The following is a 72,089-nucleotide window of genomic DNA, read 5'->3' as shown; positions in this document are numbered from 1 at the left end:
CTTTTGTGATGAGTTTGGAAAGATGATGGCTAATGAGTTTGAGATGTCCATGATTGGAGAGTTGAGTTACTTCCTTGGTCTTCAAATCAAGCAATTGAAGAATGGTATATTTGTGAGTCAAGGCAAGTATATCAAGGACATGATCAAGAAGTTTGGCATGAATGATAGTAAAGCCATTAGCACACCAATGAGAACAAATGGCAACTTGGATAGTGATGCAAGTGGAAATATGGTGGATCAAAAATTGTATCGGTCTATGATTGGAAGCCTACTCTATATGACCGCATCAAGGCTGGATGTCATGTTTAGTGTGTGCATGTGTGTAAGATTTCAAGCCTTACCAAGAGAAAGTCATTTGAAGGCTATAAAGAGAATATTAAGGTACTTGAAGCATACACCAAATGTTGGTTTGTGGTATCCCAAAGGAGCAAAGTTTGAGCTAGTTGGTTACTCCGACTCGGATTATGTGGGATGCAAGGTTGAAAGGAAGAGCACCTCGAGCATATGTCAATTGTTAGAAAGATCACTTGTCTCATGGTCATCAAAGAAGCAAAATAGTATTGCATTATCAACCGCCGAAGCCGAATACATATCCACCGGTAGTTTTTATGCACAAGTACTTTGGATGAAGGCCACTTTGAATGACTTTGGAATCAAGTTCAAGAAAGTGCCATTGCTATGTGACAATGAGAGTGCAATCAAGTTAACCAACAATCTGGTTCAACATGCAAGAACAAAACACATTGATGTCCGCCACCATTTTATAAGAGATCATCAACAAAAATGGGACATTTGCATTGAGAGTGTAGGCACCGAAGATCAACTTGTCGATATATTCACCAAGCCATTGGATGAGAAAAGGTTTTGCAAGCTAAGGAATGAGTTGAACATATTGGATTTCTCAAATATGTGTTGATGCACCCCCCACTTATATGACATGCCTCTCCTTCGAGCAATCCAAGGTAAAAGTTGATTGGCATGGCATACATCCTTGCTAAGGACATGTTTAGTGTATCTAGTCATTTTTCACATTTAATAGACTCATTCATGAAAATCAAATGAATTTGATGATTGTATGGTACTATTGCTTCTATGCTTGACTTGATTTAGTGGTAGCATATGACATATTTGTGGGCTTGTAAACTTAGTGGTTGATCTAGAAAATGAGTTATAAGTGTTTAACTCAATATGGTACAAGATAACCCTTATTTGGAGGTGTGAAGAAGCTTGTCCTTGGATCAAACCGAGTTAAATATCTTTGATAAATATTCTAGTTTGAACCAAATTTAGAAATATGATCCTCACCTCATTGATTGACATTGATGATCTCAACCTATCTATGTTTTGAACCTTTGTGGTCATTGATGACAAAGGGGGAGAAAAACAAAGATATTAGTGATATTAGTACATGGGGAGAAAAACAAAGATATTAGTGATATTAGTACATGGGGAGAAAAACAAAGATATTGGTGTACTAAGATAATGAAAAGACAACAAAGGGTGAGAACTTGACATAGGGGGGAGAGATATGACAAAGGAAAGGGATCAATTAAAATTTGAGCACACAAGTAGGGGGAGCAAGCTCATGAACTTGTATGGTGCATTTGAATGTGCATTTCATATGTTTGTTTGCATGGCACAAGTTTTAAATTTAAATATCCATGCTTGTGTGGTGTATGCTAGTTGTAGGTTTGAATGATAAAATGAAAATCTAGCATGCATAAGTTTATCTAGTGATTTCATTTCCAAGTGTTTCCAAGTGGTATCGAGCTAACCATGGTGCTAAGGATGGTATAATGGTGCACTCCGATTGGTATCATGCTTCAAATGTCCATCTTTTATACCTTAGCATCATTTGGTAGACATTGTCTCCTATATTTCCTATCTAAGCATATGCGTAAGCTTTAATCCAAACTCTTAGCACATATGTAGGGGGAGCAATTGCTACCATATGGAGTTCATGAAACTTATCCATATCCTTTTACACATAGTAAATATGCTTGGACAAGCAACATGGATTCAATTGAATTTTAATTCATATCTTTGTGAAAGGGTTGTCATCAATTACCAATAAGGGGAAGATTGAAAGCTCTAGTTTGGTTTTGGTGAATTGATGAAACCCTAAGTACTAACCTAGTTTATCAAAGTGATTATGAGATAGGTAGCACATTTTAAGTGGTGAAGCAAATGAAGATCATGACATGATGATGGTGATGCCATGGTGATGATCAAGCGCTTAGACTTAAAAAAAAGAAAGAGAAACAAAAGGCTCAAGGCAAAGGTATAAATTGTAGGAGCCATTTTGTTTTGGTGATCGAGACACTTAGTGAGTGTGATCACATTTAGGATCGATAGCCGTACTATGAAGATGGGTGAAACTTGTATCAAAATGCGGTTATCAAAGTGCCACTAGATGCTCTAACTCATTGCATATGCATTTAGGATCTAGTGGAGTGCTAACACCCTTGAAAATGTTTACGAAAATATGCTAACGTATGTGCATAAGGTGATACACTTGGTGGTTGGCACATTTGAACAAGGGTGAAGAAGATAGAGTTGAAAAGGAGTTAGTCACGATGGTCGCACAGTGACCGAACGCTGGTCTTGGTTGGACCGGCGCGTCCGGTCACTGGTAGCTGAGGATGCGCAGCGTCGGTCTTTGACCGGACGCTGGCATTGATTTGATCGGACACTGGCTGGGTGCGTCCGGTCGCACCTGTGTGGTGCACGCAAAAATGACGTTGAGTGTCCAGACGTTGGGAGAGTCCGGTCGAGCATGACCGGACACGTCCGGTCGTGATTTTTCGCAGTTGGAACCTTACTGGAAATGACCGGACGCTGGTGCTGAGCAGCGCATCCGGTCAACTCTTGACCATTGAGATCGGGTGAACAACGTTAGAAGCTGATGACATGTGGCAAGCATCGGGCGACCGGACGCTAGGGTCCTATGTCTGGTCGATATGACCGGAGCATCTGGTCACCCCATGTTGTGCCCAGTGAAGGGGTACAACGGCTCTATTTCGTAGGGGCTTCTATTTAAGCCCCATGACTGGCTCAAGCTCACACTCTTGGCCATTTACATTGACATAGCAACCTTGTGAGCTTGGCCAAAGCCCTCCCACTCATGTCCATCATTGATTCGTCATCTTTGTGAGATTGGGAGAGAATTCAAGTGCATTGCTTGAGTGTTTGCATCTAGAGGCACTTGGAGTTCGTGTTTTGCTGCGAGATTCGCTTATTACTCTTGGTGGTTGCTGCCACCTAGACGGCTTAGAGCAGCGAGGATCGTCGAGAGAAGATTGGTGATTGTCTCCGGCTCCGATCATGGTGATTGTGAGGGGTTCTTGACCTTTCCCCGGTGGAGAGCCAAAAGGTACTCTAGTGAATTGCTCATCGCTTGTGGTGATCCTCATCTTATGTTGGTTATGCGGCACCTTATTGAGGGTTTGGCGTGTGATGCCAATTAGCGCGTGAACCTCCAAGTGAGTGAATCGCCACAACGAGAACTAGCTTGTCGGCAAGCAAGTGAACCTTGGTAAAAAAATCATTGTATCATCATTTGATTCTGAGGTGATTGGTCTTCATTGGTTTTCATTCTTGTGATTGATTGGTTCATTCCTCGACACAGCGGTATAACTATCTTGCTCTCTCTCTTTACATTACTGCAAACTAGTTATCAAGCTCTTTAGTGTAGCTAGTTGTGAGAGATTGTTAGTTTGGTTAGTGTGGCTCTTTAGTTAGTCTTTGAGAGCACACTAACTTAGTATAGTGACATAGTCATTGTGTGGTTAGAATCTATAGAAACTAGAATTGTGGTAGGCGGCTTGCATTTTTAGTAGGCTAACGCAGCACTTGCTTCGCCTCATAATTGTCTAACCGGTTTGCTAAGTGTTGTTGTAGAAATTTTTAATAGGCTATTCACCCCCTTCTAGCCATTAGGACCTTTTAAGTCCCCGGTGTAGCTGGCGATGTCAGAGCACCGATGAGTTCCCGGCGCAGCTGGCGAAGTTCGAGCACCGAGGAGTCCTCGGCGTAGCTGGCGATGTCCGAGCACCGAGGAGTTTCTGGCGCAGCTGGCGACGTTCGAGCACCGAAGAGTCCCCGGTGTAGCTGGCGATGTCCGAGCACCAAGGAGTCCCCGGCGTAGCTGGCAATGTCCGAGCACCAAAGAGTTCCCGGCGTAGCTGACAATGTTCGCAAGGTGAAGTGTACCCACTTAGTCCTCGAGCACGAAGAATCCGAGGGCCGAGGAGTAACCAACGTAGCTGGCGATGAAGCACGAGCGACGAACAGTCTGGTCAATTGGTCGGCGGCGAAGTGAGCATTGAGTAGAAGCGACTGACGAACAGTCTGGTCACCTGGTCGGCGACGAAGTCCATGAACCTAGCGGTCCGACCAGTTGATCGGTGGAGAAGTCCGAGCACCAGATGATCTGATCACCTGGACGATGATCTTGTAATACAAATATGTAGAACGGGTAGTACATGATGTAAAAATATATGAACTCCGGAGAAAAATTAGCAATGGTGATGAAATAGCATATGTAGCTCGACCATCAGTTGGTGTGAAGATGTAATTATATTTAATATAAATCGTCCGACCAGTTAGTGTGTAGCTGAGTCTCCAGCCCTAGCTAGCCTGTTGACCATAACGTCGAGCGTGGAGCCTGTGCACGTGTAGGAGGAACAGGCATGACCAAAAAACCGCAGCCGACCACCCATAACGCAGAGCACGGAGCCCATAGCACGTGTAGGGAGGAGCTAGAGACTGGGCCGTCTCTGGAAGCGTCCGAGCATCAACATGACTGTTCGGGGGTTCGAAAAATCGTTTGGAGAGCAAATATAAAGAAAACATCTCGAAGAAATATTATGGCGATATGCGAAGATCGGAGAATATTTAGAAAAATATTAAAACATGACTTAGCTTTAGACAGAATGTCTGGCCGGCGGCGTATGGCGTTATCTGATCGGCGTGTACGAAGTTACCCGGCGCTCGAGCTTTGCGAACTGTCGTCATGGCGGTGGTCATTGTTGCGACGCGTCGGGTGGTCGAAGTAAGTAGTTCGAACGACGTCGTCCTTCTACAGCTTGCTTGGCGGCTCGAGCGGCTTGACGCAGTCCTACGGGTGCGCGGAGTTGTAGTACAGGTGCGCGGAGTTGTAGTCCTAGTCGGACTGAGGGCCGAAGCCCTGCGGACATGCGTAGCCGAGAGGTAGCCAGACGAAGTCCGCGTGGGGAGACATACGCAGATAGTTGCATGCATATTAGATGCATCCGTGCATGTGCACATGCATACAAGCCTCAAGACTTAATTAGCTTGCATGCCGCCGTACGCGTGTATGCGGCTCACGCACATACATGCAGGCCTAATTAGCTTGCGTACGTAGCCATGTTAATCACTTAGTCCTTTGCTTGTGGCTTTGTCGGTTCTGGTCTTGACCAAGGTGCAGGGAGTTGGATCTAATGCCCCCGCCGGCACAACACGTGAGGCCGTGCTGCTGTACGACAGGAATCGTCGGCCGCCTGATCGTCGCGTGCCGCTTGAGAGTCGACTTGGGTAGCTGCCGCGGGAGGGCAAATTGCTGCCACCGCGGTTGATCTTCCAGGTTCGCCATGGATCAGAACGTATGCTTATACGGTATATAGCTATGGTGCGACTTCTTATATTAGCCCAATTCTACCACACAGGAGGCGACAAACATAAATAACGAAGGCGAGTAGGCCCTGATTAGCTGTGGTGCGACTTCTTATACGGTATATAGCTGTTCGGATGATTGGATCTCAGATCATTGTTGATTGAACCACCACCTTTGATTTTGCACAAAAGCCAGGAGCACTAGACCAAGGCCTCGTTTAGATTGCGAAAAAATTTCAACCCGATAAATAGTACCACTTTCGTTTTATTTGACAAATATTGTCCAATCGTGGACCAACTAGGCTCAAAAGATTCATCTCGTGATTTCCAACTAAACTGTGTAATTAGTTATTTTTTTTACCTACATTTAATACTCCATGCAAGCGGCTAAAAATTGATGTAATAGAGAGAGTGAAAAAACTTGGAATTTAGGTGGCATCTAAACAAGGCCCAAACTTACTTTTGATGGTGATAATGATGGTGAATTGATGATTGCACAGGGGGACCGTGTGTGTATATATATGCGTGTTCTATGCATTACCCTGCTTTCCAGACCCGGTAGTAGTACAGAGCAGCATGAATCACCCTGTTCGCTTGTTGGTTTCAGCCAGGTTTATTCAACCAGCCAACAGTGTTTTTCTTTCACAACAAATCAGCACCAGCCAGCCTAAACCAGTCCAGAAACCAACCAGCAAACATGCCGAATGTCTGCATGAGTCCCCATCATTACTCTCTGTCCTTAAGGACTGTCCATGTCACCTAGGATCGATATTCTACCACTTCTCACAGTAAATTAAGCAAAACGTATCAAAGGTTTGACCAAAAGCGAAAGGAAGAGAGGTGATACTGGATCAAAGTAATCAGTAATGGAAAGTGCAAGGACTAAGCAGATTAGTCAAAACCAGAGGCATGGCGCCGGAACCTACTTCCGTCCAAGTCAGCCCGGCCATATTACCGGAAAATACCTCAGACGATTTGTATTGGCCATCGAGTAAACTGCAGGTAGCGCGCAACTAAGCCACTAAGCCTGTTTGATCTCGTTCTTATAGCGAGAATCTGGATTTTAGCCATGAATGTAGAATCTGGATTTTAGATTAAAGAAATGAGAAGTGTTTGGATTTTAGATTTTTACTATGAAAATGAGATAAAAACAGGCCTATATTTTTTACATAATTTATGATCATAGAGCATCTCTAGAAGGCTCCTTAAAAATTACTTGGTAAATCAAGGATTATACTAAGTGTCGGGTTCATAAACCCGGAGTCCCTAATAGACCCGCTTCCCAGCAAAAGCTCAGCCCAGCAGACGACATTATAAACAACGCGCAACTCCTGGGCCGGTCTAGATACCTAACGTCAGGCCGGAAGAGCGATCCAGTCTCCGACCAGAAGGCCTGGCCAAGGAGGGGACGGTGTTCGCTTCTTACTCCGACCCGCTTCTCCGACCGGAAGGCCTGGCCAAGTAGGAGACGATGCTTGCTTCCGACTCCAACCCGCTTCTCCGACCGGGAATACACTGAACCTCTGCTTACGGCTCTTCTCCGATCGGCGCGGTCGGAGCCAACTGGGAATGACTGGTCAGGGACGTCCGCTCGCTGAGGACTCGATAAATCAGGCAGAGCAGATAAGGTAAGGCGCTCAAGTCAACTGGACCGTATCCTGCACACCTGCAGGACAGTAAAGGTACTTTGCAGCCTTCCAGATATGTCAGAACACAAACAGTGTTGTAGGCGCTGACATTTGTCCTACAGTATGGTAGGCGCCGATATTTGCCATACCAGAAGAACACGATGGAGCCTGCCACATGCATCTGGGTGTCAACAGAATTGTGGGCGCCGACAAACTGTCTGGCGTGGGCAACAAGACTAGGGCACACGCTCTTTCCCTTTGAACTTGTAAGACCGTCCCCTTCATCTATAAAAGGGGATGCGCTCTCTCCCAACAAAGAACGGATCATTCCAACTTTCTCTCTCTCTGCTAGCTTTAGACATTCGGAGCACTCGAACAGCTTCGCGGCTCTAGAACTCTAAAACTACACAGAGCATACGTTTCAATACTTAGCGCACGTCGGAGCTCCCGTTACTCTCGGCCCTTCAGCACAGAGTCCAACCGGACCTCTATCACCCCCATCTTATTCCCACTCGTTTGTAACCCCACAGCAAACTTCAAGCACCTGGGCTCAGGAATAAAGTCACCGACCGACTGAGACTGGACGTAGGGTACGTTGCCTGAACCAGTATAAACCCTGTGTCATTGAGTACTAGGCCACATCCGATCACAACGTACGACAAAACTACAAATATTTACGTGTTGATCACTTTTCGCACCGACACTAGGTTGTGTTTGATTCCCAAGAATTGAGAATAATTAGAAAATGATGTAATAGTGAAATGTATACTTAGATATTAGTTTCAATTTATAGGATCCAAACATGTCCTAAGTAAATAAAAATGAACAGGAATTCGCGGCTCTGCTCACTGATGATGTCCTGGTGATCCAGAAGCAGGCATCCTATTCGTAGCATAGCACAGTGACGGCGAGCCGAGTGACGGCATCCTATATATATGATCATAGAGCGTCTCTTAAAGGCTCCTTAAGAAAGCACATCAAGGATTATACTGCCTGGTTCGGTTTCCAAAAATAAGCATAAGTTCAACGTGTGAGTTTAAAAATAAACAAACATAGAAGAGGTTCAAAAGACCCCATAACATGGCAAACAAGAAAGGTGTAATATGTCAAGCTTGGGTACTGGAGGCCATGGTGTTAATCAACAAATAAAGAGAGGCACGGAGCACAGATCGCTCTAGTGAAGCAAACAACTTGTGGTTACGAAAACAAGCGGTAATAATGAAGCCAACTTTAGAGTAGTGCACCAGAAGCAAAACTACCTCTGGTTACACCCGAAGTTTGGATTCGATCGTTCCAGAAGCCCAGTACAGAGTTTTGTGTTCACACCGAGAACGCGCCTCTGCTGACTGCTGGTGATCCGAAGTACTCCCTCCGTCACGCAAACCGATGCTAGATATAAAATTACAAAATTGCCCCTGTCCTTTCACCCATGGACCCCGCGCCTGCCCAAATGGAGGACAGGTAGGCCTCGGCGTGACCAAACGAGTGGTCGAGAGGCTTCCACCTACTCCCGTCACTTTTCCTTTTTTTTTATATGGCTATTTTTTTATTTCGTTGCTGATCCTTGCAGCTGCTGAACTAGGTTGCAGCTGCTGAACTAGGAGCTTTAGCCTCTACAGACCCTACACTGACCTTTCATTGTTGTGCCTAGGAATTAGTATTTAATACTGTAGCATTTTTGTTTGTATTTGATAATTATTGTCCCATCATGACCTAACTAGGCTCAAAAGATTCGTCTCTTAATTTACAATCAAACTGTATAATTAGTTATTTTTTTATCTACATTTAATACTTCAAGTATGTATCTAAAGATTTGATGTGATGAAGAAAGTGAAAAAACTTGCAATCTAAACATGACCTTGGACAAAATTTGAAACGTAGAGGTGCATTTATTTCTGGACGGAGGGAGTATTCGCGTAGCACAGTGACACGAGCTTGGGACTGGCATGGCAGGGAAAAGCCGCCGGGACAGCAGCTGAGATGTGTCCAAATCTGGCTGGAGTGACGCTGCCACTACGTTGCAGATCTTCTCCTCCCGGTGGCGCACGCGAGTTCCTAGGGCGCGGCGTCCCCTGGGCGGGACAGCCTCCTCGTGCGGCGCCCAACCACGCACATGCATGCCAGCTCCTCCGATCTGCCTGCCCTCACGCTCTGCGCACGCCCAGCGGCATGCGTAGCCTTTGTCTTACTCCGGATCCCGGGCGGGACGGCGCGTGCGTGGAATGGATCAATGATGATCAACGCCATTATTATTATTATTATTATTATTATTATTATTATTATTATTATTATTATTATTATTATTATTATTATTATTACTATTATTATTATTACTATTATTACTATTATTACTATTATTACTACTATTATTACTATTATTATTATTACTATTATTACTATTATTATTATTATTATTATTACTATTATTATTATTATTATTATTATTATTATTATTATTATGCTTTGACAACTGCTCGATTTGGGAAGAAAGAGAAACCACCCCGTCCCGGACAGACGAAACGAAAGAGGCTGACTGACCTTTGCGAATCTCTCTTTCTCTAGTCTGTACTTTGTACGTGAGTTTTTTTTTTTTTTTTGAACTCTGATGAAGCAACCAGAGGCTCCAGAATGTGTGTACGGAGTATGTATGTATCGTCACCAGAGACTAGTTATTATATTAGTTAGTGCTAAATAACCCCCGCCTTAGCCACGAAGGCATAATAGTGCTAGATATAGTAACGAGATATCTATGCGTGTCTGAATTGGTCTGCCTGATGACTATCTGAAGCATCATCACTCATCCGCAACAACAGCAAGCAACGCATCTGCTGCCTGTGTGTCGTTGACCATGCTTTTCTTTTCTTTTTTTAAAAATTCCGTCGATGAGGATTTCGTGTGAAAAGAGGAAGAAGCCCAGCGAGCGCCACGACGGCTGGAGCAGCAGTAGACAGCTTTCCATTGCTTCTCGTGGTCGGCCCAGATGTGTAGCGTACTCCTAGGCTGAGCCCTTCAGAGCTTCTTTAATCTACATTCGGGCCGCCGCGTTGGGCTGGATCTATCCATCCATCTCTAGATGGGCTGGGTGGCTTCCTGTTCCCACGCTACTGGTGTGGGCCTTGTTGGGCCAGCCTTCATGCATGCAACATGCTACCTACTGAATTCCCGAATTCAGTTCACCGCGACGTACTCTCTCGGTTCCAAATTACAAGACGTTTTAGGGGTAGCACCGGTGAGCAATCAGCGGCGAACGGGAGGAGGCGGCGGCGGCGCGCCGGCAGTCCCCGGAGTGCGCATGAGCAACCCCCAGCGTGCGCTCGAGTGGCCCCGGCGAGCTCGCGGAGGCCCGCGGGCGGACCCTGGCGTGCGCGCGGTGCTGCCCGATGGGCTCGCGGCGGCACGCCGGTGGCCCTAGCGGGCTCGTGGCGTCGCGCGCGGACCCCCAGCATGCGTGGCGGTGTGCGGGCGGCTCCTGGCGAGCTCGCGGCGGCACACGGGCGGCCCTTGGCATACACGCGGCGGCGCGCGGGTGGCCCTGGCGTGCACGCGGTGCGGCGGTGGCGTCCCTTGTTCGTGCACGCGGCACCGCGCGGGCGTGCCCCGGCGGTCGTGCGAGAGTCCCTGTGCACCACCTGGCCGACATGGCGCTTCTGGATTACAGGTTCGTGGTGTGTCCTGTCGTCTGGCCGCGTCGGCGATTTTGCTAGCGTGGACGAACCTTTACTAGACGGCGACGCCGGTGGCGGTACCTGCGGGTGTGGCCAGGGTGCGTCTAGATGATGCTGGACTAGGAGATCACTGCTTGGTTCCGCTATTCCTTGCCTCAGTTTTGCTTTGTTCCGGTTTGTAATGTTTATGTGTACATATGTGTATCGGAATGGATTATTGGAACTCAATTAGTATGTAAAGGCATTAGAATCCCAGCTATTATCTATACATAATAATAATGAGAAAAAATTTCTGACATTTTTTTTCATTCATCCTTTTTTTTTGCGGTAGTCGAGAGTTTTTTTCGTCTAGACTTATATATATATAATCCATGCTCATTCGAGTTAGAATAGCTCTTGTCTTAGTCTGATTCCAAAACGTATAGGTCGTGTCCTTCAATACAGGTTGTCGTTTGGAAAAGGGTGTGTGAGCCAAAATTATATTAAGAGATTCATCTGTAATACCCAAGAGTTCTGTCCGTGTCTCACTTCTAATGTATTGGATTGGGATACGGAAGTTACAAAGAGAAAGATAAAACTATAATCAGCTATCACCTCTATAATCTCAAAGATCGTTTAGCCTTGCATGTCCATGACGGATTAGAGTAGGCCCGTGCCTTTATAATAAGATTGGGAACCAAATCAAAGTCTAGCCTCGAGAGCACATGGAAGGCTGTGGCAACAAGGAGGCGTGGTTCAAGAAGAGATGGCAACGTACTGAGCAGCAAAAGGGATTTTCGAATCATAAAAGAGCCTGTCGTCTTCAAACATTGCAGGATTCAATCGAAAGAACTTGCGATTGATCTCGAGGAAGCTTTCCTACGGAATCGGAATTGGATCTCGACATCGGAAACTCGATTTTGTAGACGAGCGTGCAGCTTCGCGTGCGGGCATACCAAATAGCCCCTCCGCTCCGCTTCAATGCTGAAGCACCGGTTTTTCCGCTGAGACAAGCGTGAAAGAGAGAAGGAGCTGAAAAATAGTACATCACCCCAGACGCTCGCGTGGGCCATGGCTCGGCCGTAGTCAAGTTTTCCGCTGAGGCGAGCAAGGCCGGTGGAGGGGCGGAGCGGGACGGCGACGTGGCGAGCTCCGAGGACGGCGTCACGAAGCTGCAAGCTCTAAGGACGGTGGCATGGAGAGACAGCTATGAAGATTGCGGCGCGGCGAGCTCCAAGGGATGTGGATCGGCAGACTCCGAGGCTCTAAGGACGGCGGCGTGGAGACGCAGCTCTGAAGATGGCGGCACGGTGAGCTCCGAGCGATGCGGCTCGGCAAACTCCGAGGGCCCGGAGTTCGGGAGGGCGGGCGCGGCTGTTCCTGGGGAGTCACCGGCGGCGGGCGTGGCGGACCACGGATTCGCCCAGGCACTGCGGTGTTTTGTTGCGTGCGGTGGATAAGGCTTCGGTGCGGAAGTTTTTTTTTTTATTAAAAAAGAAGGAAATCCATGGAGAAGTGTGAAAATAACAAAAATAAGTGCGGAAGAAAATAAAGGAACAAAACAAATGAATTTTCTGTTTTCCGTCTCCAATTCCTTTCATCGTTTGTCTTTCCAATTTTTTTCTTTCCTGTTTCCGGTTACTTTGCCTTTTGTTTCCATTGCCTGTGTTTCCAACTTCTTGTTTTCTATTTCGGGGTTTTTTGGTTTTGTTTCTCTCGGTAGTCCCTTTACAATTTTGATTTTTTTTTGTTTTCCGTTTTTATGGTTGTTTTTTCCAACCAGTGTTTTTAATGTTTTTGACCGGTGATTTTTTCTCATAAAAGTCTTTGAACCATTGATCTCTCCTCTAAAAACAAAATTTTGCACTACTAAACTACTAAGGTAATTTTAAGTATAAACAAAACTTATTCTTACTAAACTTTGATAAGTTGTTTGTCCAACTAATCAAACATTGTGCAATTTTAACCACTTTGTTATCTAATATGATCTAAATAAATGTATCTCTATGATCCACAACGAGAGCCGCCCCACGAAAAATCAAACAGAGGTCTCTCATCATAATCATAGGTGGATAGACCAATTTTTTACACGTTACAAACTACTCTTTGTCGACTTTCATAAAAGATTAAAATTACATATGTTTATGGATTGTCAAAGAAAACCACGCAACTCCACGTTTAAATGTAGCAACACATGCATGGTGTGAAAATTAAAGTTATGATATATTGACATCTAAATTTTTTTGTGCTTTGCAACCGAAAAACAATGTATCAATATTGTAGTTTAATTTAATATAGGCTTAGTAGGACATTGTCATATTATTGCCAATATTAACTTATATTATGGATGTCTTGTCATCATCATAAAATAATTTATTAAATTTTATGAAAAAGAGCAAACCATAAAAAAAATGTACTATTCATGTCTTCATTTTCCATAACCATATGATTGTTTTTTCTCCTGTTGCAACGTACGGACACTTTTGCTAGTCAATGATTTAAATGCTAAAACAAAGAGTATCAAAGACCATGAGGTTCTAATATGTTGCCATTAATGCAATATGAGTTTTGCACAGATTAAATCATATAATTCTATATCAAAATTGCTGAATTGAAAATAGGGGTAAAAGCACAAATATCAAAATAAAACAGGGGTAAAGACGCATGGGTAAAGTTGTCATTTGGTCCAAAAAGTTAACATCGTTAGAGGGACTTCCTAGAGCAGGGGTAAAGTCTGTCCCTATTTTAAAATCACAGGGGCAAAATCTTAAAGTTTAAAAAATAAGGACAAAATCACCGTTTCACTTTAAAACAGGGCTAGAAACGCTTAAGCCCCAAAAAATTATGAAACATTTTTTGCAAAGGAAAGGGAGATTATATTAAAACTCAGTATAGTACAACCCAAATTACATATGAAACAATCTAAAATAAAAATACACAATATTCTATCCAGATTCTTCCATCTTCTTCTTCTTCACTAATGACATCTCTCGAACGTCGGAGTCAAAGTGCAGTCCCTAGGCCAAATCCAACAACCAACCCTAAAACATTGGACATGACACAAAATCCAACGCTTCGGAACTGGTCTAAAACACATCTGAATCGATGAAAGAATATCAGTAGTTGCATCGTTAGGAGCAGCATAGGATGCAAATTCATCACCTTCGAACCTTGATTTTTTCTTCGCGACCAACGACGATGAGATCGATGACCCAGAGTAGCTGTCTTCGTTGGGGGCGTGTAGAAGCACCCCTCCCCTTGCAGATAATGGCCACAACTTGGCCGCCAGCTAATGAAATCGACCTCTGCAACACCGATCTCGTCGTGGCAATCTTCAAAGTCATTGCAAGAAACACGATCTCGACCGAAAATTATCTAATTTTGCCAGAAGATTTATTTGGACTAAACCCTAAGCAATTGGAAAAAATCATCAGAAAATTAAAGAGATGGTTCCCCTCTCCTTATTATCCCGAACAGACGCGCCGGAGAGGAGGAAGAAGAGGGGCCCTAGGTGGAGGCGCGGCGACGGCGAGAACAAGCAAGGGCGTCTGCGGCGTTTTCATGTTGACCTAGGTGGCGGCTCGTGCGTTTCATGTAGGTGCGTAATGATAATTATGAAACATTTTAGATGCCAAATAAGCATCATTAGATTACTTATATACTATGTTTTATAGTATATTTATTTAGAGTCATAAATATTAATAATATTTTCTATAAACTTAACCGGTCTTGAAATTTTTTGAGTTAATTTCAATGTAAAACTGCATCACTTTAAGACGGAGGTAGTACAACACAAGCAACGACTCAATATGTCATTGGATAGTAAACACAACTTCAATAATCTCTAAACGTATATATGCTTTTGTAGCGAGAGGTTTGGACTTTTCATCTTAGTGGAGTTCAATTAACTGGAGTAGCTATTAGGTACACTTAGAGCATCTCCACCATATTTCTCATATTGCATCTCCTATAAATTGATATAGGAGAGAGTACCTAAAATCAAGTTAGGATATAGGAGAGTATTACTGTAGCAGACTGCCTAGCAGATTGCCTAAAACTTGTCTCCTGTATTTCTTTAGGGTTTAGGAGAGATAATGCTTCATTTAGGAGATCACTTAAAAATTATAGAGATAGGAGATTTGCTGCAGCTCCTCCTCGTCTAAAATACTTTTACTTTTTTTAAGTATAGAAGATTGGATAGTATATCTGGGGGAGGAGATGCTCTTAGACCCTGTTTAAGAGAGTTTCTCTCTCAAAGCTCTGCCTATACTAGGGAATCTTGTGTACTCACTACCCCAGATATGGACATCACTGTCGATTCAAAAAACCCTTTCACTATCGGATTTTGAACCGACAGTGGCATACCGGCAGTGATGGGGGGTTGACATCACTGTCGGTTCTTAAAAATCGACACTGATCTACAAGCAATAGTATCGGTTCCTGGGTCCACCCGGTAGTGTCCAGTTAAATAACACTGTCGGTTTGTAGTCCCAACCGACAGTGAAGGTTGCATCAAGAGTGTTCGTTCTTGGCTCAAGCCAGCAATGTTGAGCAAGCCTACACTGTCGGTTCATGGCTCAAACTGACAGTGTTGCCATAACCATCACTGTCGGTTCATGTCTCAAGCGGGCAGTGATGGTTACGATAACAATGCTGATTTATTGCTAACCGGCAGTGATGGTTACGACAACACTGTCAGTGATGGCCGGACGAGGTCCATGGTTGCTCGTTCTCACCGTCCTGATTGACACCGTCACCATTTGTTGGATCATGTGGCTCTCCCGTCCCAGCGATATCAGTCACTTCTTGTTGCCGATCTGTTCTTCGGCGATAGGGTAATAGGCGACGATGAGTCATGGCTGTGATACGATCGTGGTTAGTTTTGGATGCGGACAACTACTAATAGCATATGTTCATATATATATATATACATATATATATATATATATATAATATGTTTAATGCAAAGTCTAATAATAAGTCCACATACAACAAAGTCAAATAATAGCATATGTTGACCTAGAACAAATTCATTGTTTGATTGACCACATACAACAAAGTTCACCTACTGTTCTACGAAACTAAGCCTACATCAACTTCCAAATAAGAAAAGCAATGACCATAGCCATAAATAAAAGCATGACATCTTTCCAAGACTAAGGAGCAATTATCCTAATCTTCACATCTCCGGCGGGTGGCTTCTCTTCAATCTCCAGTGCCAGCGGATGGCCATGGTTTGCATTCATTGGACCATAGTAGGCCGGTTGCCCATGGTTTGCAAGGTAGGCCGGATGACTATAGTAGGCCCTCAAAGCTTCAGCTTCTGTGTTGTACTTTTTGTGCAAATTACTAGGGTAGCGATTGACTTGAGCATAGCAATCTTCCCAGGTTCGATAAATCCTAGGCATGTGACCAACATGTACTACATACCATGCCATGGTTGCCTATATATTTAAGTAAATTAGGCATGTGGTAAGTGATGATAGTAACTCACTGAACTAGGGAAGCTTAAGAGTAAGAACATTGTTCGGCAATACATTGTCAGTATTGCTCATGTGCAAGATGAATAACCAAATTCTTCATTGCTCCCAATAGTCATATTATACCGATTGGTTTATGAATTTTGGAGGAAGCTGAAATTGACGTATATAGTCATATCTTAATAAAATCCACTTATTCAGGTGTCACCTATCTATGTTATATTTTACATTGCCATTAGTATCTAAAAAACCTCTCATTGATGCATTGGTAATCCACACACTATTATATCGAAATCTACATGAAACATGAGGCTATGGATACCACTGCTCTAATGAACAATATTTGTAGGTATGTCAACGGGGCTTTTGCTGTAAAAGGGTTGATGAACAAACAATAGAAAACCACATCTTCTAGGAAAATAAAAAATCAACTAGATGCATTTTTTGGATGCCGGTGCATGTCTGTGCCATTGAAATGTATCATTTATTCTCCTGACTGACAGAGAGGCAAGATCACACAAATTTGTACTTGAACATCAAATATGTAGCTACAGTGTTTGTATCAAGATCACACAATACATCATCATCAATAATCATCTAAAATCTGCTAGAAAAGAATATCTTAGTAAGGATGCTAGAAAGCTCATAAAAACCAGCAAATGCTCTCCGAAGTCACAAGGCAGTTCTTTATTTTTCGTTCCAGACATTTAAAAATTTGATGCCTAGGATTCTTGCGTGAACAAACAAACATACCCTAACAGCATCATCAATGTGGACATACACTATCAACTGTCTTAAAAAACTATAATACACAAAGGAGTGGATGTATTAGAACTAATTTTTCCTAACATAGTATATATTTGTCACTTTCTTCTTGTCCCAACCACTCCATGTTATGCCTTCTTGTGACTCAGTCACTTTGCTCATCTCATGCTCTATCTAGCAATCCACGAAGCCACCGAGGTCCCTGCTTTTTTCCTTTACCTGGCATCCGAGCCTACGTGGTCTAAGGAGACCACTAATACTCACGGAAGATAGAGTTGAGATGACCATGATTATACGTGTGATGCGGGTGATACAAAAAAATCAGCAATGTTACTAGCCATAGGTGGTGGAAGGTAGGAACTAGGAGGGAGAAGCACTACTATGAGGCGCTAACACCGTGGGGCATTTCATCAAACACACAGCGGGCAGTGAGCCACGCACTCACCGTGGGGGAGGGAAAGCAGCTGTCCGTGTGCTCCTAAAGGCCTCGGTGGTGGGAGTGCTCCTGAACGCTGAAAGTGCATCTAGCCCTTTAGTGGGTTTTGGATGATTGTATGACAACGTGATTAAAGGATTAACCCGTTTGCTAAGTGTGGACAGGTAATAGGTTATCTCATAGGTACTTAGTGAAAGCCAAAATGATGTGTTGTTGCATAAACAATCTAGTTCAAGCACAAGACAACAATGCAAATGGAATTCATGTGAAGGCTTATTTATTGTGGGATTTCCATGTACTATGTGAAAGCAAGCTCGTGATTATTAGTTAATGAGACATGAGGGATTGCATATGGAATGGTCTCATATTTGAAGCTTGCTAAATTAAAATGAAAAAGATAACAATACATATGAATGGATGATTCAACAACAAGATGTGACTTGATGGCTTGAGATGGTGAAGATAGCAAGGAAAGGCTTCGAGGTACTAAGCAAGGGTGAAGGGCAAGCGACGGCTTGGCGGCCGAAGAACCTAGCTAGGGTGAAGAAGAAAGTACTTGCATTTAGTTGAGGTACTAATCAAGCTAAGATGGTCATATTGATGTGAAGAATCAAATCTATAATGAAGTATTTAATTGAAGTGACTTGATACATTTGGGATTATTCAAATTTGATGAATGGAATCAAGTCACATGCTCAAGATGGCTATGCTCAAGTGAAAAGATCAACATCAACTTGTTAGCACCCTTACTTGATGAAGATTGGAAGGGACGGCATCAATTCAAAAGAAATCAACTCAAGTGGTATAAATTCATTTTTCCTTTGATCTTGAGTTTATTAGGTATGCCGTACTATTAAGAGGGATGCATCATATTGATAGATAATGTTTCATAAGTGCTCAAGCCAACCCATGTGAGTTTTGATTATTTGAGCGGCAAAAGTGCTAACTGATTTCTTGCTGGTCTGGCAATACCGGACGTGTCCGATATTCATACCGGACGTGTCTGGTATTTGTCCAGCAGCTGTAAAATTGTTGTTCTCAGGTTGGTTCGTCGGGAGTTCCGACGTAGGTCGGGAGTTCCGACGGTCGAGAGTCTCGGCATGGGTTGGGAGTTCCGACGTCTCGCACTTCAATAGACTTGGAGGTTTCACTGTCCTGGTCATACCGGACGTGTCCGGTATGGATGACTAAGAAGCCAACGGCTAGTTTTCAAAAGCCTTGAGGGTCGGGAGTTCCGACATGTGTCGGGAGTTCCGACACCTCACTAACTTTAACTCAGTTACATGTTTTTCAAAATTGCTGAGGGTCGGGGGTTCCGACTTGAGTCGGGAGTTCCGACGGTCGGAAGTCCCGGCATTCTTCAGGAGTTCCGACGCCTCACAACATCACTGTAACTTAGTTACCGTTGGCGCAGTGTGAGTCATACCGGACGTGTCCGGTATGCATACCGGACGTGTCCGGTATTGCAATGGCTATAAAACGGCTAGTTTTCCTTGGGGGCTATAAATACCCCCAAGCCTCCGCCTTTGGAGGCTGCTGATTCTGCTGAGATAGACACACGTTTTTGAGCCTTGCCAACTCTCCTAAACCCTCTCTTAGTGAGTGTGTGATCCAAATTGCAAAATCAATTTGTGGGTTGAGAAAGAATTTGAAAAAGAGAGCAAGCCACCACTTGAGCACTTGTGCATATTGTCAATCTCGTGATTCGCATTTGTTACTCTTGGACTCTTCGATCCTAGACGGCTAGGCGTCGCCGGAGAGCAACCGAGAGATTGTGGTTGCTTCGGAAAGTTTGTAACGGTCGATTCCGCCACCTCGGAATCATTTAGTGGAAGGAGGAAAAGGAGTTGGAAAAGACTCTGGCTAGAGTGACCTTCGTGGTATCCTCTAGGGCTGACCTTCGCTGGGTCGCCCGCAGCCCCCTCAACGGAGAGTAGGACTCAAACGAGTCCGAACTTTGGTAAAACAAATATCGTGTCTCAATTCGCATTTCATTTGATATTTGTGTTGCTTTAGCTATTCTGCAGGTACTCTGTGTATATTACTATTTCTAATAGTTTCCTGTAGTTTGGATTGAAGATAGAAATCAAAAGGAGCAAATTCGGGGCTGTTCCACTGAAGTCGTGAATACCGGACACGTCCGGTATACATACCGGACACGTCCGGTATTAGCCCCTACGCCAAACTAAATTGTATTGTGTTCTAACTCTTTGGTTGCAGGCATTTGGCTCCTAGATTTATTTAGTATCTTTTATATACTCTGTGGCTAACTTGTGAGGGGTGGTACTACTCGTTATTTGGAGTTTCCATTTTGGAAACTCTCTTTACTTATCGTTTCCACAATTAAAGGTGTTAATTTTTAGAAATGCCTATTCACCCCCCCTCTAGGCGGCATCCTAGGTCCTTTCAATTGGTATCAGAGCGATGTTCTCACCTAAAGCTTCACCGCCGTGAGAAAAGGATGTCGACGCCTATCGAGTTGGAGCTGGTGCTTCTCCAAAATGATGGTTCAAACTTTCTACCTTGGTCAATTAATGTACTCAATGCTTTTAGAGATATTAGTCCTCTTGTTGAGCATATTGTGGATGCAAGCATACCTCTTCCTATAGTTGATTGGAGCAACTATAAAAATTTGTCAAAAGAGGAAGAGATATGTGTGCAACTCAATGCTCAAGCTATTAATGTCATTTTAAGTACATTAAGTGTAGAGGTTCAAGATGAGGCAATATTCAATGGACAACCACCTCCGGAGAGTGCTCATCTCATTTGGACTAGACTTTTTGATTTATATGGAAAATCCAAATGTGATGATGCACTTGAGATTGAGTCAATGGAAAGTATGTCCATTGTGTCTTCATACAGCGAAGAAGCCTCACAAGACCTCAAGAGTGCCGAGCCGGAGCAAGAAGTGCAAGCAGCGCATGACCTACTGTCTGCCTGCATGTACCGGACATGTCCGGTATGCCTGCTGGACGTGTCCGGTATGGCCGAGGCAGCAGACCAGCAAGCAGCTGTTTGCAACGATGCTCAAGCCCGGTGGCAACCAAGTGATGAGTCAATCTCAGTATCTCATGATACTCATCACTTGTGTCTCATGGCCAAGAAAAGCAAGAAGAAGAGTAACAAGAAAGATCAAGAAAAGGAGAAGGCTCAAGTGGATGATCAAGATAAGAGTGATATTGAAGTTGAAGACAACTACAACCTTGATCATCTCAACCATAAAGACAAGTTCATCATCATGGATAGTTGAAAAGAATGATGAGCTTGAAGAAGAGATTGAGAAGCAAGAGCAATCGCTTCAAAATCAAGAAAAGTTTTTCATCTCCAAATTGCAAGAGCTAAAGGCAATAAATGAGAGGTATGAAAAATTGTCAATTGAGCATGCTTTAGTTACTAACTCCTCTTCTAGTGTTTCACAACTAGAGAAGGAAAACTTCGAGCTCAAGGCAAGGCTAGATGAACTATCAAGCAAGTATAATGAGCTACAAGCAAATTATGTTAATCTAAAGTGCTCTCATGAGGAAGTAGTAGAATCAAGCATCATGCTTGAGGTGGCTCATGAGGTTGTGATTACATTGGTAAAATTCTCTCAACCTCTCACACATCCGCTCACTAGTACACCATCTCAATTAAATATTTCTTGTACTAATGAGTGTGCTCCTCAAGCAAGCCAATCTTCGATTAAGCTAAATCTTATAGAAAACATAGAGCTCAAAGAAGAAGTGCAAAGATTAAAGAAAGATGTGATTCGGTTGAAGAGTAAGGAGAAAACACAACCTTCTCAAGATAACCGTGATAACATGGTGAAGAAGCTTGAGAAGGGTTCAAACCTTGCTTCCTCCAAAGCCCAACAAAAGAATCACATCTCAAGCAAGGCCAACACAACCAAAAGCAAGAAACATGGAAAAAGGATGTGCTATGGTTGTGGATTGTATGGACATGAGTGGGCTATGTGTCCACACAAGAGTTGGGCCGACAAGGTTGAAGCCGCCAATCAAAAGGCTTCTACCAAGGAGGCCAAGCAAATAAAGAGTGATGGACAAAGTGCTTGTCTCATGAGCAAGAAATTAGGGCATCCTACCAAGAAATGCCCAATGTATAAAGAGGCAAGAAAGGAAGCCCAAGTTGCAACTAGAAGATGCTATGGGTGCAATGAGATGGGCCACAAGGTTGATAGATGTCCATACAAGCAAAGCAAGCATAGAGCACACAAAGGCCGCATATGCTATGCTTGTAGAAGAAAGGGGCATCTAAGCTATGAATGCCCAAATGGTAAAACTCCTAAGCCAAACACATTTGTTTATAATGATATGCTTAGGAAGACCACAAATGGAGTTAGCACTAGTAAGGTGATGTGTTCACCACAAACTAATGCTAAAGCCATTTGGGTGCCTAAGCACTTGTTGACTAACTTAAAAGGACCCAACAAGAGTTGGGTACCAAAGTGTGCTTAGGTTAATGATGTAGGTCCTTGGTGATGAGATGAAATCTTCGGGGTGGTTGAGCAAGCAATTTGACTATATTCACTCAATCTATCAACCAATACTCATCATAATCTCTTATATGGTTGACCCGAAGATAATTCAATGAACATATCATATATTTCATCCTCACCATTGGTAACAAGTACCTAAACCTTATAGGATAGCCACTTTGTTCGTTTCGTGTTCTATAGTTCACAAATAGGTACATTTGTGAAATAATGAAAGTGGCTAATAAGATTCAATTAAAAGGAATTCTACTTTGCCATATGATGCTTTTAACGACTCTCTAGTAAAGCAATTCATTTGTTGAGATGCAAGTTTACAATAAATACTAGAGCTAAAATTACAAGAAGTGAATTAATTGGTTCTGTCTTGCACCTATTGGACGTGTCCGGTATTATTATCGGACGTGTCCGGTATGGCCAGGGACAGAAAGTCAGTGTTTCCATCCTGTGTATTCCGGACGTGTCCGGTATACTACCGGACATGTTCGGTATTGCATGGACCAGAACACTAATTGTGTTGCAACTGAGTATTCGATCCATACATTTTTCATATATCCCTAACTACTCAGAAGCTTGTGTTTTATCAAATCTAAGTGGATTGTGAGCATCTCTTAAACTCACTTTTAAATATGGCAATCTTATTTGGTTTATGGTCAAAATGAAAATTGGCTCTCAATTTCTTATCAGAATAAAAGTGCTTGTTGAAAGTCATTCAAAATACTTGAAGCACTTATTTAGGGGGAGCTAAATTTCTATTTTGCACCATTGTGGACTAACAAATTTATCTAGCACTCTTTGTAGTCCTTTGGATGAAAAATTGAATTTGTATCAAGCATGATTACTTGGCAATCAAGGTCAACATAAAGATTATCATGCCATGTATCTTCTTAGTGGTATTCTTGTGGGCTCAAGGCAAAGGTATGTTTTTACATACATGTATTGTAAGTGCATCTAAGGCCCTTTACATGTTAGAATGTGCAGTTGTGTGACATAGGAGAGATGTTTTTCAAAACCCATAACTAGCATGTGTAGGTGGTGTGAATTTGAAAAACTATTTGAATCTTGGTCTTTGCGACCTAGCCCTGTCATGTGGTGATTATGGCTCTCCTTGATTGTTTGATCGGCTAATCACACATGACATGGTTTTTCTTAAGTCCACAATCTACTTTGTCTCACTTTATCTCTCTCAAGCAAGCAAATTATTGATTATGCCACATATTTGGAAAAGAGAAATAAATTGATGGCATTCGATAAGAAAAGTGATAGTACTCGGTTTGGATCAAGATCATACACCTTTTTGGACTGAGCAACAATAGAGAAAGGGATTGGAAGAGTGAGAACACATTTTGGAATTATTTGGGCCAGCCCGCGTATACCGGACGTGTCCGGTATTCTACCGGACGTGTCCGGTATGAGCGGGACTATAAAAACAGAGTGTACCCCTTCGGCCCAAATAGACTTGCCTCCTCCAAACCAACCAGCCGACGCCCTTCTTCCCACCTAGGGCGACCAAGGATTTCACCAAGGAAAAGAGAGAGAGGGAGATTGCATTGGAGAAGGCTTGGATCAAGGATTGAAGGCCCGTGGATTTGGATTTCACATCGCTCTCTCTTCTCTCCTCTCAAGGTACCCTAATCACAGACCTCGTCTGATCTACTTGGTCAATACATGATTCTTAAAATTCCTTCGGTGATTATGCTGCATTGGTGATGAAGAAGCAATGCCCAAAGTTTGGGATTAATCCGTGTTGGTTTGAATCAGGGAACCCTAGTTAGGGTTGCTGGTGGCCCATACCGGACGTGTCCGGTATGCTACCGGACGTGTCCGGTATGGCCCAGCAGAGCAGGCTCTCTGCTTCCTTTGATTCAATCCTATCCTACAATTGTATATTAGGCATAGTTTCTTCTGTATCTATGTTTTGCAAACCTTGTGACAATGGTGTGTCGAGGTGATTGTAAAACCTTGGATAAAAAAATCTATGTCTAATTACAATTCGAGAATAAGCTATGGGCATGTATCTAAAATTCTATGAAAATCTTTGGATATAGGACAACAGCCATGAGTGGACGACAGGAGCCGAGGTCCAAGCACAGGCATGATCCAGCACTTGAGAAGTACAAGAAGGCGAGACAGGATATGCATCCTGGATTTCAGCCGACCAGCAGGAGGTCCACCAGGGCTGCCTCTAGTGCAGCAGCTCAGTATGCAGAGGGGTCTAGGAGCTCTTCTTCTGACACAAACACTGATGAGTTCAGAGTGGAGTCTAGAGATGAAAGAAAGAGGAAGAGCACTGACAGAGGATCAGATGGTGACAGCTCAGATGAGGAGCAGGAGATTGAGGAGGAGGAGCCAGTTCCTCTAGTTCAGCACTAGCCTAGTCAGGGGATGCACTATGGTCTCCTTAAGACATGTCTGCCCAATGTACCCTCCTATGTTTCTAGGGTTGATTACAGAGGAAAGGGTATGACCAGGAGAGCTAGAGATGAGCGAAGGGTTGATCCGAGAGGCTTACCTAAGGTTCAGTACGATCACCGCTTCTAGACAGCCTTTCACCTGGACTTCTACTCCAGTGTGATTCTCACCAGGAACCCTATGATTGCCAGGTCTCAGTGGATTGACTGGTAGTACGTCAGAGAGTTGCAGAAGGCCTCAGTTGATCATGCCATTGCTATTTGCCAGCGCACTGGGGTTTATGAGATCATGGAGTTCCAGCATGACTAGAACACAGAGGTAGTAGCTCAGTTCTATGCTACTCTGTTTGTTGAGGAGGATGAGCGGCGGATGCACTAGATGCTTGAGGGCCAGTGGTACAGTGTTGACTATGATGTTTTTGCCGCCCAGCTTGGCTTCTCAGAGGATGATCTCTAGAGGGACAGGATCCACACCGAGTAGGTGTTACCCCCTGAGCAGCTCGCATATATGTATCCTCCTGGTGGTGAGAGAGGAGCTGTGGGGAAGGTTCTAGGTCTTCACCCTACCTACAGATACCTAGACAGGATGTTCAGGAAGACTATTGACTGCAAGGGTGGAGACAAGGGCAACATTGCAGATTATTCTAGAAACCTACTCCATAGGATGGCACCTGATGCTCGGCCCTTCAGCGTGTTTGATTTTATTTGGTCCGAGATCAAGAGTGTTGGAGAGAGGCCCCTCAAGGGCTGTGGTTTTGCTCCTTATATCATGCATATGATTGAGCAGGTGACTGGGCACACATTCGAGTATGATAAGATTCACAAGGCCCTGAAGATTATTACAGATCTGCCTGAGACAGGGTTACCTCCAGCAGGACCAGGAGGAGGAGCAGCAGCACCAGAGGCAGATGCACCTGGGAGTGGTGCACCAGCAGGAGCTTCACCTTCACCACATGCTCCTTCACGTTCTACTTCACGCCGTGGCAGTCCTCCCTCGCCTATCCGCAGGCTTTTCAGCTCCATATTTGGGATGTGCCATGACATCCAGACTAGGCAGCAGAAGGAGAGGGAGGCTAGGAGGAAGGACACTCGGACTTTGAAGCAAATTGCTTCTAATCTTGAGCTTGATCCTCCTAGATCTCCTCTATCAGATGAGGCAGCTAGTGAGCCTGAGACTGAGGAGCAGCAGCAGGCTAGATATGATAGAGAGTATGTTGAGTTCATACAGCGACAGCAGCAGTAGCAGGCACCTGAGCACCTTGACACTCTACCACTTCAGGCTCGTGTGCCTACTCACTCTCAGCCACATCCCAGCACTACCGACGACTATGCTATAGATTGGTGGAGTGACTTGACAGGTGGTGGTGGCTACTACGGCTCTGGTGGCTACGACCCATCTGGTGCCGGTGGTTCTCGTCCGGCTGGTGTTACCCGCTCTGATGACGAAGATGCTGGGAGAGATGATGATGATGATGAGTGATGCCAGAGATTAGTGATAGCTTGTAGCCCCTTTGTCCTTAGTATGTCATTGTTGGACCTTTGTGGTGATAGATGACAAAGGGGGAGAGAGACTGATTAAAGCTTCAGGATAGTTTAGTTTCATTTGCTTATCTTTGTACCTGAAGATATATACTGCAGGCTGTAGTTTGTTTTTGAGCTTCATTGGTATCTTGGATTTGAGCTAGATTGTATCATGTGAGAGATGAGACTTACTTATGCTTTATCTATGTATCTCTTGAGACATGATCTTTATCTATATATATCAGTGGTTTCTGGACTTGAGAAGATTTGTAATGAGTGCTATGTGTGAATTACATATGTCATATTTATTTTCATAAGGACTATGCATGCTAGAATGAAAATATTTGATGTGATGCTTTTATATTTATTCTTGTGTGATATATCTTGTCATATGCATCATTGTTTCACTTTGTCACACACACATGCACCCTACGGATGCAATGATTTAAGGGGGAGTCTCCTATTTGTTTTAGTATGTGCAATTGACATTTGAGGTCATTTTGTGAATTCTAATCATAAGCACATATTAAGGGGGAGCCTCTCATAAATCATTGAACCGAAAAGTTTAAATGTTTATATCATTTTGTAAGCTTTAATCAAGTTGTCATCAATCACCAAAAAGGGGGAGATTAAAAGTGCATCTAGCCCTTTAGTGGGTTTTGGATGATTGTATGACAACGTGATTAAAGGACTAACCCGTTTGCTAAGTGTGGACAGGTAATAGGTTATCTCACAGGTACTTAGTGAAAGCCAAAATGATGTGTTGTTGCATAAACAATCTAGTTCAAGCACAAGACAACAATGCAAATGGAATTCATGTGAAGGCTTATTTATTGTGGGATTTCCATGTACTATATGAAAGCAAGCTCGTGATTATTAGTTAATGAGACATGAGGGATTGCATATGGAATGGTCTCATATTTGAAGCTTGCTAAATTAAAATGAAAAAGATAACAATACATATGAATGGATGATTCAACAACAAGATGTGACTTGATGGCTTGAGATGGTGAAGATAGCAAGGAAAGGCTTCGAGGTACTAAGCAAGGGTGAAGGGCAAGCGACGGCTTGGCGGCCGAAGAACCTAGCTAGGGTGAAGAAGAAAGTACTTGCATTTAGTTGAGGTACTAATCAAGCTAAGATGGTCATATTGATGTGAAGAATCAAATCTATAATGAAGTATTTAATTGAAGTGACTTGATACATTTGGGATTATTCAAATTTGATGAATGGAATCAAGTCACATGCTCAAGATGGCTATGCTCAAGTGAAAAGATCAACATCAACTTGTTAGCACCCTTACTTGATGAAGATTGGAAGGGACGGCATCAATTCAAAAGAAATCAACTCAAGTGGTATAAATTCATTTTTCCTTTGATCTTGAGTTTATTAGGTATGCCGTACTATTAAGAGGGATGCATCATATTGATAGATAATGTTTCATAAGTGCTCAAGCCAACCCATGTGAGTTTTGATTATTTGAGCGGCAAAAGTGCTAACTGATTTCTTGCTGGTCTGGCAATACCGGACGTGTCCGGTATTTGTCCAGCAGCTGTAAAATTGTTGTTCTCGGGTTGGTTCGTTGGGAGTTCCGATGTAGGTCGGGAGTTCCGACGGTCGGGAGTCCTGGCATGGGTCGGGAGTTCCGACGTCTCGCACTTCAACAGACTTGGAGGTTTCACTGTCCTGGTCATACCGGACGTGTCCGGTATGGATGACTAAGAAGCCAACGGCTAGTTTTCAAAAGCCTTAAGGGTCAGGAGTTCCGACGTAAGTCGGGAGTTCCGACGGTCGGGAGTTCCGACGGTCGGGAGTTCCGACATGTGTCGGGAGTTCCGACACCTCACTAACTTTAACTCATTTACATGTTTTTCAAAATTGCTGAGGGTCGGGGGTTCTGACTTGAGTCGGGAGTTCCGATGGTTGGAAGTCTCGGCATTCTTCGGGAGTTCCGACGCCTCACAACATCACTGTAACTTAGTTACCGTTGGCGCAGTGTGAGTCATACCGGACGTGTCCGGTATGCATACCGGACGTGTCCGGTATTGCAACGGCTATAAAACGGCTAGTTTTCCTTGGGGGCTATAAATACCCCTAAGCCTACACCTTTGGAGGCTGCTAATTCTGCTGAGATAGACACACGTTTTTTAGCCTTGCCAACTCTCCTAAACCCTCTCTTAGTGAGTGTGTGATCCAAATTGCAAAATCAATTTGTGGGTTGAGAAAGAATTTGAAAAAGAGAGCAAGCCACCACTTGAGCACTTGTGCATATTGTCAATCTCATGATTCGCATTTGTTACTCTTGGACTCTTCGGTCCTAGATGGCTAGGCGTCGCCGGAGAGCAACCGAGAGATTGTGGTTGCTTCGGAAAGTTTGTAACGGTCGATTCCGCTGCCTCGGAATCATTTAGTGGAAGGAGGAAAAGGAGTTGGAAAAGACTCCGGCTAGAGTGACCTTCATGGTATCCTCTAGGGCTGACCTTCGCTGGGTCGCCCGCAGCCCCCTCAACGGAGAGTAGGACTCAAACGAGTCCGAACTTCGGTAAAACAAATATCGTGTCTCAATTCGCATTTCATTTGATATTTGTGTTGCTTTAGCTATTCTGCAGGTACTCTGTGTATATTACTATCTCTAATAGTTTCTTGCAGTTTGGATTGAAGATAGAAATCAAAAGGAGCAAATTCGGGGCTATTCCACTGAAGTCGTGAATACCGGACACGTCTGGTATACATACCGGACACGTCTGGTATTAGCCCCTGCGCCAAACTGAATTGTATTGTGTTCTAACTCTTTGGTTGCAGGCATTTGGCTCCTAGATTTATTTAGTATCTTTTATATACTCTGTGGCTAACTTGTGAGGGGTGGTACTACTCGTTATTTGGAGTTTCCATTTTGGAAACTCTCTTTACTTATCGTTTCCGCAATTAAAGGTGTTAATTTTCAGAAATGCCTATTCACCCCCCCTCTAGGCGGCATCCTAGGTCCTTTCAAACGCACTCACCGGGAAGGAGGAGGGGCACGGCCAGCGTCGTGGACGATGAACGTGGGCATGGACGGCGTGGTGCTCCGGCTTGGGGCGGTGGACGGCGTGGGGTGGTGCTCCGGCGTGGAGCGGTGCTCCGGCGTGGGGCGATACTCCGGCGTGGGGTGGTGGATGGCGTGGGGCAGTGCTCTGGCGTGGGGTGGTGCTCCGGCGGCACGGGGTTGAAATGAATTTGGATAATTTCAACCCGTGCCTCTTTTATACCAGTATCTCATCACTGCCGGTTGTAAGTCAAAACCGACAGTGATGGGGGTACATCACTGCCGGGTAACTCTCCAAACCGACAGTGATGGGTGTACATCACTACCGGGTCATTCTCCAAACCGACAGTGACGTGGTTTAGCAGTTAGGTCTTAAGTACTATAACTTTTCGTTTTGTTTCAAACTCCTCCGACTGTCTCAACGGTTAAGACCCTTCAACCAAGCCCTCGAGATCCGTGTTCGAGTTCCAGACGGCCCAATTTTTTTGTTTTTTTATAAATTATTAATTTACTTAGGGAAATAGCTCATCACTGTCGATTTTGATTGTAAACCGACAGTGATGGGGTACATCACTGCCGGGTCATTCCCCAAACCGACAGTGATGTGGCGTAGCAGTTAGGTGTTAAGTAGGATAACTTTTTATTTTGTTTCGAACTCCTCCTACTGGCGCAGCTGTTAACACCCCTCAACTTAGCCCCCGAAACCCGTGTTCAAGTCCCAGGTGGCCTAATTTTTTGGGTTCTATTTTATAATTAATTAAGCGGCCTCCAGGTTAAAATGAAAAAGTAAATAACCCTAAGCACACATCCTATACTAGCGCAGCGGTTAAGTCTCTGAACTCTACAGCCCGAGACTCGAGCTTGAACCCGAGGGCTGGCATAATTTTTTTTAATTTTTTAAATATCACTACCGATTTTTAAAATAAACCAACAGTGATAACCAATATCATTGTCGATTTATTCTCATCAATGCCGGTTTTTTGAAATCGACAGTGATGTTTATATATATATTAAAAAGTTTCTTTTATATACTGAATAAATAGAAGCATATGTATTCCTATGTCGAAATAGCTTGGAATTTTTTTTGGCAAGCTTGTACACCTAAATTAAGACCCCACATATGATCTTAGGTTTTTCTGATCAGTTTTTTTATTTATTATTTTTTCTGTGTGCTGAATGAGACAAAAGAGGGTGAATTTCATCTTGGACCCAATAGATTTTGTCATCCACCTCCACAAAATTCTTATCCCTAGGGCACATTAGAGCCTATGTAAAAGTTTGACACCATTCCAGATCTTTTTGTGGGTAGACTCAGTTCAACCTATAATTAAACGGTCTCATCGCGCGGAAATTCAATTAAACCTTAGAAAAAGTTCTAAACTTGATTTTTTCTTCACACATGGCAGGAGCAAGCCTAAGAAAAAGTTTGAGACCAATATGATACCGGAATGCGTATAAATAAAATAAACCTTGATAACATATGTGTATAGTCATGGTTCGATGAAAGGGCACATATACCTCTGTGAAGCATGTATACTCCGTCTATATTGAAATGGTTTCAATTTTTTTTTGGCAAGCATGTACACCCAAATGAAGACCCCACACAGGATCTGAGGTTTTTCTGATAAGTTTTTATTTATTTATTATATTTTTCTCTGTGCTGAATGAGATAAAAGAGGGTGAATTTCATCTTGGACCCAATAGATTTTATCATTCACCTCCACAAAATTCTTATTCCTAGGGCACATTAGAGCCTGTGTAAAAGGTTGACACTATTTTGGATCTTTTCGTGGGTAGACTCAGTTCAACTTATAATTAAACGGTCTCGTCGCGCGGAAATTCAATTAAACCTCAGAAAGTAGCAACCCATCTCCGAAAAATCTCAAACTTGGTGTTTCCTTCACACGTGGCACGTGCAAGCCTAAAAAAAGTTTGAGACCAATACGACACCGGAATACGTATGAACCAAATAAACCTTGATAACCTATGTGTATAGTCATGGTTCGATGAAAGGGCACATGTACCTCTGTGAAGCATGTATACTCCGCCTATGTTGAAATGGCTTGAAATTTTTTTGGCAAACATGTACACCCAAATTAAGATCCCACACAGGATCTGAGGTTTTTCTGATCAGTTTTATTTATTTATTATATTTTTCTCTGTGCCGAATGAGACAAAAGAGGGTGAATTTCATCTTGGACCCAATAGATTTTGTCATCCACCTCCACAAAATTCTTATCCCTAGGGCACATTAAAGCCTGTGTAAAATTTTAGCACCATTCCGGATCTTTTTGTGGGTAGACTCAGTTCAACCTATAATTAAACGGTGTCGTCGCACGAAAATTCAATTAAACCTCAGAAAGTAGCAAACCATCTCCAGAAAATCCCAAACTAGGTTTCGTATTGGTCCCAAACATGTACACCCAAACCTTCACATGTGGCACGTGGAAGCCTAAGAAAAAGTTTGAGACGAATACGACACCGGAATATATATTTCTAGTTATCCAACAAATGTTACACGAATTACATGCATGCCAATAATTAAACACAGAGCGTCACTGGCCAGGTGCTATGATTGCTTCTAACCTGGTTGAAAGGATTCATCCCATCTGTGCTCAAAGCAAATCAAATGTGCCTTACCTCTCCACCGATGTCCTTATAGAACATAGTATTGATAGTCCTCCAGTCATGCCCATTGACGGGGTGCCTCATCATTGTATCTTTCTTACGCTCTTCGTCATGCCAGCGCAACAACTTGACTGACTTTGCATATGCAAACAACCTATGCACCCGAGGAGCTATAGGAAAATACCAAATGACCTTTACGAGACCTCCTCTGGTCTTGGTACCCTCATCTGACAGCCCTTCCTTATACCGTAGAGCTTCACACTTGGGGCACTTATCCAAGTCTTTGTATTTTTCTCCACGGTATAATATGCAATCATTGGAACACGCGTAGATTTTTTCAACCTCGAGGTCAATGGGGCAGATCATTTGTTTGGCCAAGTATGTCTTTTCTGGCAACTCGTTTTTTTATGGGAGCATTTTCCTTATTATACCTAACAACTAATTGAAGCCTTTATCGCTCAATCCGTTTGTCGATTTGAACTCTAATAGCATGATGTCGGCTTCCAGTTTGCTCATTGGACAATTCCTATACAATGGTGTTTTGCCATCTTGTCTCATTTTCTCTAGCTTTCTCAGCTGTCTTTCACTAAGACATCCAATCTCTACATTACGTAGCAGCTGAGAAATGCTATCGTTATCCTCGGTGTCGTCAGCTAGCGTGTTCCTAAACATATTATTAACTGTGGTCATAGGTTTCGTATTGACACCAGGTTCCTTGTCAGCATCGTGGATGACTACGTCAGGCATGTCCACATCATCATCGTTTTCCTACAGAACATTCACACCAACCTCACCATGCATAGTCCATATCGTATAGTTTGGCATGAACCCCCTGGTAATCAAGTGCGATCGTATAGACTCAATTTGATGAAAGTTCCTATAATTCTTGCAATCTTTGCATGGGCAGAAGACAGGGTTCCCATTCCCAGCATGGGCTTTGGCATCGGTGATAAACTGGCTGATGCCATGCATGTACCGCTTGTCCGTTCAGGACAGATGCATAAACTCTCGATCCATCTCTGCACAAAAAAATACCGAGACAGTAATTACAAAGAATTTATAAGAAATCGAGCTTCATGAACAACAATTGTAGCTCAAAAGTATCATTTTTAGAAAACATTATTGTACACTAATTATTGGAAAATTGAAATTGGTATCCCCGGCCCTGTAAATTGAAAATCATAGTAAAAAACAATTATTACACAATAATGAAGAACATCTATTCTACTCTACTTCTAAGAACTAATTATAGCATCACATACTAACAATGATGATCTTGACCACCATGGAATAATTAGCTAGGAATTTAAATATGTTCATAGACACCAACCGTTTGGATGATGGATTCACCATAATTTGAGCCTTGCACAAATGTCCAATTGGAAAAGTGCTCTCTAGAATGGAGAAAGAACTAGAATGAGAATCAAGCAATGTAGCCATAAAAACAAAGCTAATTAAGCAACAAAATCAAAGGAGTGGATATTTGTTACTAACCTTAAAGCAAAAAGATCAAGCAATTCTTCAAAATCTAAGCATTAGCTTTATGGTAAAGAGCAACCGCAACAATGAAGGAAAGGATCTAAACGCGCGCCTCTGTTCTCGGGATGGAAGAGAGGAGGAAGGAGAGGACGACTGTAGCATTTTTATGTTGTAGGCTTATCACCGTCGGCTCTTGGCTAGAACCGACAGTGATAGAGCCCAATCACTATCGGCTCTTGGCTTAAACCGACAGTGATGAGTGACCGCCAAAATACTACCGGTTCAATCCACAAATCGGCAGTGATGTGGTCCTTCACTGTCGGTTTTAGCCCAGCCTCAATCATTTTTTTATTTTCAAGCTTATAACCGGCAGTGAAGATACATCACTGCTGGTTCTCATAAATCCGACAGTGATGATGCCGGCAGTGATGTGCAAATCTAGCGTAGTGACTCTAGCATAGAGCTTTTTTTTACTATCTCCTCACAAACAAACAAGCCAGTGCAACCAGAAAATTGGTTCCGGCGCTCTAGTGTTCTATAGCTGGAAGAAGCTCTCACAAACAGCTCTTTAGTCGTCTTAATCGGAATTTTTCTAAAAGAAATAAAAAAAAACAGCCAGCAGATAATGAATGAATAAACTGATCCATCGGTTTTGTACATCTGTAAAAGGAAAAAAAAACTGATGGATTTGCTTTACATGATCGATATAGTGAGAGTCATGTAGACAGGAGGACCACGTACTATGGTCGCTTTGCCAAACATTGCCATGTGCTATGTGTGTGTGTCTCTCTCTCTCTCTCTCTCTCTCTCTCTCTCTCTCTCTCTCTCTCTCTCTCTCTCTCTCTCTCTCTATATATATATATATATATATATATATATATATATATATATATATATATATATATATATATATATATATATATATATGTATGTATGTATGTATGTATGTGTGTGTGTGTGTCCAGTACTCCAGTAGGCTATGCATATAAGCCGTACCAAGTTGGAAGAAGCTCCCGGCCGGCCGTATATATGTATCAGATATCAGCTCACGGATCAACATACATACACGCAGCATGCATGTCTACCTGATGGTCATCTAAATACTAGCCACACAACATATTTCGGAGGAATATAGCATATGGCATGCATGATTTATAGTAATTTATTTTTTGGATTGCAACGAGTACAATGATTTCACTCGCAGCCATGGAGATTGCACGGGTGCTTGTTTGTGGGTACCTACCGCTACGCCGGGCGGCCGGGCACGACAACGATTAGGATAAGGTGGTTAGATCATTTTTGAAGTGAAGGAGAATTATATTAAGACCTAGCATAATACATCCTTAAATTGCATATGAAAGAAGCTGAAATATATATATAAAAAAAACAAATATTCTAAGACCTCATATCATCTTCTTTCTAGTGGCTTTGGTCAGGGCAGCATAAACCTTGATATTTCAGTGCCATGTCAAACATTGAAGCTAGAGTATTGCTTCAACTCTTTGACATGTGCCGCAAGGCCTAACATTCTGAGACCAGACGAAAACACATCTTAATCGACAAAAGAACATCGGCGGGTGAATTATTGGCATAATGTTAGACGCTTTGACAGGTAATAAACTCCAAAACGAACAACAGTGGTCGTTTCGCCGGTAGATTTTATTTGAACTAAACTAAAAATTTGTTAACCGTAAACGAAGGACGAGGGTTCCTCCTTATTGCCAGACCAGCCTCGCCGGGTGAGGAAAAAGGAGAGAGCCCTAGGCGACGGCGGCAGGTGGATAAAATCACTTGGTTATCATCGTACGTCCATCATCTATCTGACTCCAATGTGTACCACTCCTACTAGCTAGCGAGTAGCTAAAAGTAGTAGAGTAGGCAGCTTTTGTTTTTCCATTTGCAAAATGGATGTTAATGCTGGCCTTTCATCCATATATGTCCTTGACCTAATGACCTTGGTTGGACCCATGCCAGCACATTTTGCTCCTCGTATACAGAGAGAGTACTTGTGTGGTGAGGAGGCGCCCACCTCGCCACCTGATCTGAAGAAGAAATCAACTAGCACAAGCAGATACATACTCGTCCATACTAGTACAAGCAAGCAGGCAGGGCTATAAATATAAATAAAAGTTGGAGAGAGGAAGAAGAGCTTTACCACACAAATAAAGTCATGGTTGATTAAGAGGACAGCAGGTAAAAGTAGCTTGCCGCGCATCAGATAGTACTGTACATTGGCATGCATCTTGATATGCGATGTGATCAGGTAGAGAAGGAGGAGACAGGACACGAGACGTGACCACTCTGATTCTCATCCGCCGTCTGTCTCGCCATGCAGGGATCAAGAAATTAACAGCAGGCAGGCAGGCAGGCTGCACGCGAATTAACCCTGTCTGTGTCCGGCCAGCTTCTCTCCGCTGCGATTTGAGGCCCTGTTTAGTTTCACCTCAAATTCTCAACAAAGTGCTACAGTAGCTGTCACATCGAATGTTTGCGGCCCGTGTATGGAGCATTACATATAGACGAAAAAAAAACTAATTGCACAGTTTGGTGAGAAATTGCGAGACGAACGTTTTGAGTCTAATTAATCCATGATTGAACACTAATTACCAAATAAAAACGAAAATGCTATAGTAACCCCAAATTCCAAATTCCTCCAACTAAATAAGGCCTGAACGTATCTGGTCGGTGCTATAGTAGCAGTAGATAGATCGATCGATGGACAAGGCCATCACCAGGATCATCAGGTGAGGGTGCAGTAGTGAGGCATTCATGGCGGCGGGCCGGGACGGCTCGCATGCCGATGGCCGGACCGGACCGGTTGTCCTCCGGTGTCTGACGCAGGTGGATCGATCAGACTTGGAGGAGCTGCAGTTGCATGCATGCTGCGCCGTGCAGTTGGCAGACACTAGTCTGCGCGCAGAGATCCAGGCATCGTCGATCGGGGAGGGGACCGGCAGATGGAGTTGGATCGGAGATCGGACAAACCCTAGGTTGACTCGCTGCATGCCTGCATGTGTGGTCTGTGTACATGCTCCGGCGTGCTCTGTCAATGTTTGAGCGCATGCATGCATCCTATCCTTTCAGTTACAGCCATTTCCTTCTTGTTCTACATACGCATTAATAATGTGTTTGGTTGGAGCCCTGCTACTATACTGCTAGGCAGTTGTTGCCGGCCCAAGCAAGAATCCTTCTGTGTAGGAGTAGTTTCAGTATGTGATGTGACGAGAAAAGGTTACTTCTTAGGATTGTCTATGAGTAGATTCAGTGGGTGAGTCCTTTTCAATTCGGGATAAACAAGCCTAGATTTGACCTAAAACATGAACTAGGGAGAAGAACTAGAGAGTGAGGGGCGCAGAGGTAGCTGACCATCGGTGGGCTTGACGAAGGTGCTCGCCATGGTGACAGTGTGGTGCAGCTTGGTGACGGCGCGGTGAGGTCTGGAGTGTGGTGGCGCGGGCGACGGCGAGTCGAGGAGGACGGTGGCGGCGCTTCCTGCCGCTATTGCACTCCCTTAGATCGGTTAGGGTTTGTTGGTGGGGTGCTGTTGACATTTTTTAGCATCACTTTTTACTAAGTTGTCATCCCTAGCATGATGCCAGAAATACGTGGTTGGTAATTATTAATGACACTTGTAAACTCAGAAAAATTATATATGTTAAAATAAAGTATCCACAAGCGCACAGATAATATACCATTGTAACACTTTACCCGGGACTATACCGAGTATCGTTATTTATATTTTGTCCACAGGGAGGAGCTATGGGATTGTTGGCAAAGAGATATTGACAAATATATATATATATATATATATATATATATATATATATATATATATATATATATATATATATATATATATATATACTTATGATAAAACCACTCTCATGCTATGGCAGGGGTAAGTCAAATGATAAATAAATGATAAGTATGAAGCATTGATAATAATTTCAGAAATAGAAATAGAGACTCATAAAATGTAGTATGGCTAGGCAAGAGATTCGATAAGAGCAAAAGATTCCTAAATCATTCCTTATTTACTAGGTCTTTTGTACACCCAAGTATATACACTCTCATCTATAGCATAATTACCTTTGAATCTGTGCATAAGGAACATTACTAAGAAAGATCAAGAATAGAGTGTGTCTCCCTTCGCAACCGTGTTCTACTTGCTCTACAAACGGGGAGTGGACTACAAAGGACTCAATGGGAGTATCACATCCTCGATCTAACACATGACTCAGAGTGCAGAATGCATCCGCAGGTAAACAATATCTAAGCACCATGCTTACATAATGTCAACCACTTAACCCACGCATGTCTTGGGCTAAGCGCTTTGTGAACATATGCATAAACTCATTATCAATCACAACTATATCAAGTATATAACTAGAGCAGACTTAGAACATAATAAATAGCAACATAATATTAAAGTAGCACAAAGCCATAAATAAAGAGATACAATGGTTATACCAGTATCCAGATGGCAGATCCGGAATCCTAAGCAATAATCCATACTCTACTTGAACCTTACTAGGTAGCCTATTCTAGAAACTTAAAGAATTCGAGCTCTATTCTCTTCTCTCTGAAAACCCTAATTTCTAGTCTGATCTTAAGTTATGGCATCGTGCTCTGGAGGGGGGGGGCAAGGACTGGTTGTATAGGCTGGAGCATCAATCCTGAGCCCTAGGATCAAACCGACTTGAATAAATGGCGTAGATGCAATCCTTAAGGCGGTGGAGAACCCAACATAACAATGGGGGGCTGACAGATGGGACCAGGGGGCTAGCCAGGCCCCACCTGTCATCCTCTGTTGGTTTGCTTCGGTGGTGTGGCTTCTGGTGTCTTCTGGAACCTTTTAGAGTAGTTTTCACTGCCGATAAGCGCAATTTTATTTGATGTTTTGGTCCTCCTTGACAATTTTCTTAATAACTATTGTAGAAAATACACATTCACCAAAACTCGTGGAAATTGTTAGTTTAAACCCCTAAGTCTATGTTGGTGATCATATTTATGCCCTTATACATATTTTATTGATGGTTTTTGATGGATGGTAACTACCGTCAACAAACTCCCCCAAGCTTAACCTTTGCTTGTCCCTAAGCAATGTCAAACTTAGCAATGGATCAGGAGTTGCATCAATGTTGTTACTCCTGAAAAGTACACATGCGTTCAACAAAGAATTCTCCTTTGGATTAAAATCCACTGATCTGACTTTCAAGTTTACCTATATTACCTTCAACCATGGGGCTTTTGAGCTTTCATTTGGGTTTTGAGAAATTGAAAGACAGAACGATCAAGTTAAGCACTATGTCTCAAATTCTTTGTTCAACCATTATTCTAGAGTTTTTGCAAGTTTTCAAAAAATAAAACTCAGAGATTCCATTGTATGACACTCTCAAGTCTCTCATATATATGGCATTGGTGGATCCTCACCAAGGCATCACTTGTTGTTGCCTTTTTTCTTCCTACCACTAAGGCTTTATGTGGAGTTCATAGGTAGGGAAAAAGCTAGAGCATACTTGCGATACATATATTGTAAAGTCAAACAATGGATCCAAAAAGAGTTAAGTCATACAATCAAATCAAGATGTGTATGTGTGTGAAATATGGTGAATATAAATATGGTGGCTAGCCTAATTCTACTATGCTTCTTGAAAACATTTCTCTCATTTGAAACTTGAAAACATTTGCTAGAGAGCAGTGACTATCTTATTCATCATTCATTCATTTTTTTTTCAGGCGGGCATCTAAGTACCCATTGTTTTAATATCTTGGATACTTGTCCATTTTTTCTCAATTCATCTTTTTTATGAATAATTTTTGCATAGCCCCATGCCTCTTTTCCGCAACAAAACTTTTGAGAGATAACAAGAACTTGGAGCATTTATTCGATGGAAAACCTATCAAACATGTTTTTGGCGTTTTCTCCCAATGTAGTAGTAAAACATTTTTGGGTGGATCTAGATAGAATGGATGTTTTTGTGCCTACCCCTAGTGTAGGAGTAGTGCATATGTAGGTGGTGTGTACGTGATCTTGATTTTAAAAGCATGACAAAACTCTCATAAGGTATCAACAAAGCTTGACCAAACTCAATGCAATACAAGCAACAAGAATGAGTGGGAGTTTTCCTAGTCTAGATATCATATTTGGCTATAGTAGGAATTCAAGCTTTGTCATACAAGATCTCATCATGTTATATTTTTATGTTTTTCAAAAGCTAAATCTCCGAAATTCAAGTGTCACTTGGAACAAGATAAATAGCAGCTCAGACCTTCTCATATCACATCCATCAATTACCTAGACTTAGATCAAGCATATGCTACCCACGAGTTTCAAGTTTAGAGCAAATTCTCATGTCAAATCAATTTTATCTAAAACTTGGGAGAATTCAAGGTTGAAAACTAGGTACTTGAAAGGAATTATAACAGAGCAACTATTCATCATTTCCATCATGTAAGATCATCTTCAAGTTTTTTTATAGCAAACTTGAAAAATAAACTAAAGAAAATAATAAAATGCTAGGAAGAGAAAACTTACCTTTGGTGGATGAGGGCTTCTCCCCCAAGCTGGGTATTGCTAAGATCTCTCAGAAAGGCTAGTCGATGTGGAGATCCTGGAACAAGTATCGCCAATTCTCATTTTCCTGGTCCTGGTGTTGTTGAATGGCGGCGAGGCGTTCTCCTGCCTCCGCTTGCCACTGAGTGTGTTAGTGAAGTTGGTTCTGGACGTTATGCTAGTTCTCTTCGATGGTGGTGAGCTTGCTGTTCAGGCGGGGGCGCTCCATCTGCTGCTCATGATAGCCCATGGGCTGGTCATGGTAGCCGTAGGTAGAGAAGGACATATGTCTTCCATGATGGCCACTCGAGACCTCCTCATATGGCTGCTGCTGGTAGTAGTCAAAGTTGCCATCCTACCATTACGCACTTGAGCCCTGATGCCAGGAGCTCTTAGCATGCTGAGGAGTGGGCTGCTCCCAACCAGCATGCTCAGGCTGGTGAATGTAGGAAGATTCCTACCTAGCATGCTCGGGCTGGTACATGCGGGAAAATCTTGGCTATTTCCAGTCTGCATAGTTGGTGAAGGCAGGTCCTTAGGGAATGGAATCGTTACCATGGTACTAAGGCAGCGGGTTGCATGTGAGTCTCGTAGAAACGCTCTGGCGAGGCGCTGCTTCATTTTTTCTGCAAATCAAAGACAAAAGACTGCACCGCATACAGAACAAGGGTTTGGTCTGGTAGCGGGATTTTGTTTGTACAATCCATATACATCATGACAAGCTTTCCATTTTTACCCTTTTTTAACATGTGTGCTTGGTTAAAAAATTCATAATTGACAAGGCAACGGGGAATGTCATCGATGTAAGCAATAGAAGCATTTTCCAACAGACCCAAATTTTTAGCTATGTGGGTGACCAAAGAAGTACACCCAACATCTCCCTTAAGATCAGGAATTTCTTTCCATTGTTTCATCATAAACTGGACTGGTAAAACCTTTCTTCTTTTGACCATGGCATAGAGCAGTTTAAGTTCATCATTCCTAACAGTGCGAAAGTCATTCCTAGGAAAAAGAGAAAACCCTGGCCATTTATGCATGAATTGCAAAGTAGGATGATGAATTTCATTGGTACGGGGACGATAGCAAGTAAGTTATGTAGATATTTTCCTCCAAAATTTCATTCTATCAAAGTCTTGTATAGCAGGGTCCACATCAATCACACATTATGCATGAAATCCTAGAAGAACACTAAACTATTTCCATGGGATAAAAAATCTTTTTTTGAAAAGTCTAAATGATACTTCCGAATCAGTGGGTTTCAAGGTGCATAAAAATTCAGTAGTCAAAAGCTTAGACCCTGGCTCATTAATTTCCCAAACATCCTCCCATCCTATAGCATCCGGGTCTTCAGCTTCTTGTAGATGTCCTTCTCCATATCGTCCCAGAGCTTGAGTTGCTTCTCTTGCAAGAGAAAATTTCTCTCCGCGGGGGCTGAATGGGACGACGCTCTAGTAGTAGGAGATGGAGGATCGACCTCCATGTTGGTGCTTGCCTAGGACAATGAACTTCTTGTTGAGTAGAATGACACCGCACGCTTGAGGTTTCCAACGATCTTGCTCATTTTCCTACAAAATAGACAAATGGCAACACAATTCGTGGAATGGGATTAGGAGAATAAAAATGATAGTGTTAGCTGTCCAAAAGTCAGTCTTCCAGAGGGTTAGTCATCCGAGATTACCTAAAGAATTTTGTAATCAATATTTTGGCATGACTTCCACCCTAATTCTTTTTAATTTTCTCTCTTGATTTGGACAACACTACCACTCTTAAACCCTCTCTTTCTTGCTCAAATTTTAGCAGCACCTCTCTCTCTCTTACTCAAGATTTTAGCAATCCTTTCACTCTCAACTTTCTCACCCTTTTCTCTTACTCCAAATCTACTTCTACCAAGAGAATTTTCAACTATGAAATTGAGAACTAGAATTTCAAACTTGGGAGCTAGTTTTGCAGTGGAGATTGATGAGTGAAGCAACCAGGAGGGTGGTTATTTATAGCCAAAAGAGCAGCAGGCCGGCCGGCCTAGTGGTGGGGCCGGCTAGGCCCCTATGGTGGCCAAATGACCTCATCCTCCTCCTGATATTTCTTTGTTTCGTGGTTAAGCAAGTTGAGTGCTCGTTTCGGTGGAAGTGGATCCTAGACGGCGTAGGGTGAAGGAGAGTGGAAATGATGGTGATATGGAGGTGATAATGGAGGTTGAGTGGAGATGGAGGTGATAGGTAGTGGTTAAGTGGGTCCCATGTGTCTTCCATATTTCTACCATATACACATGTATATAAATGCAATAAGAAATATTTTACGAAACTATAAAATATAAGAAGATGAATGATGGTATTTTTAAATTTTTACGCCTCCATGGTAAATATTTCTCATGGGGTTTTTACGCTCCGTACAAATTATTCACATGGGGCTTGAATTTTTATAATGCCATGATGAGTATTTTTATTTTATTTTTCTAATGCAGGTGTTAAAAAGTAAATATGCCAAAGAAAAATATAATGCGAAAAATAATTATAGATAACTATCGAGTTACCTTCCGACGAGGGTTCGGTATTTTAAGTCCACCGAACCGGACTTCTCCATTCGGGTTTATTCTTCAGGTGCGTTAGTAGGTCCCAGAGATGGAGACCCTAATACTTGCTTCTCATACCATTCCAAATTGGAGCATTGTCCAGGTCTTGGCTTGAAGGCGAATCACTCTTCCTTGCCATTAATATAGAATTTGATTTCTCTGGCTCCGAATCAATGTGCGCATTTGGAGTACTCAGGAAGGGTCTCTCAAGTATGAGAGGTGTATTCATGTCCTCCTACATATCAAGTACTACAAAATCCACAGGAACAAAAGAAGTTTCGTATTTTTATCGGGATATTCTCGGCGATTCCTGCAGGGTAGCGGACCGATTGGTCGACTAGTTGTAAACACATCGATGTTGGTGTAAGTGTTGAGTAGTTGAGCTTATTGAAGATCTTCATGGGCATGACACTAACGCTTGCTCCAAGATCGCATAATGCATTCTCAAAGTTTTGGCTTCCGATCGAACAATCAATAGTGGGACACTCTGGATCCTTCTTCTTGATAGGTGATGTATTTAGGATGGCTGCACTACACTCCTCCATCAACTTGATTACTTTTGTGGTGGGTAGTGGTCTTTTGTTGTTGAGGATATCTCTAAGGTACTTCGCATAGGTGGGAACCTGTATGGCATCTAGTAGAGGAATATTGATATATAATTTTTGAATTACCTCTATAAACTTACCAAACTGCTCATCTTTTTTGGCTTTTTGATTTCTACGTGGAAATTGTAGGAATGTAGTGTCATAAAAATCTTGTTGTAATTCTCGTTGTTGAGGTACAACTTCTTCACCTTCATTGTTTCTCTTCTCCTCTTCCTGCATTACCACTTGTGTCTTACCTGTCCTTGTCGGATACGGCGGATCACGAGTAGACATGCCACCACTTGTGGTTATAGCGTTGACCTTTTCATGATTAGTAGCAAAAGGCAGAGTAACGGCCAACTGGGCTAATTGAGATTCTATCTTTTTATTATAGCTAAGTTGGTCTTTTATGGCAGAAGAAAAACTATCCATTTTAGTATTTATGTTTTCTAGTACCTTGTCATTAAAAGCAAGCTTTTTAGAAATATTCTCTTAATCCTAGCTTGTTCTAAGATTAAGTCTCTTAAGGATGGTTGCTTAAAAGAATTATAATTGTTACCTAGGTACTTACCTTGGTAAGTTGACCGTTGTTGTTGATTCGATCCTTGTCTCTGTTGTTGTGAACCTGAATTGTTGCCAATGATGTTTACATCCTCTTGATAGTCGTGGAATTCAACCCCCAAATATTCTCCACATGTGTTTTGAGCATTGAAAGCATCTTGAATGGCCTGATGATCTCTCTTGTAATTGGATCGTTGTTCAAGCCAATTCAACAGTACGCCCATTTTGGTTGACAATGCACACACCTCTTCTGGTAATTCTTCACTCTTATTGCATGATTGGATGTTGTATGATGACCAGCCTCGATTAGAGTCTATCTTCTCCATAAGAGTTTTAGCTATTCCAAGGGTGAGTGACATAAATGATCCTCTAGCAGTGGCATTGAGTTGTTCATGAGCTTTCTGAGTTAATCCATGGTAGAAGCTTTGTATGAGTAACCAATCTTCCATTCCGTGGTGAGGACAATCTGAAATATATTCTTGGAAATGTTCCCATGCTTCTGGAATGGTCTCTCCCTTCTGCTGTTGGAAGTTGAAAATCTTGCCTCTTAAGGCATTGGTCTTGCCCACTGGAAAGAACTTTTCTAGGAAGGCCTTTGAACACTTTGCCTATGTATTGATGTTGTCTTTGTTGGTGTAGGACCATTGCTTCGCTCTTTCCAATAGTGAGAATGGGAACAAGCGAAGTAGTATGATGTATTGAGCAACGTCCTTGGTGATGACTGTGCTACTAATTTCTAGTAAATTCTAAAAATGAGCACTAGCATCTTCATGTGCCTTTTCACTGAATGGGGTAGCTTGCACCATGTTGATGAGGCTTGGCATGAGCTCGAACTCATGGTTGTTGGTTTTGAGTGTTGGTCCAATGCGAATGTTCTCAATGCTCGGAGTAGAGAACTCACGCAGAGTTTTGTCAGCCATAGCTCAGAAACTGGTGTTGAGCTTCCGCTTGATTAGGTTGATTCTGATTAGAAGTTGTTGGTGAATCACAACCAATTCTGCAATATCCTGTATAGAATATGAACAGTGACAAACAAGGGTAAGCCTACTAAAGCAGAGTTGTTATGGTTTTATAAATAAGTATTTATTTGATCAATTCTCTATAGCCATGTGCCCCTCCCTGGCAACGGAGCCAGAAATGCTTGTTGACATTTCTTAGCATCACTCTTTACTAAGTTGTCATCCTCTATAGGTTTGCTTCGAAGCGTGGCTTCTGGTGTCCTCTGGAACCTTCTAGATTTGTTTTCGCTGTGGATAAGTGCAATTTAATTTGATGTTTTGGTCCCCCTTAACGGTTTTCTGAACAACTCCTGCAAAAAATACAGATTTACCAAAACTCGTGGAAATTGTTAGTTTAAACCCCTAGGCCAATGTTGGTAATCATATTTATGTCCTTATACATGTTTTATTGATGGTTTATGATGGATGATAACTACCATCAACAGGTGCTTTGGCAAAATCACTGAACCTCGTATCGTGAGCCACCGGCCCCCACCTCTTTATATAGCGCAGTGCGACGGAGGCCCACCGACCATGATTTGGTTGGGCACCCCTGATCAGGGTGCGGATCTAGGCCCAAGCTAGCTGTTGAGCTGACTTGGTAGAGATCAACCTAACATTCTTCCCCTTGATCTCAACTTATGACTTAAATTTAAAATACTTATCTCTTTTCCCATTCTGTCATAGATTAGCGCATAGAGCATGCCTCATCACAACGGTTAGTACCATTGGATTAACAACTATAATATACCTCTCTATTTTGAAATAGATTCTCAATTAGGCCCTTATTGTCCAGGAATCATAGGCTTTCTCATAAACCCATGTCGGCTAAGTGTTCTCTGAACACATTGGGTGGTAAGCCTTTTGTAAGTGGATCCGCAAGCATTTTCTTTGTACTTATATGCTCGAGACTAATGGAATGATCCTAGACTTTGTCTTTCACAACATAAAACTTTATATCAATATGTTTGGCAGCACCACTTGACTTATTGTTGTGAGCATAACATATGGCTGGCTCATTATCGCAGTAGAACTTGAGTGGCCTATGAATGTCATCGACCACTTTTAACCCGGGCATAAATTTCTTTAGCCAGTTCACCTACCCCGTGGCCTCATAACAAGCTACAAATTCAGCATACATCGTGGACGATGCAGTGATGGTTTGCTTGGAGCTTTTCCATGATATAGCTCCCCCTACGAGAGCGCATACATAGCTTGATGTGGATTTTCTATCATCTACATCTCCCGCAAAATCTGAATATGAATACACCTCTATACGTAGGGAATCAGATGTCTTGCAAATAACACAAAGCTTTCTTTACCATTCTCATGTGTTCTATTCCTAGATTACTCTAATATCTGCCAAGTATCCCAGTAACAAAAAGCAAAGTCAGGGCATGTACATACTTGAGCATATTGTAAGCTTCCTACAACTGAAGCATATGGAACCGCTTTCATTCGATCGATCTCATATTAGTTCCTGGGACATTGGAATTCTCCAAAACTATCACCCTTGACTATAGGAGCTGATGAAGGCTTACACGCATGCATACTGTATTTCTTTAGAACCTTTTCTAAGTATGCCTTTTGTGATAATCCTAAAACCCCCTTTTTTCTATCTCGGTGAATCTCTATCCCTAAAACGAATGAAACTTCACCAAGATCTTTCATTTTAAAATTTGAGGACAAGAACTTCTTCATCTCCAGTAGTAGATTAACATCACTACTAGCGATTAAGATGTCATCCACATACAAGATTTGGAAAATGAATTTCCCATTCTTGAACTTTGTATAAATGCAATTGTCCTCTACATTCTCTTTAAACCCAAACTTTCTTATCGTTCCATCAAACTTTAAATACCACAGTCTAGAGGCTTGTTTTAATCCGTAAATGGACTTCTTCAGGCGTCATCCCATAGTTCTTTTCCTTTTACGATAAAACCTTTTGGTTGTGCCATATAAACATTTTCATCCAAATCCCTATTAAGAAATGTCGTTTTTAAATCCACCTAATGTAATTCTAAATCGTAGTGTGCCACTAACACGATTATGATTCTAAAATAATCCTTGCATGAGACTGGAGAAAATGTCTCATTGTAATCTATTCCTTCTCTTTACGTAAAGCCTTTCACCACAAGTCGCGCTTTAAATCTTTCCACATTTCCTTTGGAGTCATATTAAGGAATTTTTTCTAAGTCCCAAACATCATTGGTACTCATTGATCTCATTTAATCTTGCATGGCTTCAAGCACATCGATGAGTGAGCGCTACTCATGGCTTCTTCAATTGAGGTGGGATCACCCTCTATTTGAAATTCACCACATTCATAGACTTTATAGTCATCAGAAATGGCTGGTTTTCTAGCTCTTGAGACCTTCTAGAGGCCTCATTAGTTGGCACTTGTTCCATATGCGGTTGTTGCTGCTCTTCCTCATGTGCAACAATGGGTTCTATAGGATCCTGAAGGACATGTTTCATGTTCATTTATTGTTGCCATGGGAGAACTAACAACAGTTGTTGTCACTATAGTGTCCTGTATTGTTGGTGCAGCAGCAACAGGTAGCGAGAAAAATAGCTCCTAAACCATCGGAGTAGGCATGTATACCCGCTTCTCCTCAAAGTTAATTTCTCGCGCTACCATGCTCCCCCTGACGATATCATCCTCCAAGAACATAGCATGTCTTGTTTGTTAAAACTTTGTATGTCTGTCAGGATAGTAGAAACGATAATCTTTTGACTTATCTAGATAGCCAATGAAATGGCAACTGACTGTCTTGGAGTCTAGCTTCCCAATGTTTGGGTTAAATACTTTAGCCTCAGTTGGACAGCCCCACACATGAAAATGGTTAAGTGAAGGTTCCCTTTCTATCCACAACTCATATGGTGTTTTGGGCTCTAACTTGCTTGGTACTCGATTGACAATATGAATGGCGGTTTTTAACGCCTCCATCCACAAACTTATCGATAAAGTGGAGTAACTTATCATACTTTTCACCATATCCATTAATATATGATTGCGTCTTTTAGCTACTCCATTTTGCTGAGGCTCGCTCGGAGTAGAGTACTAGGCAACTATGCCATTTTCCTGTAAGAACTTTGCAAAAGGTCCAAGAACTTGGCCATATAGGGTATGTCGACCATAGTACTTCCCCCACGATTGGATCTTACTACCTTAATCTTAAAATTGTGTTGATTTTCTACTTCAGCCTTAGATATCTTAAATTTATCCAATGCTTCTGATCTTTCCTTAATTGGATAAATGTAGCCATAATGAGAATAATCATTTGTGAATGTTATAAATGAATCATAACCATCCACACTTTTTACAGGAAAAGGACCACAGATATCTGTGTGAATTATTTTCCAAAATTCTCGCGCTTCGTTTGGCGTCTTTCTTTATTTTCTTAACATACTTTCCTTTAATGCAATCAATACATTGTTCTAAGTCTGAAAATTTTAGTGGTGGAAGAATTGATTTGTTAATCAATTGTTCTATTCCTCCCTCGAAATATGGCCTAAACAACAGTGCCATAATTTTGATGATATGTCATGAATTCTCTTCCACTTATTACTTACATTCATAGACGACGAGACATTTTCATTGTTAGTGCTCACAACATTCACATTCTCACAACGTGATAACAAATAAAGCTTGTCTTGTCGGAAGGCAAGACCAACACACTTATTATTAAACACAATCTTACAATGGGCATTACCAAAATGGCAAATATATCCATCATCGTCTAAATGTGAGACACTTATTAAGTTTTTATGCAAAGAGGGTACATAAAGGACATCTAAAACTTAAGTACAAAGCCATCATTTAATTCTAATGGGAGGTCTCCAATGGCTTCAACTTCAGCTTTGACTCCATTTGCTACCTTTATGTGTCTTTCTCCTCTTTGCAGGGCCCTCCTCATATGGAATCCCTGTAATGAATTTGCAACATGAATGGTTGCGCCTGAATTAATCCACCAAGTAGATTTTGCATAACTTAAATACAAGGACTCATCTATAAATATAATAATGTCCTCACCTTTTCTCATCGGGTGCTTTAGGAAGTCTGGACAATCTTTCTAGTAGTGTCTAGTCTTGTGGCACCATCTGCAAGTGTCCTTGTCTACTTGAACATAGTTGGATTTCTGATGGTGATCTTTCTGTGGGGCCTTTCCTTGTTGCTTAGAGGAGTTATTGTCCCACTGAGGTTTCCCTTGTGGTTTAGCATTCTTGTTGTTAAAGTTCTTCTTTTTATTTTCCTTCACATGGTTGACGGAGTCACCATGTGAGCTCTTAAGCCTCTCCTCTTCTTACACACACATGGCAATGAGCTTCTCAATGTCCCACTTATCTGGTTGTAAGTTGTAATTAACAACAAAGGTTTCATACTCTTTGGGCAAAGAAGCAAAAATCAAATGAATTAGGAACTCATCCTTGAGCCCTAAGTCCATTGGCTTAAGCTTGGATGCCGTGTTGCTCATCCTCAATATGTGCTCTCTTATCCCTCCACCGGTGTATTTGTCATTGAGTAACTTCTTAATGAGAGTGCTTGCATAAGCCTTTGAAGAGCCAGTGAACTGACTCTCCACCTTCTTAAGATACTTAGTGGTGATGGTACATTCTGGTATTGAACCCCTTATTGATCCTCAATAGAGCCCATAATCACCATCAAACACTTGTGGTTTGAACTATCCCACTTTGCACGATCAAGATCATACGTCATTCACTGATGCATGGTCACGCTGCTGAGTAGCAAAAGCTGCATCAATCTCATTAGCTTCCCTCACCAGGTCCACTGGTTCAGTGGTATAGGGAGAGGTGAGTGCTAGATCAATGTCGGACAGTGCAAGTGCTAGATCAATCTTGTCTCGCCATGTATTATAGTTGTTTCCATTGAGAGGAGGAATGGACGAGATAAACATCATTGGGTTGTATCTTGAAAACAACGATAGAGAAAGTGAGAAATGTGCTTCTACATTAACTCTACATCACTGTTGGGCAGAAATAGAATTAATGTATAAAATCTCATGAATAAAAAAATATAATATTGCTATCATCAACTTTGGTTAGAAAATAGAAATATCATAAATGCAATATTCTTCTACATTAATTCTATATCACCGTTGGGCAGAAATGGAATTAATGCATGGAAAAACTCATGAACAAACTTATAATATTATTATCACCAATGTTGGCCACACAAATAAAAATATCATAATTTAATTTAAATAAATTGGATTACTCCTCCAATTATTATTTTTCTATTGGTTCCAATTTTAATTAGAGGATAAACATATACATCGTAGTGGAAACATTAAAAGAATTTTATCTACTTTTCAGAAGCATTTTTCTATACTCGTCTACTCTCTGAAAAAATTATCCCGTTAGTTCAAATTTTGATAGAGATTTAAACCTCCAAAATTGACTAAAATTTTTCCAAAATTTTGCTTCTGAAACATATTGTTTTTTGCGGCGCAGCGACAAAATTTTGGCCCATGGCCCAGCAGCGCATGCGGCACTCCCCACGCTCCCCACGCCTAGGCCGCAACCTGGGCCTGGGCTAGGAATTGCCAATCCCGCCTGGGCCAAATCAAGCCCGTTTGCCGTCAGCCATCTAATCGAAATCGATGGCTGGCCTACGTTCTCGGCCAATCAAAACAGCGATCGTGGCTCCCCAAACCCTAACTTCTCATTCTCCTCTCCCCTTCTTTCCCTTCAGTGGTGAGAGAGCTGGCGTGACCACCTGAGGCGACCGAAGGAGGGTAATGGCGCTGCCGTCGAGCGGTCTGGGCGACGGTGCCCTAGTCATGCACATGCGCTACGGTGGAGGCTCGCTCGTTCTACCTGCACGCCGTGGACGGATGGCTGGTGGTGGATCTTTGTCCCACGTGACGATGGTGACTATGATGGCAAGGAGAGACCCTGGTCGGACTCCTTCCTTCCTTTCTTTCTTTTCTAGGGTTAGGGTTAGGGTTTTGATTCGATTTGAATCATCTCCTTCTTTATTTCTACTTAGTTTCTACCCCAAGAGCTAGATCTACACCTAGTGTAGGCAACTGATACCATTGTTAGTTCTTAGGATCGTCTAGGAGTAGATCTAGTGGGTGAGTCCTTTTCAATTCAGGATAAACAAGCCTAGATCCAACCTAGAACATGAACTAGGGTGAAGAACTAGAGAAAAAGAGGGGTGCAGAGGTAGCTGACCATCGGTAGGCTTGGCGGAGGAGCTCGCCATGGCGACGGTGTGGTGCAGCCTCGGTCGATGACGGCGCGGTGAGGTCCGGAGTGTGGCTGCGTGGGCGATGGCAAGTCAAGGATGACAGTGGCGGCACTTCCCGCCGCTACTACGCTTCCTTAGATCAGTTAGGGTTTATCGGTGGGGTGCTTTGGCAAAACCGGTGAACCTCGTACCGTGAGCTGCTGGCGCCACCTCTTTGTATAGCACAGTGCGACGGGGGCCTATAACAACCCAGGTTTTTCCAATAACCCAAAAATCTAAACTTAAATATTTTTCTAACAAAACCCATGCATGGTGAGTGTGCATACTAGGAAACCACCCTTGTATCTTCACAAGTAGGTCCCAAGTTAGCATGGTTGAGGATTTGCATATTAAACAAACTTGTGAGTTGCTTCTTCATGATTTTATGTGATGAAATAAAATCAACTCAACCTTTAGAAATAACTTGTTGTGCGTGTTGCCAACCCTTGGAATTGACCCTAATACCCTAGTTAACCCCTAGTGGACCCCATAAGGATGTGTACATGCTTGGCTACACATGTATACGTGCATAGGTGCCCAAGGTGTAAATAGAAATGGGAAATAGAAATAGAAAAGGATTTAGAAAGGAGAAAGAAATGGAAAAAATCCAAAGTAGCTCGGCAGCCGCTATCAGCCTAGCTAACATGGCCTAGCTCAGCCTCATGCCTGCCTCTGCATGCACCCCATAGAGACTGGCCTAGCACCGCAGCCCAGCTCCCTCCCACACGCGTGCCCGCCCCCGCTCGTGGCCAAGCCAGACCAATAGGCGGCCCGCACCGCGGCCCGAGTCATGATGAGTCGTAGCTGTCGCCTCCCACTGCCGGTGATGGCTAGGCCTACCTTGTCATCCCCTTCCTCATGGTCTTTGCTTTTGCACCAGAGTAGAGCAGGGCTCCGAGGAAGAGCCTTCCCTGCCAGCCGTCCATAGCGAGGCCGTTGGCCATGGACTCATGGATGAGCACCACGTCCACGATCCATGGCATCCGTTCCCACCCTAGTCCGCGTTGTGCCATGATGACGCGCCCACCGTGGCCCCAACCGATGATGCCATCACCGCCCTTTCCATGACCTCCGCGGTTTTGAATTGGGAGCACCAGCGGGCGCGCAACCACCCCATGCTCCCGAAAACCCTAGCCATGTGGGCTTGATCACCCTATACGTGGCCCACCCCCTCTCCCCGCCATTCATCGGTCGCCATGGCCATGGCCTCCCAATAAGAGGGCACCCTCAGTGCCCTAGAGCCCTTCCTACACCCCGCTGTCACTCTATGGCAACCCACGAACCACCACAACGCTCTAGAGGAGGAGAAGGAGGAAGGAGAAGGAGGGAGGGAAGGAGCTGAGCCCGTTGGAGTCATCCGAGCTCACTGGAGAAGAAGACGGCGCCCGCCATGCTTGCCATTGTCAGAACCCGCCATGGCGTAGCTGTGTTTTGGCTACCTCAGGCTAGTAAAGGTAGAACAAGCACCTCGACCAGCTTCGCCTCGCTAAGAGACATGTCCCACGCTACATGGAAGAAGAAGAGGAGCCCCGGGGGCTACTAGTAATGTCTGACTTGCTAGACCGCCATGTGCCCATGTCATCATCATGTCGGGGATGATCGGACCAACTCTGGCCGCCTCACGTGATGAGATCTAGCCGTCAAGCTTCGCCATGACCCTGCGCACCCTACCGTGTAGCTAGTGTAACACCCCTGGTGTTACGAGCTTGTTTAGCATTGCGATTTAGGCCTAAGTAAGAATTTCGAAACGAGTTTCTCGGAATTTTTGATTTAAAATGTACTTGATGCGATAAGCGAATCCCGTGTATGACTTAGTTTTGTGGACTCAAATAAACAGCCAAGTTAAAATACTCAGTGCGTAAAGATATTTAGGAATGTCGAACGACGATGCTAGCAAATGGTTTGTTTTGTTAGATTAAGCATTAAAAGCAACTTTTATAAATAAAATAAAATCCATTAATAAATAGAACGATATATATGTACACACGTATTTATTTTGAAAAGCACGCTCAATTGAAAAGCCTTAGTTTAGTTATTGACTAGCGAGCGAACGGATCCACAGTGATGACGGGATGTCTCCCTACCCTGGTCCATCGCTTGTCGTCGGTAGTGCGTTCCCCTTGTCGAAATCAATCAACTCCGGTTTATTAGCGTCGCGTCGCGTCGTTGAGTTCTGTCGTTGTGCCACTGCTCCCTCTCCTTTGTGTCCTTTCTCGGAGAATGCCTTAAAGGAAGTTGGCTAGGCTACTGCTACCGTGTATGGCTTTGCTTGCTTTCCCTCCCTCACTGCTTGCCACAATGTCTCCTCATATTAACTCGGCCTTGTCTTTGCTAGCTGAGCACGCCATTCTGTCCCTGTCCATGCTATGTCTGTTCATGTACTGTGCACACGCAGGCATCGCTTCCAGCCATGTTGTGCTAGGCCACACGTGCTGCTGCTCCCAATCTCTGCTTCTTGTGGATGCCTGCTCGCTGTCATGCTCACCTCTGCTCTCTCTCTCTGCTTGCTTCTGTCGCTAGAGGCCGCAGTCACCGCACGTAGCTCCACCTTGCGTGAGCACCTGCCCAACTACGCCATTGTTGCTCGGCCACCACACGCGCGTGTGTCCTTAGTCCCGTGCTGGACCCGCTGCTCTGCCCCTCACTCGTGCCATTTCCATCCTACTCGGCTGCTACTATTCACGGCTGCCGCTGTCCGCGCCCCTTGCCCGGTACGCCCACAGCCACTATGCCCTAGAGCGTCGCTGTTCTCCTCCCTCTCCCAAACCCATGCGCAGCTCCACCATGCCTCGCCATTGTCGCGCTCGTGGCTCCTCCCGTGCCTACAGCGTCATCCCTCCCGTCTCCGCTGCTCGACCACGCACGCGAGCGCGCATACCCCCATGGCTGCGCTGGATTTCTGACCCTACAGCACCGACGCCCCTTCTTGCTCCTCCTCCCATGCATCTTTTCGCGTTGCCCGTCGCTGGCCATCACGCGCTGGTGCGCCTGATTCCCACGTTGTGCACCCCAGTCTCGCGCACACCCCACGCCGACCTCCGCACCGCCTCGCCTTTGCGCCATGCCGCCTGCTACCGAGGAGCTACCCTACCAACGTTGCCACAGTTGACCAGCTGATGCCATGGCTTATGTGGGCTGGCTACCGAGGCCCGGCTCTGGTCTCCCTGTGGCTAGCCCATGGCCGCGCGGGTCCCTGTGCAGCTTGCCGGTGGGTTCTCCGCCACTACCGTGCCTTTCCTAGCCCCACCGTGCCACTGCCGCAGCCGCCGGCCGGTGGCTCTACTCCATGCTCTATTTTGAGAAGGTGAGAAGGTGAGGAAACACAAATAGTATTCTTTACCGGGTTCATTTCACAAAAGCGCTAGACTCATAAGTTTACAATTAAAGGCTTAGTTGATTTAGAGGAAGTTCAGGGGTTTTCCTGCAAGTTAGCCACTGCTGGGGCCTCTGGCCACGCTCGCCTATGTGTAGGGCTGGCCTTGTGCCGCCCTGCCTAGGCTGGCTTGTGTCTGCGCGCCTAGGTCGCTCGAGCGCCGCGTTGGGTGGGTAGGTTGCCGCCTTGCTGGGCAGGCCGGTTGCTACCTCATGGGCTGTCCGCGCCACTGCCAGTGCCTGGGCCGGACTGGCGCCACTAGTGCTGGGCCACATGTCCACGCTGTGTCGGGCTGCCCATGCCATTGCCATGGGCTGCTGGGCCATTTTGGGCGGCCACTGGCCCCTCTAGTTTCTAAGCGATTGTCAAATTAGTTTCTGAAATAAACTTGTAAAATTCATAGAAAATCATAGAAAAATCATAAAAATGCCAAACTAGTTTTGTTGAGTTTCTAAAATCATGATCTACCTAGTGTGTATTTTGTTCACATAGACTCGGCATGTTTTTAGGGTCGCTCTACTTATTTTAAAAGGCCTAATATTGTAAAAATATAAACTTATAGGAATTATTGTGATAAATTGGTGATACTGTTGACTCTGAAAATTTTACAGTAAATTACAAATATTATTTCGACTATCATTGGTTATTTACATCTATGCATTTGCATCAATGCATATCATATAGGTATGAAGATGGATCATCGGATCAATTGAAGGATGATTAGGAATCCGAAGATGGTGTAATGGTGTTCTCTCCAGGAGATGATGCCATGGGCTTTATATTCCAATGATGGTGAATGATCTGAAGATGGAAATACTAACTTTTGGTTATATTCTACCCAGGCAAGCCCCGATGCATAACCCCTACTTTTTAGCAGTTTAAATTATATTTGTGCATTAAGTTTTAAGGAGTTGGTTGAAACCCACTGTGGGGGTATGGCCTCTGGTATCCACAAGACAAAACATGGGCCACACCATAAGAGGTGGCCCAGCCCACAAGATCAAGGCGTGCACGGCGCTGCTCGACGTGCACCACAAGATATTGTATAGTACCAAATAGGCTACTTTCCTTGTAACCCTGCCCTCTAGAGTATATAAGGAGAGGCAGGGGTCCCCTAGTAGACAAGCTACTTGGTCGTCCAGATCAATACAATAAACCAAAGACACAGGACGTTGGGTATTACATCGATCAGACGGCCCGAACCTGTCTAAATCGCTGTCTCTGCGCCTTGTGTCACCATCCGGTTCCTGATTACGCGCACCCCCACCGACAAATCTACCATTGTGAGATACCCCTCGCTGGACTGCCGAGCATATTCTGTCGATAGTTGGTGCACCAGGTAGGGGTGTGCGCTTGATCCATGGCAAGCCAGATGGACCTCAAATCAACAGCGCGTTCTTGTCATCAATCTCATGGAGATCCATGTCGGTCGACGACGACGATTCATCGCTGGCTATGCCAGCCCCCGCGATAGCAGATCCGATCTTGGAACCACCTCCGAGGTCACCTTCATCAACAACTCGCCGCCCGCTTCCTCGCTACCAGAGGAGGCAGATCAACAACGATGATCTGATCGTATCCACCGATTGGGTCGGTCTAAAGCTCATCGATTGCATCTCCATCGCCGAATCAGCTCTACACACTCTAGTTCAGCGCCGACCACCCTCCGATTTAGATCTATCGGAGGCTGCTCAGGAAACTCCAGGGGTTGCGGCTCTACCCTTTGGGCTCACCGATGTTGCCGCTACTTACCAACATGCCCTGAGGGGTAGATTCACCGACCAAGTTGAAGACATCCATCCTCTCACCGACCACATAGCGCCATACACCGCCGACCAGACGTTCTATCTAAAGCTAAGTCACGCTTTAATATTCTTTTAAATATTCTCCAATCTCCGTATATCGCCATAATGTTTCTCCGAACTATTTTCTCCATATTTGCTCTCCAAATGATTTTCCGAACCCTCGAACAGTCATGTTGATGCTCGGACGCCTCCAGAGACGGCCATGTCTTCGGCTCCTCCCTACATGTGCTATGGGCTCCACGCTCTACGTTATGGGTGGTCGACAGCGGCTCCTTGGTTACGCCTGTTCCTCCAACATGTGCACGAGCTCTGCGCTCCGTGTTATGGTTAATGGGCCAGCTAGGGCTGGAGACTCAGCTACACACTAATTGTTCAGGCGGTTTATATTAAACATAAATATATTTTCACGCCAACTGATCGCCGAACTGCATGCGCCATTTCATCACCATTGCTGATTTTTCTCCGGAGTTTATTTATTTGTGCGTCATGTACTACCTGTTCTATATATTTGTATTGCAGGATCATTGTCCAGGTGATCGGATCACCTGGTGCTCAGACTTCTCCACCGATCAACTGGTCAGACCGCTTGGTTCATGGACTCCATCACCGACCAGTTGATCGGACTATTCGCCAGTCGCTTCTACTCAATGCTCACTTCGCCACCAACCAGTTGACCAGACTGTTCGCCGCTCGTGCTTCATCGCCAGCTACGCCGGTTACTCCTCAGCGCTCAGATTCTTCATGCTCAAGGACTAAGTGGGCATACTTCACCGCACGAACGTCGCCAGCCACGTCGAGGACTCCTTGGTGCTCGAACATCGCCGCCTACGCTGGGGACTCCATGGTGCTCGGTCATCGCCAGTGATGCCAAGGACTCCTCGCTCCTCGGTGCTCGGACATCACCAGCGATGCTAGGGACTCCTCACTCCTCGGTGCTCGGTCATCGCCAGCAATGCTAGGGACTCCTCGCTCCTTAGTGCTCGGTAATTGCCAGCGATGCCAGGGACTCCTCGCTCCTTGATGCTTGGACATCATCGTCTACACCGGGGACTCCTCGCTCCTCGGTGCTCGGACATCATCGTCTACGCCGGGGACTCCTCGCTCCTTGGTGCTCGGTCATTGCCAGCGACGCCGGGGACTCCTTGCTCCTCGGTGCACGGTTATCGCCAGTGACGATGGGGACTCCTCGCTCCTCGGTGCTCGGACATCGCCGCCTATGCCGGGGACTCCTCACTCCTCGGTGCTCGGTCATCGCCAGTGACGCCGGGGACTCCTTGCTTCTTGGTGCTCGGTCATCACCAGCGACGCCAGGGACTCCTCGCTCCTCGGTGCTCGGACATCACCAGCGACGCCGGGAACTCCTCACTCCTCGGTGCTCGGTCATCGCCAGCGACACCGGGGGCTCCTCGCTCCTTGGTGCTCGGTCATCGCCAGTGATACCGGGGACTCCTCGCTCCTCGGTGCTTGGACATCACTGCCTACACTGGGGACTCCTTGCTCCTCAGTGCTCGATCATCGCCAGCGATGTTGGGAACTCCTCGCTCCTTGATGCTCAGACATCGCTAGTGATGCCGGGGACTCCTCGCTCCCCGGTGCTCGGTCATCGCCAGCGATGTCGGGGACTCCTCGCTCCTCGGTGCTCGGTCATTGCCAGCGACGCCAGGGACTCCTCGCTCCTCGGTGCTCGGTCATCGCCAGCGACGCTATGGACTCCTCGCTCCTCGATGCTTGGTCATCGCCAGCGATGCCGGGGACTCCTCGCTCCCTGGTGCTCGGTCATCGCCAGCGACGCTGGGACTCCTCACTCCTCGGTGTTTGGTCACCGCCAGCGATGCCTGGGACTCCTCGCTCCTCAGTGCTCGGTCATCGCCAGCGACGCTGGGGACTCCTCGCTGCTCGGTGCTTGGTCATCACCAGCGACGTCGGGGACTCCTCGCTCCTCGATGCTCGGTCATTGCCAGTAACGCCGGGGACTCCTCGCTCCTCGGCGCTCGGACATCGCCAGCTTCACCGGGGACTCCTCGGCGCTCAGACATCGCCACCTACGTCGAGGACTCCTCGGTGCTCGGTCATCACCGATGACACCGGGGACTCCTCGCTCCTCGGTGCTCAGACATCGCCAGCGACATCAGGGACTCCTCGCTCCTCGGTCATCGCCAACGACGCCGGGGACTCCCTTGCTGCTTGGATCTTGCTACGTCTTGTCGGTGTGCTATCAAGCTGCTCCATGCTGTTCGAATCAGGGTGCTGATCTTGGGCAACATGTCTAGGGTCTTGATATGTGCATGTCAGACGACATCGGCAAGCTTTCAGACTTCTTTTTCTCTGACCATGCTACAAGATTCATTCTTCATCTTCCAGTAGGCTCGGGGACTAAGTGGGCACACTTCACCTTACGGTGAATGTGCTTGTTCTTATCTCGAGGCTATGCCTGGGGACTGGCTGCCTGCTCGGCTGGTCTTCTACTTTCTGACCCTGGCACCACATGACTACATCACCTACTATCAGGCTCGGGGACTAGCTATGGGGGTATGGCCCCCGGTATCCACAAGATAAGACATGGGCCGCACCATTAGAGGTGGCCTAGCCCACAAGATCAAGGCGTGCATGGTGCTGCTCGGCGTGCACCACAAGATATTGTATAGTACCAAATAGGCTACTTTCCTTGTAACCCTGCCCCTCCAGAGTATATAAGGAGAGGCAGGGGTCCCCTAGCAGACAAGCTACTTGGTCGTCTAGATCAATACAATACACCAAAGACACAGGACATAGGGTATTACGTTGATCAGACGGCTCGAACCTGTCTAAATCGTTGTCTCTGCGCCTTGTGTCACCATCCGGTTCTTGATTACGCGCACCCCCACCGACAAATCTACCATCGCGAGATACCCCTCGGTGGACTGCCAAGCATATTCTGTCGACACCCACTTGCATATATATCTTTATCCTGAGTCTTATTAGTATGACAGGATCATATAGAAAGCTATGCTATAGGACTCCGGTAGGAGTCGAGTGATTGCCTATCACTCGCGAGATATAGGGAAATATTTTACTGTATTATTATCAATTGGAAAATATAAATGGTGGAAAGGAAAAATGGTGACCGGGTAGGGATATGGTTTGGGTATTGGTGGGTGTAAGAGGTGGTGTCGCCGTGGCCGCGGGGCATAGCTTGGTTACACTATTTTCCTAGTCTGTGTCGGTTAAGGACCGGCCGTTGCATAAGGTTCTAGGCAAGTCATAGACTTATTATCCCGAGCACATATTTGGGTATGGGCACTTGGAAGACTTGCTCTCTTGTAGTGGATCCAGCACTTTCCGGACTGACTATCTTGGTGGTTTTTGGGTTAGGAGGTCCTTGCACCGCACTGAGTCCAGGACTCAGGAGCGGGGGCTTGGAGTCCCAGTTTGGATGGAGACCTAGACACCTAGGATAGGAGGGTGATGGGTTGGTCCTGCTTGTGCCTTGGGTACAAGTGGGCGTATGTTTTCGGGGTACCCAGCTAGGGGCATTGATTCATGAATCGCCGGGCGATTCGGTACGGCTTGTCTATGGTTTAGCATCGTAGTAAGAACTAAAAGATGAAAGATGGAAAAAGAAAATCTGATTGCTTACCACCTGCTTGAAAGTAGCATTGGTGCTTACATAGAATGGTTAGTTAATGAACCAATGCGGCTATTAATAAAAATCAAATAAAAGGACGTACTTTTAGTAATGCTCATGCAGATGCATAAACTCACAAGCCAGATAGCCTTGCATATCCTTAGAGTCTTTTCTTTCCTCATGTCGAGTAAGTCTTGCTGAGTACAATTGAGTACTTAGAGTTTTATTCCCCCTGTTGTAGGTGACAGGTGGATGCTAGAGTTGACTCTTGTGTGTGGATTCCTCCTGGTTGGCTCAGAGATGATTTCCTTATGCTGTGATCATAGTTTTTATTATAACTCCCACCAAATGTTTTATAAAGAAAAATTTTATAATCTATTGTCATAGTTTACATATCAATGTTTCATCATGCAATGAATAGATAATTATCTCCACTGTAATTATGATTACATGTTTATATTCCGCTGTTACATTAAATTATTCATAACTCTGATAATATGATTACATTCCGCTGTTATAATAATAAATATTATACTCTAATATTGTATTAAAAGTTATGTAAGAAATGGTTAAGAATGACGTAAGCTTTATTCTCTCATTTGTGATGCTGATGGAAAAATGTGGATTTTCGGGTTCACCCCCGCGGTGTGCCCGACGGAACCGAGTAATTTAGTGTTCTCCTTTGGGTGCTTAGTGTCTAATGGAAAACAAGCACTCCTAGGAGGCATTAGATTATGCGGTTCTGTCAAAGGTGGTATCAGAGCATAAATGAGGAAATAAAGCTTCGAAAACCTTTTCTAAAATAAAATTTGACAACAAATTCTTTTCAAAAAGTTAGGGCGTTGAACTGTGAAGTTATATAGTAGCCCTATTACTATGGTTATGTATCCAGGATAGATGGCACTCTGCTGACTTAGGTAGACTTAATCAAGTTTTCTGTAGGTACACTGACTCGAGCATAGTTCGATAGTATCGACTAGTTACAGGGAGAGAACGATGTGCAAAAAATCTAAGAACGATTGCCCTATATGCTGGCAATAGTGGAAGGATGTATAGGACGTGCATTCATGCATATTTTGTTTGTGCATTATAGTGTTGTATTGCTTGCAGATATGCCATCCATAGGTGTCACGTGTGTTGTATTGTGCACGACTGACTCGTCCCTGTTCTAGGGTTAGGTCTGCACTATGGCTTCATGCTCTGCGTTCGCCCATGGTTCACGTCGGTCATGACCCACGTCTCCCCATACCCCTTTTCTGCGCTCTTGTCGGACCCTTGCCTGCAGTCATACTAGTCAGTAATGGCATTGTACATCGCTCACCTCGAACGCGCGAAAAATTTGGTCGATTCATTCAGTAGTGATCCCACGCAGGAACCCTGGTGGACTGCGCTAGGATCACTGAATGCTATGCCTTTATAAGTAGAGCCTGGCTTAGCCATTAGTACCACCATTCGGCGTGCTTTAGCTCACTTAGCTTTTCCTTTGAGCAAGCTTTTTGCTCAGCCTTCCTCATGACCACCACTAAAGATGGCAGGAGCCTGGGTTAGTAGTTACTGCCTGAAACATTGAGGGTTTTCCCACTGCAAAAGCTTAGAGTCAAAGATCATCCCAAGTATGAGGGCTGTGAGTATGAGGAGTATGGCACCGAGCGGTGTGAGGTTACTGTTTACATCGAGAAGAGTGAAGAGTTCCCCGACCTCACTAAAGCCTGGAGTGTGACCACAACCGGTTTAGCTTCATCGACACCTACCAGGTCATGGCATGCAAAGCCTTGCGGTACCTCTGCTAGATCTATGTGGAGCCCATCGCCCATACCCCCATGAGGTTCTTTCCACCTTTGGACAAGAATTGGCGGGCATGGAGAGCTCGCATGGAGGCTTTGCAAGGGCAGGATGCGCAAGAGGACGGTCCTACCATGGCGTACTTGACCACGTACCTACTCGCTCTAGATGAGTAGTATGACCGGCAAGCCTTAGAACTAAGGATCTATCTCCGGCGAGTCGAGGAAGCCGAGATCTTCAATCGAATGCTCTAGGTGTAGCGCACCAAAGCGCATGCCAGTGCGGTAGCTGCTAAGAGCCGGGAGACAGCCATGTCGGAAGCTCTGAAGGAGGCTAAAGATTGGCATGTCCATCAGCTATGTGAGGACTATCTTGTCACCTAGGGCCAAGCGGAGACGCTGGCTACTTAAAGGCAGGAGGCCCCTAATCTTGGAAGGGATCCCTATCCACCCACCAGAAAGAAGGAGAACCGGTGTTGTAGTGTCGCCAGCACCTCCACCTTTGGAAGTGTCAGAAGTAGAGCCCTTGATTCCTCTCACTCAGCCATCGCTAAGAGAATATGCAGATCCATAGCCAGGGCGATGGAAGAATCCATCGCGCCCGGGAATGAAGATGCGTGGCTAGAGTAGCTTAGTTGCCTTGGAATGTTGTACCCATAGTAGTAGTGTTTTTCATCGTTGTCCTCTGGTATTGTACTCTTGCCATTGTTTTTCATCTGTAGTGTTGAGATCATCCGCCAGTAGGGAAGGTGAATGATGTCTCGTGAATGGGAGCCTGGATGCCTGTATGTTGTACCCGTATAAGACCGTTGGAACATGCATTTTAGTTATTTCGCTGTGTTTATTGCATTCATCTACCCTAAGTTTCTTTAGATGTGCTTAAGTTTTCAAGGGCGGTGTTAGTTGGATTACAACAGAAGTTACCATTTAGATATCAGCAAACCAGTTGTGATTGTAAAACATAGGACACTGTATCGACTAATTGTGGATGTCCTAGTAGAACACTTGAATCTCTTTAAAACAAATCCGCCGTTGGATTTGAATTCCTTGTCCCTTGTTGTGAAGGGAACCCTTGTTGTTTGAATCTTTCCTTGCAATACCTCTTTTACTCTGTGGTCTATGACCCCACCACCTTCATGGTGTGTAAGTTGGTAATAGTTGCCTGGGTAATAGCTTATTGTGCCACGATGAAACTAAGGGCTCTCTGTGGAACAACTACCACATGTGACAGCTGCTTGGCACACGCTGGTATCGAGGTTGTTAACCAAGTACCTTTACCAAGTTACACCGTCATACCAATTTTGCTACAAATAATTTCCTTGGAAATGTTTAGGTGTTTAAACAGGAAATCCACAACGGGTTGATGCAATAGTGTTCTCACAAGATAAACAAGAGGAGGTGGTTTTGGAGGAAGAACGTATGGCATGGTTTCAGTCTACATGAAAGTCGAATGTGGTCGAGTAAAGGAAAGAAAAAGCAAAGTAGTAAGGAAAATTAGCCTCGGTTAGTCAGGAGTGATTGTAAAAGTCTGAGTGGATGTCATGTCCCAAGCCCTGTGTTTAGTTGACCGTGCTGGGTCATTTCGCTGCATGCCCTACGAACGCTATCTATATTAGGCCCTTAGTTTCCCATTCTCGCGTGGCCGCGGCATCGTGCCACACTCACTGTCCTGGTGCACTGTGTGCTTTTCCTTTTCCCCATCATCCGATCGACTCTCTACCCCGCACCCTCGTCCCTCGTATTGCCCCCCCCCCCTTGACCTCTCCTTTCTTTCTTCTTTTGGTGACACAACCACCCACACGCCTCCCTCATCGAGCGCACCCTCTCCCCTCTCCTCCTCTCCTTTATTTCCCATCTGCTCACCTGTGCAAGGAGCGCACCATGTCCAATCTTATCTCCACAGCATGAACCAACTGTGTATTCCATCCCCGTCGCCTCCACTTCTGGTGTGTTGCGCCCCACCTCCGTTCGCCTCTATAAAATACCCTTGGTCCTTGCTCTTCTTCTTCATCCCCATCCACTTCAATCCGAGTAGAGCTATGAGATCTAGTTGCCATTGTGAAGCTAGATTCATTAGTCTGAGGTGATGGTGTAATCTCATGAGAAGAAAGGATCTAGTTTGTCGAAGAAGTTCAAGTTCCCTTTGGGGTGGTTAATCTTAGGGTTCATGATGTTTTACTTCTCAGTCGATTGTTTCTAGATTTCTTGGACCTACACCATGTTTTGGATACTCATTATCTTGTTATTTCTCCATTGTCCTCATCTATCTTGACTTCTAGATTATGTCTCGGTTGAATTAGGTTGCTGTTAACCATGTATCCCTAAATTCCCGTGTGGTTTAGTATTCAAAGTCGTGTAATCTTTTGTGTAATCCCTGAGCTACGAAATGTAATCGTGTTTCCCCTCTTCTAGTTCTTGCTTCGAATCTCAGGACGAGATTCTTTTTATGGGGGGTTGGTTGTAACACCCCTGGTGTTACGAGCTCGTTTAGCACCGTGATTTAGGCCTAAGTAAGAATTTCGAAACGAGTTTCTCAGAATTTTTAATTTAAAATGTACTTGATGCGATAAGCGAATCCCGTGTATGTCTTAGTTTTGTGGACTCAAATAAATAGCCAAGTTAAAATACTCAGTGCATAAAGATATTTAAGAATGTCGAACGACGATGCTAGCAAACAGTTTGTATTGTTAGATTAAGCAAGCAAAGAAACTTTTATAAATAAAATAAAATCCATTAATAAATAGAATGATATATATATATATATACTCACGTGTTTATTTTGAAAAGCACGCTCAGTTGAAAAGCCTTGGTTTAGTTATTGACTAGCGAGCGAATGGATCCACAGCGATGACGGGACGTCTCCCTGCCCTGCTCCATCGCTTGTCGTCGGTAGTGCATTTCCCTTGTCGAAATCAATCAACTTCGGTTTATTAGTGTCGCACCGTGTCATCGAGTTCCATCGTTGTGCCACTGCTCCCTCTCCATCGCGTCCTTTCTCAGACAACGCCTTAAAGGAAGTTGGTTGGGCTGCTGCTACCGTGTATGGCTTTGCTTGCTTTCCCTCCCTCACTGCTTGCCACGATGTCACCTCGTATTAACTCGGCCTTGTCTTTGCTAGCTGAGCATGCCATTCTGTCCCTGCCCGCGCTGTGTCCCTTCACATACTGTGTGCACGCAGGCGTTGCTTCCGGCCATGTTGTGCTAGGCCACACGTGCTGTTGCTCCCTATCTCTGCTTCTTGTGGACGCCCGCTCGCTCTCACGCTCACCTCTGCTCTCTCTGCTTGCTTCTGCCGCTAAAGGCCACAGTCACCACGCATGGCTCTGCCTCACACGAGCACCTAACCGACTGTGCCATCATTGCTCGGCCACCGCACGCGCGTGCGTCCTTGGTCCCGTGCTAGACCCGCTGCTCTACCCCTCATTCGCGCCATTTCCATCCTGCTCGGCTGCTATGGTTCGTGGCTGCCACTGTCCGCGCCCCCTTGCCTGGTACGCCCGTAGCCACTACATCCTAGAGCATCATCGTTCTCCTCCCTTTCATGAACCTACACATGGCTCCACCATGACTCGCCATTGTCGCGCCCGTGGCTCCTCTCATGCCCGCAGTGCTGTCCCTCCCTTCATCGCTGCTCGGCCAAGCGCACAAGCGCGCGTACCCCCATGGCCATGTTGGATCTTTGACCCCACAGCACTGGTGCCCCTTCTTGCTCCTCCTCCTGTGCATCTATCCATGCTACCCGTCGTCGACCATCGCACGCAGGTGCGCCCGGTTCCCACGCCGTGCACCCTAGGCTCACGCTCGCCTCGCGCCGAGCTCCGCATCGCCTCGCCTTTGCGCCATGCCACCGGCTGTTGAGGAGCTACCCTGCCAGTGCCACCGTAGTCGACCTGCATATGCCATGGCTTGTGCGAGCAGGCAGCCGGGGCTGGACTCTAGTCTCGTCGTGGCTACACGTGTCCCTGTGCAGCTCACCATCGGGTTCTCCACCACTATCGTGCCTTTCCCGGTCCCATCGCGCCGCTGCTGCCGCCGTCGGTCGGTGCCTCTACTCCATGCTCTATTTTGAGAAGGTGAGAAGGTGAGGAAACACAAATAGTATTCTTTACCGGGTTCATTTTGCAAAAGCGCTAGACTCATAAGCTTACAATTAAAGGCTTGGTTGATTTACAGGAAGTTCAGGGGTTTTCCTGCAAGTTAGCCACTGCCTGGCCCTCTGGCCATGCTCGCCCGCACGCTGGGCTGGCCTTGTGCCACCCCACTTGGGCTGGCTTGTGTCTGCGCACCTGGGCCACTCAAGCGCCATGCTGGGTGGGCCGGTTGCCGCCTTGCTAGGCTGGCCTGTTGCCGCCTCATGGGTCGTTCACGCCACTGCCAGCGCCTGGGCTAGACTAGCGCCGCTGGTGCTGGGCCGCATGTCCTTGCTGTGTCGGGCTGCCCGCGCCATTGCCACGGGCCGCTGGGCCGTTTTGGGCGGCCGCTGGCCCCTCTAGTTTCTAAGCGATTGTCAAATTAGTTTCGGAAATAAACTTGTAAAATTTGTAGAAAATCATAGAAAAATCATAAAAATGCCAAACCAGTTTTGTTGAATTTCTAAAATCATGATCTACCTAGTAGTGTATTTTGTTCATAAAGACTCGGTATGTTTTTAGGGTTGCTATAATTATTTTAAAAGGCTTAATATTGTAAAAATATAAACTTATAGGAATTGTTGTGATAAATCGGTGATACTGTTGACTCTAAAAATTTTACAGTAAATTACTAATATTATTAGCTGTTCACAGTAAATTTTGTAGCTCTAGAATAATTAGTTTGTTAGGTAGAAGATGATGCCCTACTTCAAATAATGAGTAAATCGATAGAACGGAACAACGAAAAAACTTGGGTTTGTATAACTAAAACATTGGTTGGGAAGTAACGCCTTATTTGACAACATGGATACATAGACCAGCGTTAGAGCTGTCTCGTTAGCTTGTGAGGCGCGATCGGATTTCTAAGCGTTTTGACTATCGTTGGTTATTTACATCTATGCATTTGCATCAATGCATATCATATAGGTACGATGATGGATGAACGGGTCAATTGAAGGATGATTGGGAATCCAAATATGGTGTAATGGTGTTCTCTCTAGGAGATGATGCCATGGGCTTTCTATTCTGATGATGGTGGATGATCTGAAGATGCAAATACTAACTTTTGGTTATATTTTACCAAGGCAAGCCCCGGTGCATAACCCCTACTTTTCTGCAGTTTAAATTATATCCGTGCATTAAGTTTTAAGGAGTTGGTTGAAACCCACTTGCATATATATCTTTATCCTAAGTCTTACTAGTATGACAGGATCGTGTAGAATGATATGCTACAGGACTCTGGTAGAAGTCGAGTGATTGTCTGTCACTCATGAGATATAGGGAAATACATTACTGTATTATTATCAATTGGAAAATATAAATGGTGGAAAGGAAAAATGGTGACCGGGTAGGGATATGGTTTGGGTATTGGTGGGTGTAAGAGGTGGTGTCACCACGGACGTAGGGCATAGCTTGGTTACACTGCTTTCCCAGTCTTTGTCGGTTAAGGACCGGCCATTGCATAAGGCTCTAGGCAAGTCATAGACTTATTATCCCGAGCACATATTTGGGTATGGGTGCTTGGAAGACTTGTTGCTCTCTTATCATGGATCTGGCTCTTTCTGGACCGACTGTCTTGGTGGTTTTTGGGTTAGGAGGTCCTTGCACTGCATTGAGTCCGAGACTCAGGGGTAGGGGCTTAGAGTCCTAGTTTGGATAGGGACCTAGACACCTAGGATAGGAGGGTAATGGGTTGGTCCTACTTGTGCCTTGGGTACAAGCGGGGCATGTATTTTTGGGATACCCAGCTAGGGGCATTGATTCACGAATCACCGGGCAATCCGGTATGGCTTGTCCACGGTTTAGCATTGTAGTAAGAACTAAAAGATGAAAGATGGAAAAAGGAAATCTGATTGCTTACCACCTACTTGAAAGTAGCACAGGTGCTTACATAGAATGGTTAATTAATGAACCAATGCGGCTATTAATAAAAATCGAATATAAGGACGCACTTTTAGTAATGTTCCTCCAGATGCAATAAACCCACAAGCTAGATAGCCTTGCATATCCTTGGAGTCTTTTCTTTCCTCCTATCGGGTAAGTCTTGTTGAGTACAATTGAGTACTTAGGGTTTTATTTCCCCTGTTGCAGGTGATAGGTGGATGCTAGAGCTGACTCTTGTGTGCGGATTCTTCCTGGTGGGCTCAGAGAAGATTTCCTTACGCTGTGATCATAGTTTTTATTATAACTCTCACTAAATATTTTATAAAGGAAAGTTTTATAATCTGTTGTCATAGTTTACATATCAATATTTCATCTTGCCATGAATAGATAATTATCTCCACTGTAATTTTGATCACATGCTTATATTCTATTGTAACATTAAATTGTTCACAACTTTGATAATATGATTACATTCCATTGTTATAATAATAAATATTATGCTCTGATATTGTATTAATAGTGATGTAAGAAATGGATAAGAATGACGTAAGCTTTATTCTCTCATTTGTGATCCTGATGGAAAAATGTGGATTTTTGGGTTCTCCCCTACGGTGTGCCCGATGGAACCGAGTAATTTAGTGTTCTCCTTTGGGTGCTTAGTGTCTAATAGAAGACGAGCACTCCTGAGAGGCATTAGATTAGGCAGTTCTGCCACAGCTGGCTAGACAGAAAGCCCATGACTTGCCTTGTTTTGCCATAGCTAGAAGCTCACTAGAGCTCCACCGCGCACCTTGCCACGGTACGGACTCCGCCTGCCCTTTGGTTGTCGCGGGTAGGCCGATTGGCCTCCCCACAACCCCAATTGAAGGAAAGGAGCCACCCTTAGCTCTAATCATGGATGTAGCTGCCAAGCCATTGCCACCGTGGCCAACCTCACTAGAGCCCTTGGAGCTTCGCTTGGTACCCTAGTCATGCTCATTGGAGCACCCGAAAGCCATAGAAGCCCTGCTTGGGCTATGCCAACACCTCTGGCACCCTTGTCGTTGATTTGTGTCGCCGCCGCCCACCGCGATGCCTACGCTAGGAGCCTGAGCCTCTAAGTCATCATCTTTGGCCCACCATGGAGTTCCCCATGACCACATGCCCTTAGCTGCCCCTCTGAGCCGCCACAATGCAAGAACGCGTGAGCTCGCTGCCGGTGAGAGCACCGCCATGAGAGAGAGGGAGCCGCCATGCCCCCACCTGAACCCACGTGCACCCGGTGCACCATAGAACGAAGAGAGAGGGGGTAGACGCAATCCACCATGGACCATGCCTGCGGTCCATGGATCCACATGACGCTGTCCACCATGCATTGAGCCCCATGGACCTAAGCCTAGTAGTGGCCTACACACACCACGTGGCTGGCCTAGCCGATCGCCACGTGTTTGGGCCCAACCCGGCCCAAACCGTCCCAACCCCGCCCACTGAGCCTAGTCAAGGCCCAATCAATGTTGACCATTGACCGATCAATGTTGACCATAGACCCAGTCCCACCTATCAGTGATCGCAGCTACCTCGCCCAATCCAGATGCGCCACATGTCAGCCTCTGGTTAATCCAATTCTTTTTCTTTTTTAGAAAATGATTTAAACTTAGAAAACTCATATGACTTCAGAAAAATATGAAATAAGTGCCCAAATTTTTCTAGAAATGAGCTCTACGTCATAGGCTTGTGTTTGAGTGCATTTAGATCTTTTGAATTTCTATTGCTTCTTTGTGATCATCTATAGGAGTCGCTTATCGTGGCTATATGTCTTGTTTGACAGACCCAGAGGAGCCACAGACAGAGGAGCATGACCCTGACTACACCGAGGAGCTTGGAGATGACTTGCCAGGTGCCATGTCCCACCCAACCTCATATAATCCTATTAGACATGATATAAGGTAGATACTAGTGCTTTACTTTTATGCAAATGATATGTGATAGGTTGCATGGTAAAATTGCTTGTGAGCAATTATCTTGTCACAACCTATACCCCTGCACACCCGCTATTAGGTTAGATGCTCGCTGACTTACTTGCTACTACTTCTACTACACATTATATCTATGATGTGATGTTTGGTGGAGGATTGTATGTGAGTGGTTAAGGCACTGGGTGCCGGTAATGTTGTAACAACCGAGGAGATCTTGGCATGCATTTTGGGTGTGTGGTGAGGGTTGAGTTGATCGAGTAGGATCTTACGATGAGTTGTTGGATGAGTCTTGCCAAGGGGGTGCGACCTAGGCATCCCCTATGAGTGGTACCTATGGCGGGTGCATGTGAGATGAGGATATACCAGGGTGGAGTGTCTTTGTGGGATGAAGCTCTGAGATGGAGGTGTCGATGAGGCAAGGGGTGTTGGTTATCCCCTATTGAGAAGATATCCTATTTGGTCCCCCTAAGGACTAGTATGTCGGGAGAACTAGATCATAGGACCCAAAGTACACACCACTCGCTCCTGAATGGGTGGGGGCGGTTACCTGACCAACTAGGATGGCGCAACTACTGCTAGGTTGGAAGTGGATAGTGTAGGGAGGTACGAGCGTATGGCTCACACCCTCCTAAGATAGCATAGTGACCTTTGGGGGCCTGATACTATGTCTCATAGCCTTAGCGTGCTGGTGGACTCTAGGGTGGCCCAGGGCTGAGTGGTAGGGTGGCACCATACCTGTTGGGAGACAGTCAGTATCATCCTAGGCGGGGCACCATCGATGGTGGTGATCTTGTGGTTCTAGGTGTACATGCTCTGTAGAGTTGAACGATCTATACGTATAGCCGTGTCCTCGGATATGGACATTCATATGACCTACGCTTCCCTTGATTAGTGAGTGGAGTCCTTCCTTCTCTCCCCCTGGGTTCTTGTGTTGGTTTCTGGGTTTGGCCGATGAGGTAAGATACGAGCGGGAGTCGTCCTTATCGCCTAGAGAGTGTGAGAGTGGGGAGATGTGTGTGAGGGGATGGGAGAATGTGTGGATGAGATGGGTTGAAACTTGATGAATTATTATTAAAACTTGACATACTCGCATAGGAAAACTACAGCCACAAATAAGTCTTTTGCTCTACCCTTGCATTCCACTACCACAAAGCAAACACAAAGCATAGGGTGGGAGCCAGTGGCCAGTACAAATTGTACTGATAATTGTTTGATAGGTTCTAAGCCTGAGTATGACTACCAGGGAGATGGTTGGGAGGATTAGAGGTCTTGTTCCTGCGCTCAAGTTTGGTTGAGAAGATGGAGTCGACGCCCGCTGCCTTTCTACTTGAAGTTGATCTGGATGTTGTACACTCAGAGTGATTCTGCCAAGTGGCAATGTAATAATGAGTGAACCTTGCTATTTGTAGTCTCTTCAAGACAGGTATTCAATGTATGACTGTGATATTGGCTATTAATTGATAATGTGATGGGATGGTCACCTAGGACTATCACGTTATACTTCAAATTTGTGGATTTCCCTTTGAGGACATTAGGATCATTTCAGTTGGTATCAAAACAATACTTGACCTTAGGACGATACCCTTAGGATTGGACAGTAGAAATAGGAGTGGAACTTGTCTTTTTCGGTTATACGTACCGACCTTGCATCTTTTATGCATGGCTTATCTTTTTCTAGTTTTATTATTCCCTTTTTATGGACCGATTTGCAGATGGCACCACCAGTTGAGCTTCCTATCAATAGTCTGGGCTACTAGGGTTTTGCTCAGATGCTCTACGACATCCTCGAGGAGCTTGGTGTCCCTACCGAGAAGGCCGAGTATGTCTATCGTGGCGAGCCAAGACTCGATGGACTGTAGGGCCACATCGTCATCCACCTTAGGGTTCCTACGAGTGAAACCCTACCAGAGTTGCACGCCTTCTAGGAGCTACAGGTGGAGACCTCCGTCATAGCATGTGTCCAGTCCATTTTGCGTTCGGCCCTTCCCCACATGATGCGTGACACCCACGAGCACCTTAGGAGGGACCGTACTGCTTGCTTCCCCGAGCCCTCACCCTGAGTACCAGGAGGTAGGTCTTGGCCATTGAGCAGAATGTCTACGCCGAGGAGGGCCCTTGCCTTTAGGTGTTGGGACAGTACATCCTTTGCTAGGATAGGTACATCATGGAGGTCGAGTCGCAGAACCGTCGGTACCGGGACATGCTGTTCTAGGCTGATGAGGCCTTCCTAGAGGAAGAGAAGAAGAAGAAAGTACTCAAAGAGACCATCCATGTGGAGTGTGAGGGCTACGACCGCATGGAGGCCTACTACAAGGCACATTAGAGCAAGCTGAAGGAGGAGATTGCAGATCTGAGAGACAAGGCTGGAGAATTTGGGCTCTACAATGACTACTTAGACTACAAGGTGCTTGAGCTTGAGGATGCCCTCAAGCGCAAGAAGAGGTGCCAGAGATATCACATTGAGATGGAGAAGAGGTATGATTTCAGGAAGATGATGTTCGAGAGTCATTGCAATGTGTTGGAGAGGGAGGTGGTTCAGTTGAGCGTTAACACCACTCACAACCAGCGCCACCTTATTGAGTACATGAAGTACACGGAGTTCCAGAAGGATAGGGTAGACAGGATAAGACAGGCATGGGTTGACGCTGACATTAGGCGAGTCAAGGAGTTTAAGGAGACGTAGAAGTTTCTACCCCCTAAGTCATGCAAGAGGCCACGCAAGGAGTCCTTTCGGGTTGAGCCCACTAAGATCAATCTAAAGGCATGCCCTTCTAAGGACTACCCTAAGGCCTTGAAGACCGAGCAGTTGGAGGAGGCCCTAGAGTACATCTCGAGGATGCACCGCATCAATGCCGAGCTCTAGGAGATGGATGCTAGCATTTCACCACCACCT

The 72,089-nt window shown here is 44.6% G+C and overlaps 1 non-coding gene across 1 annotated transcript; it reads left to right on the top strand.

Moving 5' to 3' along the window:
* The first annotated feature begins 43,858 nt into the window (after positions 1–43,858).
* Positions 43,859–43,965, top strand: LOC136455648 (small nucleolar RNA R71). The gene has a single exon (XR_010759132.1). It is a non-coding gene; the product is annotated as a small nucleolar RNA R71 (small nucleolar RNA).
* Positions 43,966–72,089: the final 28,124 nt, after the last annotated feature.

This window comes from Miscanthus floridulus, chromosome 5 (genome assembly GCF_019320115.1).
Source record: "Miscanthus floridulus cultivar M001 chromosome 5, ASM1932011v1, whole genome shotgun sequence".
NCBI lineage: Eukaryota > Viridiplantae > Streptophyta > Magnoliopsida > Poales > Poaceae > Miscanthus > Miscanthus floridulus.
This window is presented reverse-complemented; position numbering and strand designations above follow the sequence as displayed.